This window comes from Elaeis guineensis, chromosome 7, assembly GCF_000442705.2.
Source record: "Elaeis guineensis isolate ETL-2024a chromosome 7, EG11, whole genome shotgun sequence".
In the NCBI taxonomy this organism is placed as follows: Eukaryota; Viridiplantae; Streptophyta; class Magnoliopsida; order Arecales; family Arecaceae; genus Elaeis; species Elaeis guineensis.
Window position 1 is genome coordinate 95,293,140 of NC_025999.2, and position 66,328 is coordinate 95,359,467.

General features: G+C 36.0%; 2 protein-coding genes and 1 pseudogene across 5 annotated transcripts; 1 reads left to right on the forward strand and 2 right to left on the reverse strand.

Annotated features, from left to right (window-relative positions):
- Positions 1-13,308: 13,308 nt before the first annotated feature.
- LOC105048318 (uncharacterized) lies at positions 13,309-23,101 on the reverse strand. 4 transcript variants are annotated; one of them, XM_073260291.1, is made up of 9 exons: positions 22,943-23,101; positions 22,660-22,716; positions 21,049-21,146; positions 20,737-20,806; positions 19,276-19,324; positions 17,858-17,946; positions 17,738-17,785; positions 13,963-14,022; positions 13,309-13,680 (listed from the first exon to the last, which is right to left on the reverse strand). In XM_073260291.1, the coding sequence occupies exons 1-9, from the start codon at positions 23,000-23,002 to the stop codon at positions 13,675-13,677; spliced, it is 537 nt and encodes a 178-aa protein (XP_073116392.1). In that variant the 5' UTR covers positions 23,003-23,101; the 3' UTR covers positions 13,309-13,674. The 4 variants fall into 4 exon arrangements, with proteins under 4 accessions (XP_073116392.1, XP_010925906.1, XP_010925907.1 ...); XM_010927604.4 differs by having other exon boundaries at positions 13,309-13,685; positions 22,943-23,100; XM_010927605.4 differs by lacking the exon at positions 13,963-14,022 and having other exon boundaries at positions 13,309-13,685.
- An 8,141-nt stretch (positions 23,102-31,242) lies between these two features.
- Positions 31,243-45,519, forward strand: LOC140859372 (uncharacterized; annotated as a pseudogene).
- An 8,613-nt stretch (positions 45,520-54,132) lies between these two features.
- LOC105048317 (auxin-responsive protein IAA17) lies at positions 54,133-58,544 on the reverse strand. The gene is made up of 5 exons (XM_010927603.4): positions 57,916-58,544; positions 56,709-56,938; positions 55,744-55,885; positions 55,189-55,250; positions 54,133-54,524 (listed from the first exon to the last, which is right to left on the reverse strand). The coding sequence occupies exons 1-5, from the start codon at positions 58,413-58,415 to the stop codon at positions 54,487-54,489; spliced, it is 972 nt and encodes a 323-aa protein (XP_010925905.1). The 5' UTR covers positions 58,416-58,544; the 3' UTR covers positions 54,133-54,486.
- Between the last annotated feature and the right edge of the window lie 7,784 nt (positions 58,545-66,328).

Here is a 66,328-nt window from a genome sequence, read left to right on the forward strand (position 1 = left end):
TTGTAGAGGAATGATAAACTATTGGCGCTTGGAGCGAGCTAGTCCAAACTTAAAACCAACTTAGGCTTCATGCAGCAAACATTCTTTTTTTTAGATAACAACATAAACGGGTAATGAATTATTTTGTTTTAATCTGATCCAACTTGACAACAACATGACTACTCCATTAACCCGGCCCAACTCCTTAGCCGAATACAATTTTATTTATTCAGCATTAATCTGATATATATATATATATATATAGGGAGCCGTTTTTTTGATAATATTCTGGCAGTAACTTAGTTAGTTTTCAATAGGTAGAGTTGCCCGATCTTCAATACGAAATCTACCATTGTTGATATGTTTTAGCTCCAATCAAACCCATCTTTGATGGTTTTTCCATCTTCTCCTCATTAAAAAAGATTTAAACCAATCCATTTTTAATGCAAATGGACCTGGAAAAAAAAAAAAGGGTTTAGTACCTCTTTTGTTTCTCCTCTTCCACCCAGTGAATTAGCTCAACCCTAGTTGCACCCATAAAAAAAGAGTTCCACCCAGCGAATTAGCTCAACCCTAGTTGCACCCATAAAAAAGACTTCCATATGGTGGTGTGACACACCAGCTAGCTGTGAGACAACGTCACAACCAAACTGGTTTACGAAAAGCACATCACGGTGCATCAGGGCTTATCAGTTTGCCTCGATCAAATGTCTTTTTCCAAGGGGCAAGTGTATCATACTATATACATGATGGGCAACCCACTTGACCTGCGTCGGCTGTCAATTTGTTTGTAGCGGTATAGTTGACGTGAAAAATATGCCACTTCAGAAAATAATATTTGGCCTTCAAAAGCTATCGTACTAATGGTTACTGCTTTTTATTATTTATTATATTTATGGACACATTTTTTTTCATAAAAGTAATATCTACATTTATTACAAGAAGTACTGACAGAGCCCGGCATCCTAAAATTACCAGACTCGGGATGTGGATCCCTTGGCTCATAGCTAAAAAGAAGTTTTTTTTAAAAAAAATAAGTAGATGTACCGGTTCTAGCGAGAATCATCTTCGTGATTAATCTAAAACCTCTCCAAAACATGTACTGAAAATCTTGTCAGATTATGTCCATCTGTTGGCTACATTACTGCGAGGAAAATGATCGATGAAGCAAAGGCTGTATACACATCCCTCGAACAGTCTGAAAGTTCAGTCAATGAGGATGAGTTAAACTTGCACCCAAAAAAAAAAAAAAAACCGTAAGGAAGGGTGAAAACATTAAAGCCTTCAAATATTGTCTTACCAAAAAAAATAGCCTTCAAATGTTGTTACCAGAAAAAAAAGGCCTTCAAATATTGTCAGTGCATACCATACACTGCAATCCTACCATATACGACATTGAAAATCTAAATTATATGTTATCTCTTTCTCAGAAAAAAGAAAAGAAAAGGAAGAAATATCCAAACTATGCATTCTCTCAGGGGAGATGAGGAAACCTAAATATGCTGACTTTACTTTTCTTCTTTTGGTGAAAAATATGAAGACTTTCCTTTGATAGCTCTAACTTAAGATTAATAGGTGTCATCACATTAAACTATTTCATTGTATGAGTTCCAATAAGATATATAATAGAATTCCAGGACAATATCTCACTCGTACTACTCCTGTTAGACAGCAAGTTAATGGCAAAATTTCCTTTTCAATAGATGTGAGGCAGTTTCTGTATTTTACAAGTGTTTTTCTGGATAAAAATACTTCTATTTTTGGAGGGAAGATTAGAATTTTCTGCACCAAATATTTGAGAAAACATATCTCAAAATTCAATACAAAAGAAACTTATCTAATCAGTGGTGAGGTATAATTGTTGGACTAGAGCCCAATTTGCTTGTTCTTGACACGCTGAAGGGAACGAAAGATATCTACCACAAAAATTTCAAGCCATATAAGCTACCTAAAATTTCCTTTTTAAGGAATCAAATATGATCACATTTGGCTGATAATATTGGACAATTGTGTTCTTCAACACATGTACAGCTTATAATATAGTAATATGTTTAGTTTTTGCTTTGTCATTTTATTAAAGAATTTCATAGTATATGTCAAAAGAAAATAGGAGATCAACAAGACTTGTCGGATGTATCAAGTTTGACGAAATTTAGGTTTCCTATAAATTAATTTCCATTTCATTGAAGAATGTGAACTTTCCATTGTTGTATTATATAAATCAAATGGAACAAGTGCATGGCAAAATCATTATTTGAATCTATAATGTCATTGCTAACTACCAAGATAATGAAACCATGATATGCCATGATGGTCCCACATCTACCATAATATTGTTAGCAGCTCATCATTAGCTTTCTCATCCTTCACATTCTTGATTTATTTGGAAGCTCAAGGCTCCATACTATTCTAAATGCGCATGGTTTAAAGATAACCACTTTCTTCTTTTATGCTTTCAAAGCGAAAAATTAAGAGAATTGAAGGCCTCTATGACTAACATTTTCTTCCTCTTGTAGCACCTTTTCATTTTTATGCAAGTGTCGAAAACCTACAAGTAGTGGAAGGCTATAATTTTCAATATTGGATGAAATTTTTAAACCATTCAAATGTTTTGATGACATTATGCACATTCAAGCCTATTAACTTGCAAAATGTACATGCTTTAAAAGTGTAGATGACGGCTAATGATGTTTGTTTTGATTTGCATATGTTCTTAGGGTAATTTTACTCTTTGTTTATACATATAGATGTTTATCCGAGCTATCACTAGTGTTAGGGCAAAAGAGCAAATTGATAAAATAATATTGGTACCTCGTATAGCTTTTTTGGGTTCTCATCATTTCCGAGATAAAGATGCCAAATAGTTGAGCTTGCTCTTATTTGATCATACTTGTAGAAACTGAAAAAGATTCATAGGCAATAACTTCAACCAGTAATCATCGCAAATCTCTTAAAAGATTTATGGCGATCATTTTTTCAGTATAATCAGATGAAATCGAGAGTAGTTTTTGTTGATTTGATCTGACTTGATCACTTCAAGGCACATGTTTATCGCAAATCGTAGCGGTCCCAATCATGTTCCAACCAAAACTGTCCTAACGCACCTAACGATCTATATCAACAACCAACCGATTTTTGCATGCCATAAATTATCACAACTAATGTTTTGCATGTCACAAAAATATGTTATCTCGGCATTGGAAGTATGTGCAATTTTTGTAATATTTACTGCACGCGTGCTTGGTGAGTGTTTACACCGAGAACACCTACATGGTGTTGTTCTACAATATCCATACATTGTTGATATATTATATATCCACCATGTGAAATCCCTGTGCTAGCTTGTTGGTTCACAGGCATAGGTAGAATCACATTGGACGTGGGGCGCACACGGTTTATCAGTTTGGTTGCTTAAAAAGAATATATATAATATACTTCTACATGTATTTTATTCTAAAATACTTATCACATAATTTTAAATAGCTTTTTTCACCCAAGAGGTAGGAACTCCGAGATTTGGTTGTTTCCCCACAGCTGTCCCCCTCGCATGATCCGTGCGGCGTGGGGGTGGCTTTGGGGAAAACCAGGTGACCCCACCGACAAAGCTCTCTTGGATCAGCTACAAAGGTGGCAGCAACAAAAATGGGCGAACCGCTGACCAACACATGTGTGTTGCTAATTTTAGTTACATTTGTTATACAATAATTTTTAAGAATTTTGCCGTTAGTTGAGGACAAACGTCCAAAAGTATAGAGATGTGAAGTGTGAACAGGACAAATTTGGTTAGATTATTCTCTCACAAACTATAAATTATCGATATCCGTACTCGAACCAACTCCGATCTAATTTAAACCAACTATGTATTTTAACTATTGAAAAATTGGGATTAGAGTAAATTAAGTCGAGTTGAGCGACAAGTGATGAATGTAAATTATGTAACTACGAAACAGCAAGTTGATACAAATGGCATGTATTACATAATTTGGACAACAACATGTAATTTGGCATAGCTTAGATTTTAGTTGAAACCAAACTGTGTCATACGTTGGATTAGTACTTGGAAGCCCAGGAGTAACTCGACTGAGATCAGCCGCTGTAACACATGGAGGAGGAAAAGTTACAGATATAACCTCTTAAAACGATGGCTTAGAGCCTCTTCATCTGCAGTCCTAAAAGGTGGAAGTTACTCACTATTCTTTGGATCGTGTTCTTTTTCTTTTTTTGATAACATGGATCGTGTTCTTTATTATATATGTTCTTTCTTGGTTCCGTGCATGTAACCAAGAAAACTAAAGTGATTATTATGATATTGGAAGATAAAAGAATTCCGGTAGTGCCGTTATCAACTTGGAAGATGATCTGCTAATACCAAATGGTTCGTTGTGAGCTATGCTTTGTGATTGTGCTCGCAGTGTTTTTTTTTTTTTCTTTCCTGGTACATGGCAAGTGGTGTTTAGTTGACGTCATTCCATCGACTTTTTTTTTGGGGGGGTACGAATTCCATCGACAAAATAAGACTTTTGCGTGGAACGTTGCATGGCCAGAGCTTTACGTTCATCTCAAGAAACGTGCCAAGTTGCAGCTGATGCAGACCTTTACGCTTGTGTCAATGAAACATGGCAAGTTGCCGCCGGAACCGAACAAACGCATCTTTGTGCTTTTCTTTCCTTTTTTTTTTTTTTTTTTTTCCTCTTCTTTTTCCTTCCTTTTCTTTTTTTTTCCTTTTTTTTTTAAAAAAAATTTAAGTGGCACCTTCCCCTAAAAAATTTCCAATGAATCCTTTCAATTTTCAAACAGTGCCAATGATGTTTTCATTCATGTCATCCACTACGAACTTCTCCGTTCAATATTTATACGGATCTTAAAACAATCTTAATTATATCTACAGTATAAATCTCAAAATATTTTTTATCTACTTCATTTATCCATCCATACAAATCTTAAAATAATACTAATATATATCTTATAGTTAAGAAACACCAACTACACAAATTTCAAAATATTTTGAACTTCTTCATTTATCCACTTATATAGTAAATAATCCATAATTAAGAATCATCGATTTTATAGGTCTTAAAACACACTGAACTTCATCTGTCCTCTTACATAAATCTCAAAATATTTTGATATTTGATTTATAGTTAAAGATCATCCACCGTATAGATCTTAAAGTATTCAAAACTATCTCGATCTGCATGAATTTTAAAGTACTCTGAACTTCATCATTTATCTGTACGGTCAAAAAATATTCAAAGATGTCTGAAAAAAAAATATTTTGTTTATTTGCAATAATTAATAGGCTAACAGTGTCAGCCAATTGGAAAGTCGAAAGACTTATTTGAAATGATTTGGAAATTTAAAAGATTGGTTTGAAAAATTGAGGAGGGTGTCTCTGGAACATATCCAAAGTTGAGAGGGGAGAGGGTATCATTATATATATATTTTTTTGTTATATAAGAATTTCTAAGGGCATCATCAGGACATTAGTTTCTCCAACAAGTTAACATTAGTACTTATAACCCTAATAGTACATTGTTTGAGAGGAGGAAGTATCTATTCATCTCATTTTCAAAATCTAAAATAAAGCATTCAGTTGAAGATTCATATCACCGTTATTGTGGTCATACCATTTAAATAACTAGAAATAAAAAGTCATATATTTTAATGATCTCCAATCTATGCATCATTTGGACACAAAACTAGATAGATTTTTGTTGTACTAGAAATATTTAAATTAAAAATCCATCTTAGTTATCATGATTTGAATATGTTAAAACATGTATTGGTTGAAAATCTACTGAATTTTATGCTTGGATCATTGTAGATCATAATATAATATTATTTTAATAATTCATTTTTCAGTCTCTTGATTTAAAATTTAGAAACTACGAAAACATGTTGTCGTTTATTCTAGGCATCTTAAATTTAAATGCCTCATTATTGATTCTGGAATCAAGAGACATAAATACCTCTCATGTTGATAGAAACATAGTCCATCTGGTAGTCCTTCATATGTTTTAGTAACCAAATTCTCTTTCTTTTCAACAATTTATACCAACAAACATGCTTTTACTTCTGTTCCTGTTATCACGATGAACTCAATTTCTCCTTGCCTCTGTGTGTGTGTGTGTGTTTGTTAACCTTTGTGGTATGCGCATGAAAACAATTTAGGGCGCATCAAGTGACATGTTTGGATGGGCGTGTGGATCAGACGCGTCAATCATGCTCATTCCATTTGTAGCGCAGAGAATTTTGATTCATGAGGGTTCTACTCCTCAGCTACATGCCACAAATTCAATATCATTTTGTGCTTATTATATAAACTAGTTTTATATGCGCATTCATCTCAAGATGTATGCTTGCTTGCTTGTGAGCGTCCATTCTTGCTGGCTTTGGCCTCGGTCTTTCAATCAAACAACATCAATTTGATTCACCAAAACTTATCTCCTACTAGGTTGAGCACAATGGACACGATATTTGCCATCACTCTCTGGTGCATCTTGATCGAGAGTGCAGCAATCGAATCTTTCATTGCAAGGCAAGATGTCATAGAGAGCTCGCTCGGACGATAGACTTCTTGTTGGATGATTGAGCGAAGTTTAAAAAGAAAGAAGTCATACCTAAGTTGTACTCCAACTTAGCAACCCGACTGGTATACGCTCGGAACAAAAGATGGTAGGATCTTGTAGCTTAAAAATTCTACGAGAAAGGGGTGGGAAAGTATGCTTGCAGTCACATATCTATTTATATTGTCAATTCAATATAGGGATGGTAAAAATCGATCCAATCCGATGGATATGCATCTTATCCAAATCCGATCAAATCTGAAAAATAGGGTTTGATCGGATTTGGATTTGGATTCGGATTTGAGTAAAACTCGAAAACTATAGCATGGATATGGGTAGGGTATGGATAGTGATATTTTCTATCCGAATCTGTTCCGAATCTATGGGTATGGATAATATCAGAACCCATATCCGAACCCATACTCGAATATATATGTTTATAATTTTATCTTGATAATTTTATTTTGGTTGATAATATCCATAAAATTATTTAATTGTTTATATGTTCTATGTTGAATTGTAATTTTATTTTTATGTTTGATTTTAATAAATCTGGACTTATAAATTATGTTCTATGTTGAATTGATAATTAATATGTATAAAATTATTTTGGTTGTTTATTTTTTTGGATATGGGATGGATACGGGGAGGATTTGAGTTGGATATGGAGAAATGGATTACCCGTAGATATCTGTGAATCCATTGGGTGTAGGAATAGGTATCTCTTTTCTTATCCGATCGAATATCGGATAAGATTTGAGCATAGGATATTAAGTTGGAATTTGGAGATAGATAATGTATTATCCGGCTCAAATCTTAACTGTTGCCGTCTTTAATTCAATACTCGGCTACATGGAGATATAAAAACCATAGTAATCCTCCTTTGAGATGACGTCTTACCCATTTACTTTTCATTTTGTTATCATATGAGGTACCTTTATCACTATATAATCTGTAAGATGGGGGAAAGTGTCTCTCTAAACCCACCTCATTATCAAAAAAAAAAAAAGAAAAAAAAAAAACTTATCTCCTGATAGATATTCATCAAATCTGTTCCTGTACACCCAAATCTAAATTTCCATAGCAATAATAAAATAAATACTAATTCTATTTAGTGATTACTTCTTTCATCGGGAGAAGTTTTATGGTTCTTCACATGTCTCTATTAAGTCTTTTTCTACATGTACGATCTCTCTTTCCAGTTTCTGCCTCCCTTGCATGGTTCCCTCCCACCAGTTGTTCTTGTCTCACGCGCTAGAGTTCAAACCAAACCGCAACAAGTCAAGATACTAGAAGCTCTCCCTTACGAAACTAGTTTCCTAGGTAGGCTATCTAGCTCTGTGACTTCCACCACCCAATGCATCACCAAATTCAAACCCTAATTCCCGGTCATACAAAGAAGTGTGACAAGCGACATGGTTTCAATGCAGCGTAGAATGAATATTGATAAAAAAAGGTGTTGGGTTGGTTTTCATGAGCATATAATAGTTAAAAGAGAAGGAAAAGTAGAGATATAAAGATTTGGTGCAACGGAGGAGACAGCATAAAATATGCGATAAGGTTGCGGCAAAATGCATCCCCTCGCGAACATCGCTCTCGGTCATTTGCAACCATGGGTTGGGAGATGATCTCAACTCAATAAACTATATAACCTTTCCCAAGGATGTGGAGACCTACGCGCCACAATACAAGGCTCATCTCACCTTCTCTCTCTCTCTCTCTCTCTATATATATATATATATATATATGTGGATGAATGTATGTGTGCATACAGACATAATATAAATATACACGTACAATAAATTATCCAAAAATAATAATAACAAGAAAAAACTACAGCATATTGGAGTCAAGATTTGAGTGGTGTCAACAAGTTCGCATTTTTAACATTTTATTTTGCTGGCGACAATCATACACAGAGATATTATAGGCGTCAACTGTTGATAAGTAGTCACAATTTAGACTATAATCCAACAAAATTACACAACTACACCATGTGAAAGGATGCTTGGTGTTTGAAGTTCAAAGAGTTTCTTCAAGGATGACTAAGGGTGCTTCAGACTAATTCTCATAAAAGAAATCTCTCTTTTGAAACCAAGTTGAAAATTCATTTTGTTCGCTGTCTATTCATTTAATTGATTTTTTATTTTTTATTTTTTTTGTTGGAAAAGAGAAATAGTGGAGTGCCGCGTGCCGCCCCGCCCCCCAAACCCTCCTCAATCCAAACTAAAAAGTGGGGAGCAAACTAGCGACTAAGAATCTAGTTGGCTCTTTAAGATTCCCTGTAATCTTATTGGTACATTTCTTTTTTTGAACAATATGGTGGTCGTTTGCCACAAACTAATTAAGATTGTGGAGATCTTTCAAAAATAGTTGGATGCCAACCAAATGAACTAACTATTGTTGGCAAATAAACTAAACTTCTTGCGATAAAAATTTTGAGCCATGGATTTATCATGACTTGCTGATGTTTGGATCCTTCCTATTCTATATAGAACTGAAATTAGATCGGATATAAATCGGATACTAGTATATCCATATCTATATTTATTTTATTTAATAAATATAATTGATTGGATGTAAAAATTTATATTTATGCTTATTTTAAACAGATATGGATACAAATTAAATACTAAAAATACAGATATAAATATGAATATGAATCAGATGATTAAACCGTAAAATAAAAAATATTACTAGATAGATGATAAATCAAATTAACAACATATTAGTATGGTCATTTTGTCTTAAAAATTTATAAGTGCTATGTAAAATTAAATAGGATATTACAAATGAAATCAAATATTCGAATATAGATCAGATAGTTGTTTATCCACATTTATATTTATTTTTCATTAAGAGATATAAATATAGGTATAGATATTAGTCAGATGCTCAAATTTTTATCGATATCCGGATAGGTTCGGATATGAAAATAGATTTGAATGAATATTATTCAATCCACTTTCACCCCTAATTCTACGTACTTTGAGAGGTTTGATTTATTTATTTAACACTATTCCCCTTCCACCTCATTCTCAATATCATTCTCCTTGGTATTTATCTCCTTTTGAGGCCTTGTGTACATCTGGAAAATCTTATTTCTTCTTGTACAATTTAGCATCAACTTGCAAGTTGCAAGGAATTCATTGAACAATTTAGCATATCATTCTAATTCATGCGGCAAGCTAAAGATTATCACCCTTCTAGCTTATTTGGAGGTTTACGTTTAAGGCAAAGGGTGTAGCAGAAATAACAAATATGAGAAACTAGTGGGGAAGTCTAGGATATTAATGGCAATCATTGCACAGATGGGACTTTGGACCCTGCTGTCTTGTAAGTGCTAACTAGCTTGCTAGCAATATTCTCTTGATTATTGTATTTAGGTGGTTGCACCATGCATGGACTTGTGTCAAGCCTAGAGAATTAGATGCCAAATTCCAGACAGTCAACAAAATTTATCTTATAAGTACTAGGTGGTGGCCAACAAAGAGAGATCCTTTAAAATGCTTTTTAAGAAAAATCTATTTTTTATCTCTAAAATTTTTTTATTATTTTTGTTTTCTTCAATGCATGCACTAGATAGATGTTTAAATTAAAAAAAAAAAAGGCATTCCCGACAAATTTTCAAAATATAAAACAAAATTATAACCGCAATTGCTTTCTTGTCTCCAAAGAAAATGTCTCTTCCATTAATCAAGTGGCTCCCGTAAGCAACAAATGTTGCTAATTTTTTCAGATTGTTCTATATTCCAGCATGGAGAGCTGCTTCGTTGCCATGGACTCTAACATCTACAACATTATGCTTGTCTTCACAAGGGACTCGTCTAACTAGTTAAGATTGATGAATCAAGGCTCAAGTAGTATGAAAGTTGATGCTGACGAATAAGAATAAGGATTCATACAAAATAAAATCCTTCGAGATACTAATTAGGAACAGCCCTAGACTTCAATTGGAGAAATAATCCTACGATTTTTATTGATAAGAACCGAGTAAACACAAAACAAAGGTATTTTTAGTGTCTCAACCTTAATAAGAATAATTTTATAAATAGTAAAATCATAATAACATCACAATAAAACTAATAATTTAATTAAAAATTAAATAAAAATTAAGAACATGAAATTGAGATGAAGGCAGGCTCCCAAACATAAAATGGCCCTGAAACCCACTAAAACGATGAAATTTGAATGGAAAAACTAGAGTGAATAAGTTAATTTTGTTCAAGATCGTAGGGCTTGAAACGGGCTTTTTGTTGATATATTATGGGTCCTGTAATATTTTTTAGATCAAAAATTATAGCTGTTTAAAATTTATATTCTATTTTGATACTCCAACTCATTTATTTAGATTTTTTCTGCTTCTTATGATCCATCTGGCCGAAATACTCTTGAGCCAGACATTCCGTGTTAAAAGTACAATATATGAACCTTGAGTTATGATGTTTCATGACCTCATGGATACCTAGACTTGTTGCAATTGAGCAAGAAGGCACAAGTAAACTTTAGTTTCCTATGGATGCTATCATTGGAAAAGGGCTGGTAGCAAACCCCATAGTTCGTGACCACATGTTGAGATGCAAAATAAAATAAATAAATAAAGAAATGCTTGTTTTTTGTCAAATGGACATGCGGACACCTGCTCTAAAAGGGTTGTCATACTTATAGGACCAACATCCCAAGTTCCATCAAATCACATGCGTTGATTGGTTGAGAGCTGACCCAGTCTATTTTTAAAGATCAACGAGCTTGGCGTGGTCCGATTTTTTATTCTCGATCTGGTCGACCAATTCATTTGTTTGTAGCATGAAGACAAGAGAAACCAAAACTTTAGTGATGCTTAGGGAAGGTATTTGGCCAATCAAATAGCTTCCATCTCCGAGGCATGGGGATTAGGTTATCATCGTCCTCCCAATGGGAGTTTCTTTTAATATTTATATGAGACAAAATCTCATTTAGGCACAGTAGCTCGCTGGCTTAAGATACGGGTTTTGATGAAATGTGCCCCAGCACCGAGGAAACCTACACATTGGTGATCCAAGAGATGAGATGACGCCGGAATATTTTATGGGCGTTGCTACAATCAACGAAGACTCTCTCTCTGGCTACAAAGCGTTTGGTTCCAAGAGATGCCAGCACCATATGATGCTAGCGCTTGTCTTCTTGTGCAGTGATATCACCAACCGTTGGTCTACCATTGTTCACATGGGTTCGGGGTGTAATTGTATCTGGAACGTCAACCATTAAATCATGTTTTGCACAGTTTTCAAAGTTCTCCAATTTCCTCCATCCATCTACAGATCGCGAAGTAGATGTGATGCTTTAAAAATCGTTAAAAAACATGCCTCACTGATTGATGCTCTAAAAAAGATCAATTATGTTTCACATCACCACCAACCAAATTCTACCCCCCACCAAACCCGCCGGGGTGGGAGAATAATGAAAAAGAGAGATTATTCAACCACCTATTTATGTTCTGTGCGGAAAATTATGGAGAAAATAAATGAATGGCAGGTTGCATGTTTGCTTGATAATAAAAGTAAAGGATGACAAACTACGTTGGATTAAATGAAATAAGGAGAATGTTTGGTGCATAATTGCCCAAAGCTAATATTATGTCATTGCTTTTGGATCCATACTAAATCATAAATTTAATCCTTAATATCTGATCCAAAATTTGTAATGCCAATTGACACTGATACATATCACTTATATCATGTCGATACCGAATCAACATAAGGCACAGAAGACAAATCGATATTGGATACATCGTACCAACCTCCATACACAATGGTATGGGGTCGTATACTGAGATGATAAATCTTGATTTGACCTAATAGGGATAATCTATAACCTACTCTACTTTATGTGGTCCAACCTCAATCCCGTTTGACCTCCAGCTCGGTCCTTGCAACACGCAAAGACTTGCAGTGAGGCGAACAAAACAAGTACCGTCCAATCAACAAGAAAATAAAAACAAAACAAGACCAGTACTGAAAGAGACTGGGTGCCATTAGAAGCCGCAGCGGCTCACCGCCCAATCGTAGCTTGTGAACCAAGCCAAGCAGATTCCATGTAAAATTCTTTCCTAATAGATGGAGTCAAATCGAAACTCTGATCAACGCTCACATGTCTACATTCGGAGGAAAATAAAAAATCCAAGCCAAATCCGACCAGAATAGAAGACACCTGCTACATACCCAGGCAAAATAATAATCAGGTCAGACTGGACTTTGCGGTCAGAAGGCACCTCCATGTCCGAGGAAACTGATCTATTAGTTTTTCCAACCATGTTTAAGACAAGCATTTAGTGTAGACCGTCACAATTCGCATACTTTTCTTGGTTAAGACATCCCATTGCATAACACTACATCTCAATGATCAATGCTGTTACACGATGATGAAAATGCCAACTTAATTTTGATGACTGGCGTTATAAAAAGGACCACACTGACATTTCACGAGGAGACCTGATTATAGAAAGTTAACCACTAAACCTTGGGATGGTTTGATACATGTAAAAGACACCGCAGATGGCTGTGATCTCAATATGATTAAAGATTGCTAAAAAAGACGAACTTCTCTGTAAGAGGTCAATACCATGATGGACAATAAGTAGTGCAATTACTAAAACACTTCAACACGAACAGTGATCCACTCTTGAAAGTTTTTTTTAACCTTGTTACGATCATCACATGATGTACTTAACAGTAATTTAATCAGGTTTCTTTCTTAGAGAGCTCATCTCAATCAGCCTTCATCATCATATAATCTACCATTCAAAAACCAGTCATATTCATCAGACTTGCCCAAATCCAAGGTTTAGCGTGCAGAAAGATTTGATTACAAATATCATCAGGTAACAGTTTACTTCCCCCCTCGTCACAATATGAACAAACCATGCCCCAACCGGGATGTCTCGGTAGAAGCCAGAGATCTTGCCTGATTAATGGAATTCCGATGGAACCATACCATCCACCAAAGCATTTTTGAGTCCTTGAGTTTGAGAGTAAAGATTTTCGGGATATTTCTGTCCACAAGTCCCTGACTGAATCATGGAACAAAACGCCAGAGATCCACCGCTATATCAACCTCTTTTTTCTTGTGGAACTTGTAAAGCTGCGGCACATCAAACCTAAGCTACAAAACCCAGTAGCAAAAGGACAATACGGGGCATCAACATAAACATCACTCAGAAACGATGCCACAAAATGTAGTCAGGTGAATGTACATGAAATTTAGTATGAGCCCATGCTTTACTACCGCATTAAGGTAAACATCATATCTAGAGAAACTAAATGAAATTCAAATATTGGAATTAGGATGTCGCTTCCATGATTTCAAAGCATGCAAAGATAACTGGAAACTCCTAAAAGGATGTCACATGAAAAATTCAATAGGCATTGTTTCTGTATACCTCACACAAAACCTCAGCACTTTTGGCACTGCAATCCCGCAGGGCTGTTCTCTTTATGTGCTGTGCATCAGAAAAACATGAAATAGAAAATGAAAGGTAGGATCACGGCAATCAAAAGATCCACATGAACTTCTATGACGACATCAAAGCAGTGTACAGAAAATGAGATTGTGAGATGTAAGTTCCACACATAGACAGGGAACCCTGCAGCATTGGTCACACAGCGCTTGATGCGCATATGAAAAAGAATTATAGGGCTGATAAAAACACGTCTAATCATTCACATACAGCATTCATTCTTTTTTAATTCTCTTAATAAAATAAATAATTTGCAATAGCATTAATAAGGCAGAAAAGGATCAGGTGCTGGGCCTGGATAAATCCATACAGAGAACCATGGGAGAATCTGGACTGATTAATAAGTTGTCTATTATACGAGATTTGCAGTTTCATTTCAATTTGACCTTCTGACTTATAAATTGTACCTCAAGAGCAATAATTTCCCATACAAGATCTCATTAGCCTCCATCAGATACTTTCAAAGGTAAATTTCAATGGCAACTTGTTGACAGATGACCTCAAATTCTTACAAGTGAACCTCATTCTCACTTCAGCTCCAATTCTTAGTGGATCGGTCAAATTATTAGCCAACTGAAAAATCTTCCTGATCACCCGATGCAGCCTTCTCAATCTAGAGATGTGTTCCACAATCAACTCTATTTTGATGGGAAAAGAATGAATGATTTTGATAATATATATTTGATGAGTTCATGTATATACCAAGGATGGCCGATTCAGAATCAGACCTCGTGCCAGTTGGCTGACAGTATGAGTCAGTACACTCCCGTACGGACCGTCCCAGGCCTGAACTGACACTAAAATGACACTGAAATGAATGATGAACCAGGAAGAAAAAGAGAGAGGAGGGAGAGGAAGAGAAGGAAAGAAAGGCCAGCGATGGCCATCGAAGGACAGCTGAGGCCTCTCGAGCTCCATCGTCCACAAGAGAAAACGAGAGCAAAGAGAGAAAGAGAGACGGGGGAAAGAAGAGAATGAGGGAGGGGAAGGCAGCAAGGAGGTTGTTGAAGGGCCGTCAGGCGGCCACCATGGCCATCAGATGGTCCAAAACAGCCCCACGGCCACCGCAAGTTCAAAACAAGTGCGAAACCCTTGTTTCATTGTGTTTTTTTTTTAAATACGATACACGATGAAGCCAACAATCCCATTGCCGGCTTCACCATTGCCGGATTCACTTATGTGTATCGTCTTTATAAAAAAAAATACAACAAAATAGGGGCGAAGCCCCTATTTCGAACTCATAGCAGCCACGAACTGTTTTAGACCATCCGACAGCCATCCAATGGCCCTCCGACGGCCTCCCCCTGCCTTCCCCTCCCTCCCCTTCTTTTCTTTCTCCTCTCTCTATCTCTCTCTTCTCGCATCTCGCGAAGGACCACGGAGCCCCGGAGGCCTCGGCGGCCACCGTCGGCCTTTCCCTTTCCTCATCTCCCCACTCTCTTCTGCTCTTTCCTTCTCCCTCGCTTCATTTTCGTTGGCATTCTGAATCGAACATCTGAACCGCATCGGTTAGCCACTAGTATAGTTCCGCACATCCCGAACCAGTCGGTTTGACGAACCATACAGTATATACAAAAAATGCCAAACAGTTGAAGTAACATTGGACAATATAGATTTATGGAAGAAAGCTTAGAGGATAAGGGCTTAAAAATGAACAAAACAAAGATAAAATATGGACTACAGTTTTAATAAAAACAAAAATGAAAACAAGGCCATAATGAAGATTGGTGGACAAGAGATATCACAACCCAATCATTTTTCTGTTATTTTAGATCTAGTATACAATATATGGAGGGATAGGCAAAAACATATATAATAGAATTAAGCTAGTTAATGAAGTGAAAAGCTGCTTGTAGGGTATTATATGATCGACGGAAACATTAGTCACAAACATGAATTCTATGAGATGGCAATAAAACACGCACCATGTTATATGAATCAAAATATCAAACCACAAAAAGGATAAAACTATAAAGGACACATGGAAATGAGTTGTAGGATTGGTATAAATTAACAGCAAAGTGATGGAGGGTCAATCAACATGTTATAGACATATACAACAAAGATCTGAGAGGGCTTCAGTAAACAGGAGCATTGTAATTTGCATTGAAAGATATAAATAAAGGAGAGGAGAAACCTAAGGTAGCACTGATGGTAGTTATGAGTAAAGATATGGAAAAGCTTGAAATAACATTAAAGATGGCCCTAAATAGGAAAGCTTGGTGAATGAGGATCCACAATGCTGACCACAAATAGTTGGGACAGGGCAGATCAGTCATAATTATTATGTTGCATTGAATATTATGATTATAAGCTTTTAAATCACAGAAAGTTATGGGAAAAATGATCTAATATGGAGAAAAGGCACATTAAAGAGGGCTACATATGACGAAAAATCAACAAATTCTAATAGTTGTGCATTACAGTTTCAGGTAGAGCTGGAAATACGCTACAACCATAAATTCTTATCTCATCACAGTTGCCAATAGATAAAGTTTCAACTTATACTCAGTAAGAGTCGTGCCGTATATGAATAATATCTTGTTTAGGTTGAGTGCAAAATACAACTTAAAATTAAATTGCGATACGAAGGTAGAGTAGGTGCTTAAAACTTTAGAATATTGGTGGCAGGAACATAAATGAAATGATCCATCAGAATTGGTGTCACTTTAATCCCCTTATGTCTTCTATTCAAAATAATGAAGAGAACTGGCTCAGGTAATATCTCCTAGGAATTAGCACAGACAGATGAAATACAGGTGGTTTTAGGAGACGCTAAGTGATCATATCGAACCTCTTCAACTTGGAGTATTTTATTTAACAATATTAAGGCCGTCAAGTTGCATGGATCCATTTGGGCAGGAAAGAGGTCTGCAATATCAACATGCAATAGTGGATCTGTGGTGAAACTAACAAGGTTTGGGTTAGGAATTAGTACATTGACAGGTTGAAGTGACAAAATCTAGGACCACCAAAAAATTGTATAGTCATTTGCAATTCCAATTTGATGAAGGCTATGATAAGATGATCTCTGATGGTAGTAAAGGATTTAACCCCAAAAAAGAAGGCGAAGCCTAAGAAGACATGGACAAGGAAAGTATAGAAGCTTGTATTGGTAGCGGAACATAATGCCTAATAGGACTGAGCTGCAAACAAGGGTTCCCAAGGCTGATCCACATAGTTGTGGCTTGAAACAAGGCTTCTTGATTTGGGGGCACCGGTTGTACTTCTGCATAAAGTAACCAGCATTGTTGCCAGAAAAAACAAGTACTCAAAAAGAATCAGGCAGCACAAACATCATACTGACAAAGGAGACAGACCTGTATAATATTTGTTTTTACACACCTAACATGACAAGACAATGACTTGAATACCATACAGTTTCTCCAATGTCCTTGCATCTTGCACTTCATGCTACAGGTAAAGTGAATTGTCATGGGCATCATGTTGACAATGAATAACACTTTCACAATATTTATGGGTGTGTCTGACATCTTGAAGCTTCTGTAAGCAATAATGCTTCAGTTTTAAAAGTCTTCTAACATATGATCCAGATTTCTATAGGGTACCATGGTGCGCATGTAAAAGTTTTGAGCCTCCGTTAGTGTAGTCATAGACCAAAAAATTCAACATGCATCAAGCAATGACACTCTCAACTCAACAGCCTCACTTATACATTACAAAAATAACTACTCACATCTCTTGTTGTAGTCTTATGCAGAGAATAGACTGCTCCAGATGCAACCTGATAACAATTGGTAGAGTCAGAAATATTAACACTTGATAGCATGGCTTATGAAAGCAAGTCAATTCTCACTTTCAAAGCAATGGATAGGAACTCCATGTCAGACCCTTTCTTTCGTGTCCCAAATGGAGGATTCATCACAACAGTGTTTACCGATTGATCTGCACGAGATATATCAAGCACTTCAACAAATATTATTTCCCTTGGTGAGCTGAAAAACAGTTAATGCAAGTCTTCTAATATATGCTTTCTGTTGCCTTGACCATAAGCAGCAAATTTTTCTTGCAAAACTCTAATGATTGTATTCTACATTTTATTTCAGCAATTTCTTTCTGTTTATGGCCATACCCCACCATACAAAAAATCTTCTTAAGTCATTTCTCAAAATTCACGACCTTGATCTAGGTCAATTATTCCTTTTCTTTGAATATTTTAATATTTTTTATTTAACCAAGAAAGGAGATGAACAACAAGCATATCAAATGACAAGAAGGAACGAGATAAAAAACCAGCAGAAAAGATCCCACAAGAAGCCTGCAAGGCATAGAAAAAAACAACAAAGCCCTCAACAACCTACAAGGTATAGAAACAAAAGATAAGCCCTTAATAACCAATGAAATCGTTTAAGGTCCACAAAAAACAACAGAGATTTGTGCAGACAACCCTCCAACCACCCCTACGCCTCCCCCCCTTCCCCTAGAAGGAAAAGAAAAAAGAGACCGTCCCCGGCCAGCCAGCACATAAATGTAAGAACAGGAAACTACCACCATGGGTTGTGAAGGGGGAAAAGAGGGAGGGGGAAGTGGGGGAGGAGGGAGAGCAATTTATTTTACACTCTACTTATGTGTTAATAGAAATTAGGTATACAATTCAGGCTTAAATTGTATCTCCATGATGTTCACAAAATTCTATGGCTTAACCAATATTTCCTCTCACTAGCCTACAATGAAGTGTTAACTGAAAAGTCTATAAGGCATTCTTTTTCAATCTCTTCTTACACGTCTATCTGCAAAAAACCCAAAAGGCTCCTCCACAACATATCAATCAATATCCCTAGTCAATACTCTCGCTTGACTACCTAGCCAAGTCAAAGAAATATGTTTTCATCATGCATGGAGCAGGAAGACCAGCAAAGGTAATATCAGTGTCATAGAAGACTCGACACTAACATATCAGATTTGTCCTACATATCAGGACATCTTATGCAAGTACAACCCATCTTTATTTTCTCAGCACCAGGCATGACTTGAAGCTTGTACACCATCAATAACATATCCTGAAAAGATATACTGTACAGAGTATGTATAACAAATAAAAAACTGGTTCTGCCTTTAGGGCTAATAGACAGGTTAATGGTTATGTCCAACATCATTATCCTGTGGAACTCAACTGATGCATGAAAACAGGCAGATACTTTTCATTAAGGAAATGAATCACAAAGGGTTCATCTCAGAATAAGATAGAGAGAGTGGTGTTAGAGCTGTGATTACCTCTCCATCCTAAGTTCTTAATGTCACACCAAATGAAATCTATATCCAACTGCATGAAAAGATATTTTATCCCAAAGAAAAGCAAAGTGTTAGCCTCAACTCACAAAAATGAACTACAGATAAATTCTCATACAATAATAAAACAAATGGATTCCTCGACTTAAATTTGACATTATTATCCTGGTGTTGCTGTTATCACAAAGACTGGTCACAAGCATAATAAGTATGGAATTCTTATTTAGACTCAAGCTCACTATATGCAGGAATCAGAATAAAAGTTCAGGATATTGCAGCTGACAAATCTTTAGCAAATTTTGACAAAAGTCTGAATTATGAATTCATGATACCAAGAGAAGAATGCTATAAAAGATAAGCTTGCCAAGAACATGACTTGCTAGAGAAAGAGCTCATTTTTAATGTGAATATAAAACAAAAAAATGTTTGATTGTTCATGTGGAACCTTATAAGCAACTAATCAAATTGAATTTAGATGGTCTAGACTGATTCTGAAGCATTTTGCTTAGCAAGAGGTTGGAAACCTTGAATCTTAGAGACCTAAAGCAGATTGGTCAAGTAGAGCAAATGCAAGCCATATTCTTACAGAAGCAGTCAGCCATAAATCAAGTTATCTGGAGCCAATTACCACCACTAATGTTGCATGATGCAGCCTTAATAACAAACTTTGCCCTTCAGCAGGTGTTGTATTGAGAAGAGAGGAATAACTTAGGCCAAAAAGGCATATCTATAGAAACATATTAGAATCACAAGATAGGAGTTTGATTTAGGATCAATGGATGAGATCAATTGCAGACCATATTGCCTAATACTAAGAAGTTATCTTGTGTAAATATCACTAGGGACCGTTCATCGAAGGTAAATACTGATTTGTTGTTTCACCAATAAGTTTATGGTTGCGGAATGGTCATCTTTATGCAGTCCACAAATTGTACTTATGTCCACTAATTCCAGCATACAGGGTTTTCCAATCTCACCAGTCCAGGATTTCTATATTCAGCTTTACTCCATATTTAAATGCATTTAAGTGCTTCTTAAGCATGTTTATTTTCGTTTAGGATCCAATAAGATAAAGGCATTAATAATTAAAAAATGGATCAAAATATGTTCGGCATGGTTTTTATCATTCCTACAGAATAAAGATTCTCCCTTTAGAACAATTCAGAGGTGTTCCACCGGCATCGATATATCGATTTATGCCAAATAATAGTAACTCAATAAGGTATTACTTGGTTGAAAATCTGTGTTGTGTTAAGCCACACCTATTGGGATTAAAAACTGCTTCAACGTGTCAAAATCAGCTTAAAATGTCATAGTCAAACACAAATGTTACCATCCTAAGATAACTTTTGTTGCCAACAGGACAGATATTTCTAATGAAAATATAATATTCACAAAGTTAATCAAGAATCACATGTTGCAAGCAGTAATAGATTAACATAATACCTCCAGATCTGCAGCATTTTTTGAAGCAATTTCAAGGGATTGTGAGTCAACATCAATGCCTATGACATGTCTGTTCATATTACAAGAGCAGGATATTTGAAATTTTAAACCTTCATTAATGTCGAAAGTAAAAAAGAACTGCAAGCATCATACTTTTCAGCACGTGAATATAAGTTAAGATCAGGAAAATGCATAAAAGATAAAAACATTAACAAAAGAAGGCAAAAGGTGAGGGTTTTGGCAATATCTAACAAACAACCATACCAAGGGATGCAAATGGTTTTCTTTCTAAAGGATTAAAAAATTACTCACTCTGCACCCAAAAGAGCACTTGCAATACCTAGCGTACCACAGCCACAACCAAAGTCAGCTACTACCTTGCCACTTATGCCACCAAATGTATTCTCAGCCTGACATGTTTACATAATAACAAAGTATACATATGCATTCAGAACATTTTAACATTTAATTCTCTTAATTATCATCACAAATGGACAGACAGTTATTCATGTATTTAACTAGAGGTCATAAAGTGCATGAAATACCACAAATCATACTGTCAGAGTATATGGTTTAATGTTACTGTTATAATTTTTAAGATGCCCTCTTCCATAAAACAGTCTTTCCCTCCCCTTCAAGATGCATAACTCTCTCTTCTTTTTTTTTTTTTTTTTGAATTTCAAAATAACATCCCTATGAGTCATCTTTCAAAGAATTGGTGGACAAGGCAGAGAAAATGGATGATAAGAGCAAGATATCTATAATGGAGGTCTAAGGCAAGCATGAAGACTTCTCCAAGGTGACGCAGCTAAGATAAGCCCAACTTGAACCCAAAAGGATCCAAAACGGTAGATGAAATTCTTGCTAGAATTGGAGAATCTTAAGTTTTAACATAGTCTTCTCATGCTTTCCTGCTTATTCTCATATCATCAATGAGCTTCTGAGAAGTTTATGATTATAAGTTCTAGTGGAACTTGAAGTTTTTATGTAAAACAACATTATGGAAAAGGTTGCAAAAAAAGTGATATTATAACTAAACTTCAAAGAATTTACCTCATGTAATAACCAAAATTTGAAAAAAAAATAATATTATATATATATATATATATATATATATATATATATATATATATATATATATATATATATATATATATATATAATGTATCAACAAAAGTTAAACTTGAAAGAAGAACAAGTTCTTTTCTCCAAAGAAGTGAACAAAAAAAAAGATTTTTTTTCCTTGATTTTTTCAATGCATAAAGTTAGCTTCTAGACATGCAAAAACATAAGAAATACACAAAATTTTGTTTTCTAGTAAAAATATTTACTAATAACTAAAATAGATTATTCTTTTTATCCTTCCAGAAGATGTGTTCCCGAATATTGGGCTTTTTTGAAAGGTAAGGTTGTTTAGCAGCTAATATAGTAAAATATTGGGGGAAAAAATTTGCAACTTACCTATATTTCTTGGATGCCAGGCGAAATGCTTCCCAAGGCCCAATCAATCACCACAAAAGCAATATATCCCTTTTTCCTTTTTTTTTAAAAAAAATCTCCAAATGAATCTAACCGGCCAGAGCACCGACGAAATCATCCAGATTTGGCAGGACTTTGCTGATATCAACCAAGCTCAGCCCCAGCTGATGGTTTCAACCAAGTCTTGCTGGAGCTTAGACCAATGGAATTTACTGATTCCGACTGAAACCCTAAGACATCCCAGAACTAAGGTCGATTTATCGTCCCCATTCTCGAAGTTGTTCTTTATATATTCGTCGATATTTTGAGAGAATATCAATTTTAGTAAAATAACATCAAAGCATAATACAAGTCAAATCAAAACGACCCAATCTACGAACCCAAAGCAGTATGCAGTTAAACCTGGTACCCAACAAACATCCAATCAAGATTTGACAACAATACCATATAAAGCAATCTTGATGCAATATGCGGTCCGGTGGGATACTGTTCCAGCTCCACCTGCTCAAAATTTTTCAACCAAAAAAAATATACACATATAAATTAATTTACGATCGAATCTATGAGTCTTTGCACGGGAAAAAAAAAAGATGAACAGAAAAAATCATGAGAAATTCTTCAAAAAATAAATAAACAATAAAAGGAAATCAATCAGAGATAAGCATATATTCGCTGAGAAGTAAAAGGAAGAAGAGATCCAAGAAAGAGAAAAGTAGTTATCTGACACCTTTGGGTTGGAGAACTGCTGGAGGCTTCCCAAAAGGCCTTCTAGCTGCTTCAGCTTCATGTGGTAACAGGCGGTATCGAAGAACCCTAAACTCCTTTTTTTTTTTTTTTTTTTTTTTTTTTTACAAAACTAAACTAAACCTCCCTTTCTTGGTGGAAAGGAAAATAACTGCGAGTACGCAGGAGATCCAGTCCTTAAAGCCGGCCAGAAGTCGGTTTTCTCTTATCGGGCTATCGGTTCGAAACCGGGCCACAGCTAAACCCGCCTGCATAAGGATTTAGAATTATCGGGCACGGTTTAAGGCCCTGTTAATACTGTTCCATCCAAAATAGGTCCTGTCATTTTGGTTCAATGTTGCAGCTGGCAAGTAGGATCCTCTCTCATTTTGGTTCAGGGAGGAGAATAATGTAGCTAATTGGATGGCCTTTTATATCATCGAATACACTGATATTATCGTCTAGACTTTCATGCCTGCTCCATGAATTGATGTTGTTAGATGCTTTCCACTATATTTATATCTGAGCTCCTTAAGATAGTCAATTTCAATATATATAAAAAAAATTAAGACCTCCTACGGTGGTGCAGAATAATAATGTTGTGCATTCATGGATAGCTGTCATCAAAAAATGAATAGCCATTAGACAATGTCGTGCTCATGAAATATTTTGATTGATGGTCATCTATCATCATCTATACATACACAGCACTCTACAAAACCATACAAGCACCATAAGAAATTCTTGTCTTACCCCTGATTATTATTTTCTTGACATCATGTCAAAGACAATAGTAATGATGATCACCACATTTACAAATCTCCATGAGAAAAATATTTTAGTTATTAACTAATTGATATCGGTGATGGAAGATCAGCGTTATAGATGGGGCAACTTCTCTGTGTAGATTTTTTTTTTTTTTGGTGGAGTCAAAATTACAATAGAAAAATCCAAGAAAAAACCATTCACACTCATGGAGCCACATAATTTTTGGCATATCGAGGTCACGTGGGCCCGTAATTCTTTTATGTCCAAAGTATACGAAGACAGGTATTTTTTTTGGCTTACCATCGTCTAATTAGTTGAATGCGTTCAACATCACAGACTTCTCATGTCACGCCCCCGATCCGAGATCGTGAATCGAGAGTCGCGGCAACCGCCGCATACTTATGAAGAACTCTCTCCATAAGCATGCAAGACATCTCATCACGATATCAATGCATCACAGCGGAATAAATTTAAATAATTATTATTCAACTGTAATTCAAGTAATTAAATCAAATGTCTTACATCCAATAAAATTTTTGCTAAAACAATTAAAACAATAGATCTAAGTTCAATTGAAGTTGACTATGCTAAATCTCGCCTCTAAAAGCTCTGTCCCAATATTTCTTCCCACGCTCGAAATTAATTATCTGAATCTGAAAAATAGAAAGAAAAGTAATGAGCTAGACAGCCCAGTAAGTAACAAGTATCTCTACCAGATATTCAGATATTATTAAATTTTCAAGAACAATGCTGCAAATAACATAAAAATATATTTCATGCTGATTTAATGCAAATCCAATATTTTCAAAAATTCACACATAATATAATCATAAATCCGATTCGATTCAAAACACTCGTAACTCAACAGCCTCGACTATGACCAACGTTTAACCCCCATTGGCGGAGTCCACAGAATACCAGCGCACAACCCCCACTGACAGGGTCCAGAAATACCAGCGCACAACTCCCACTGGCAGGGTCCACAAATACCAGCGCACAACCCCCACTGGCAGGGTCCACAAAGTACCAACGTATAATCCCCATTGGCGGGGCCCACTGAAACATAGTTAGGCTGAGAGCATAAATCCGATCTATATCAAAACACTTAGTACCACAACATATATCATAATCTTTCACTAAATATGTGCATAAATCGATATACCATAACATTTCAAAAGCACTTTTCTTTCAAAACATAATTCCATAAATCATGCATAATTTCAGAGGATAATTATTTATTTTCAGAATAAATATGGAATATCTCGAGAAGATGATTCATTACTTACCTTCCACGAAGCACTGAATGAACAGATCGACTAACTTCTAGGAGATTCTTCCGTGCCTATTATCCAAAATTATATTTTTACATTAATTTAATTCAAAATTAAATCTAACAAATCTCAAAATTAAAATCTCGCTTAAAATCAGACTCGTCTCTAAACTCGATCAGAATCATCAGATGAAGCCTTCCACTACGCTAATCTTAGAAGGATAACTTTAGAGAGAGAGAAATCCATCAAGAGAGAGAAACAGGCTAGAGAGAGAAAATTCTAGAGAGAGAAAGTAGAGATTTCAGAGAGAGAAAATCAGGGTTCAGTCTGAAAGAAGAGAGAGAAACTCTCTCTCTCATCATTTTTTTATTTTTTATTTTATTTATTCACTTATTTATATATATATATATAAGTATATATATATATATTTACATATATATATATATATTTTATTATTATTATTATTATTATATTTATTCTTTTCTCTTTTTTTTTTCTTTTCTTTTCTTTTCTTTGCTTTTCTTTTCTTTTTCTTTTCTTTTTTTTTCTTTTCTTTTCTCTTTTCTTTTCTTTTTCTTCTTTTCTTTTCTTTTTCTTTTCTTTTCTTTTTCTTCTTCTTCTTCTTTTTCCTTGGTTCCTTCCAGGCCGAACAGGGGACGGTGGGGGTTCTCCGGCCTTGACCGGCCGTTCGAGCCACGGCTGCTGCGGCGGAGGCCGGCGGCCGACGGGAATCACTCCTCCGGTCACGGAGGAGGGTGGCCGGTGATCAATTCCGATCGCCGGTACCGAAAACTTCAAGGAAAAGAGACCTAAAAATAGAGGTCCCTTTCCCGATCGAAAATCGGCGACTTTTGTCGCCGGCAGCCGCGCACAATTGCACGGGGAGGAAGAAGAAGAAAGAGGAGGAGAAGAGGGGAAACTTACCTTAACCTCCGGTGACCTCGCCGGCGAAAAAACACGGCGAGAACCCGAACGATATCCGCGGCTTCGATTTGAGAAAAACGGAGAGAAAGAGAGAGGGAGGAGGTCGATCTTCGGTCTCAAGGAGAAGGGGTCTTCTTATAGAGAACCCTAGGACTCCGAGGGGTCCTAGGAGTCCTAATTTGCTCGGGACTCGCCGGAGAAGAAGACTCCTACCGGGAGTCTTCTTCCCGGTTTTAGAATCCTCTGTTTTTTTTCTGTTTTTTTTTTTTTTTTCGTTTGAATGGCTTCGGTGGGCTGAGGTTTGGGGTATAACATCTCATGTATAAAAAATTAAAAAAAAAAAAAGAAATGAAAAATTCCACAACAACATGGTCAAATATGAGTTATATACTATCACTTTGTGGATTTTGTTGCTGGATACACTTGGAATTTTGTTTATCATGGTCCCACCATTCATTTGTAGAGGAATTTATTTATTCAGTCGAGGCTCACCTCCCATGGCCATTCAATTCTTGCAAGGAACCAAACACTGTTAATGAGGTTAACTAACACTGCTCGATGGGAGACAACCCATGGTATCAAATGGCATTATTCTTTTTCTATCAAAAAAAAAAAATTGATACTATTCTTTTATTACATAACAACATACTGATTTTTCAAGAAAATGGTGAGAAAAGAGGAACACGCCATCCTTAGAATCATAGAACCCAATGCATCAAGGCAATTTTTATGCTTTCCAGGAAGATTAATATGGGCATCTCAATAGAAGTTTGCTCCAATCTTTGCCTTCTTTCTGGCAATTTAGTAAACATTGTAATTGTCCTACTGTAAGTATGTTAATCTACTCTATCATATAACATCAACGCTCATGATGTATATCATTTGTATTTCCCTATCCCATTTTTGTCTCTTCCTCATTTTCCTAAGTCGTATTTCTTCTATCAGGTCAAACCTAGATAACTCCAGAGTTGTAGATTTAACCACAAGATCAAAGATTCACGACCTTTCTATTATATTTATCATCATTTTTATTTAAAAATATTTTTTTCTTCTTAATAATATAATTATATTTCATCATAGCTATAGTATTTTTATTATTTTTTTAAATAAAACCACATACATCACATGCTATTTTTTAATATCAAATAACCGAGAGAGGAAGAGGACAAGATATGCCCTTCCCATCTTTAGAATGCATCTAAGAAATCATTGCAGTTAAATCCTTTTAGACTCTATTTGTGTTGCTATAAATAGGAGATAGCCATCCCATACCTTCCTATGATGCTCAAAGCTTGGCCGCAGAAATAGACATGCTGGTTAGTGTAAGTAACACAAAATGGATGGTCCCTGGTCAATACTCACGTGGCAACCCTATATTATACTACCAAAATGCTTTATTGTTGATACTTGGTCACACTAGCTAAGATATGCAATAATTGATTCATGTCACCATATATTGCTATAACAATGTATGTTGAACAAAAGTTAGCCTAACAAACAAAAAAAAATCGATTCTTCTCAAAAAAAAAAAATGTTTAGTTTTTAATGTTTGAAGAGCTGGCAACAATTATTGCAAAAATTTTGATTTCTAGAATTAAAACTTTATTGTCTAATCTTGTCTCTAAAGAGCAAGGAGCCTTTATAGCTGATCGCAATATCGCTGAAAATCTTTTGCTTGCGCAAAAAATTATGCACTCTCTTTATAATGCTCTTTCTTCAAGGACCCTCATGTTAATGAAGTTGGATATAGAAAAAGCCTATGATAGAGTCCATTGGCCTTTCCTATTTTTTGTTCTTCGACAGATGAGTTTATCTAACCTTTTTATATCTTGGATTCAAAGCTGTATTACTCATCCTCATTTTGTTTTGTTGGTGAATGATATTTCTACCCTCTTTTTTGTTGTCTCTAGAGGTCTAAAGTAGGGATGTCCTCTTTCTTCGTATCTCTTCATTTTATATTCTGAAGCTTTTTCAAAATTTTTTTTATGTAGCTGCTCAGCCGAATCTTCTTCAAGCTTATAAAATTCGTCGGGATTCGAAAATCATATATGTTTTTTATGCTAATGATTGTTTACTTGTTGCTCGAGCTATATTGCGAAATGCTATATACCTCTTTGCTATTCTCAATGCCTATTGTATATATTCTGGGCAAGCTATTAACTATGGAAAATCTCATATTCTCTTTTCCCTAGATATTGAATGCACTATCAGGCAGAGCATTTTACAAGTGTTCCACATTTTGGAAAAACAGATAGGATGGTTTTATCTTGGAGCCCGTTTATCAGGTACACCTCTTCGACCATCAAACTTTCAATTTCCATTAAATAAGATTTCTAACAAAATTATGGCTAGAAAATGACAAAACTTATCTCTTGCCGGTCGTATGACTTTACTTCAATTGGTGCTTCATGCTGCCTCTCTTTATATTTTTTTGTCTGTGCATGTTCCTATGTCTGTTCTTAATAAAATTGATCGAAAATTTAGAGCCTTTCTTTGGGGTCATGCATCGGTATGTATTCCTAAATCATGTGAGAGTCTGGGTTTTCAATTGTCAAATCAACATCGTTTTCACTATTTGTGTCAATTAGCTGCTCAAGTTATTTTGAATCCGCATTCATTGTGAGCACAGGTAGTTAAAGTTAAATATAAATTTACGAGATATTGGTTTAATTATAAATGTCTTAAGAATGCTTCTATCATTTGGAAAAAGATTGCTTGGGCTATAACTTACTTGAAATTTTAGTTTCAATGGATGGTGGGTATGGATGCTACCATTAGAGTATACGAGGACTCTTGGATAATATCTATTCCTATTATAGCTTGGCCTACCTATATTAACATGGATTCTATGAATGTAAATATGCATGTTTCTGAATTCATTACCACTGATAAAACTTAGAATTTGCAAACTCTTGCGCAATATTTTTCTCCTGATCTGATTAAGAATATTTGCACTGTACCTTTATCTCAAGGTGTTTGGGATGATAGAGTAGTTTGGGGTTCTTCTAAATTAATACATATTTTCTTGCATGATATGACCAGGCGATCCTTTGCTAATGATGCTCCACTTTTGCAGATTGATTGTATTCGGATTTGGTCCCTCAAAGTGTCCATGCGGGTTAAAACTTTTCTCTAAAGATTGGTTTGGCATAGGCTCCCTTGCAAACAATTACTGGCCCACTGTAACATAATACCCTATGCAGATCTCACTTGTGATCTTTGCACAGGCTAAATTGAAGATTGTGCTCATCCTATTATTCATTGTTCTTATGCTCAATTATATTGGTAGCAACTTTACTACATGTAACGACTGAATTTTTATCCTATTCACTGCCTGCTCTAAGTGAATACATTTCGAATAGCTTGGTAGTGATATAACAGATATCACTCTTGGCATATGCAGCTTGTTGCTATGGTGGACTCGAAATGAACGAATGGGTTTTGCTAAAGACTATGGTTGCTTATATTCTTCATCCTTTCATGCCCCGTGTCAATACTAGAATAGCCAAATACAAAAAAAGACATCTTTTTGTCAACCTCATATAGTGTCTTAGCTACCCCCTCCTGTTGGAGTCATGAAAATTAATTTTGATACATCTATAGTGGGTGACAGGGCAGCTGCAGATTATGTGATTAGAAATCATGATGCTTTGTTACTATGTGCCGGGGATAAGGTACTTCCTCATACTCGTCTCTTTTGTTGAATTGTTAGTTGCTTGGTTTGCAATCCATGTTGCTATTTTTGACTTAAAAGCTAATCATATTTGGGTGGAAGGAGATTCTGCCACTGCTATCTCTTAGCTAAAGAACCCTTTTTTGCATTTAATGAATTATATTCCTTATATTAATGATCTTTTATGGTGGAAATCAATGGCGACAATCTATAGGATATCTCACACTTGTAGAGAGGCAAATCAAGTTGCATATTTTATAGCTAATCATGCATTGCATGAGAATTTTTCTTGAAATTAAGAGGATGTTCATAACCATCATTGCAAAATTCTTCTTGTAGCTCATGCTTATGGGGTCGGATATCTTCAATAAACTATTGCAGTGGGAGGGACGCATTGTTCTCTTTCTCCTACTTCATCAGAGCCACGTTAATCAGAGCCACGTTTATCATTGGGTATGGATTCTACTGATTATGCGTCATGCTTTTCTATGGGATTAATGGTTTTTTCAATGTGCCATCCTCCATTGTATACGACTGTAATCGAGATAGGGGAGAAAAATAGGAAAAATGAAAAAAAAAAAGAGAAAAAAGAAAAAAAATATATGAAAGAAAAATGAAGAGAGAAAAATACAAAAAGAAAGAACGAAAAAAGAAAAAAAAGAATTATCTTGCTAACTTTTGCTGTCCTTCTTTGCAGGTTTCATTGTTAGCTGCTCTTTTCTTTAAAATTGCCAATGAACTTATTATTTCCTCTAACTGCATACTTTAAATTGGTTCTTTACTTCATTATATATATTATGCAGAAAATAATGGTGGTATCCAATGTCCAGCTAACACTCTTCAAATTCAATGCTGCTGTATCAACTCTTAATTTTGTTTTCAGATACATGGAAAAATTGGTTATATGTTTTTCTGCTGCATATTATATCAGTGGAGTTTTCTGCGGGGAATCTGTTGCAATTATCAGCTCATGAAGGATAATCTGTTATCATCATTGTTTGCTATATCCTTAACACACCGACTGGTAGGGATTAAAATCTGCCAAATTCACTTCATATCCCTCTCTGCTTCAGGTGCCTTGTCAGGCCATGGACTATAGCCACTCATCAACATGCTTGTATTGCCTCTTTCCTTTCAATTTCACACTTCGAAGAACATCAAGTTATGTTGGGTTTGTCTTTATCTTCCTTGTTTCTTCTTTGTTTAGGGGTCCTGAATGCAAGTTTTGGGCTGTCTGCTCTTTGTGTACAATTTGCAACATTTACAGTATACATCACTGAAAGTTTTCAGTTCTACCAAAAAAAAAAAGAAGAGCTGGCAACAAATTACAATCTGGAAATTGGAACTACTTTAAAAGCAGCAACTACTCATTGGTAGACCTACTCATAAACCAAGCGGCTTGCCTGAGCAAGGTGCGTTTTGGACAAGCCTGAGTTTAAATTTTTAGCCTAATAGACCAGATGGAACCAGAAATTTGAGCCCTTCCTTTAAACGGACCGGATTTGAATTTGCGTCCACTCAAGATCTGGTCTGTCCGAAGCTATCGGATAAGAATCTGGTTAATTTTGGTTATGGGGCTAAACCCCGTCGAACCGTTGCGGCCCATCCAAAAAGCTGGTCTACTCATTGTTAGCGCATAGCACCTCCCTCGTTGGAGCGGTGAACTAACCAACACCGCGGGCGGTTTCCCCCGATCACCGACCTACTGCCCCTTTTGGTTCGGGTTGTATCTTTCGCGCGAAAGAAGCACGCCTCCACCTGGCTCCCCGAGAACGAGACACGAAGCCTCGTCTTCGCCTCCCTCCTCCAACTCGTCTTCCTCGCCGCCGTCTTCTTCTACCCCTCTCAGACCCTCGTCTGCGCCTCTTCCTCATTCGAGTCCGTCTCCTGCGTGACTCCTTCGGTCGACAGCCTCGCCTCCGAATTCGCCCTCGGCGTGCCCTGGTGTAAGCCTCTTTCTTTCCGCCCTACCTTATCTGGGTTTCCGAAAGCATGGATTCTTGATTGATATGGCGTTTCCATTTGCCTCTTTCGTGGATTATCCGATGAGTTCTTGATTTCTTTCTTGTGTTTCATGCCCCGATTGTTGATTTGGATTTTCGCCTCGCCAACTCGTTAGGATCTTGGACTGATTCGCGTTTAAGATCCCCCCCCCTCTCGATGCATTTGATGACATTACAATTGAATCATAGAGTTTTCTTGTAGTTTTTATATTTACTTCTCCTACGTACTGTATTTCTTTTGATTGTCCTCCTTACATGCAAGAAAACTTCAACATTACTTGTTATTATAATGATCACTTGGTGAGCATTCTGTCGGATGCTCCTTATCGAGGTTTGAATATAATGCGCTCATATAGTGTTTACAGTCATACAAACAAATGGCACTGATTTGATCATCAATCATGCAGCTTGCTGTGGGTTCTTGTTACATTGTTTTTACTTTTGCGGTACGTCCTTAATTCTTGTTCCTAGCAAAAGGCAGATGAAAATATGGAAAAACAGTGGAATGGACTACCAAGGATCTGCTCAAAGTCTTGGAAGAATTTGTTCCAATATATGAAACCCATCCAATCAAGGACAACAAGTATGTGATGAGCTTCAAACCAGATCTGATGATAGAAAGTGGCGTTTTCAAGGGGCACTCCACATGGGTCCTGTTGCGGCCATGGGTCAAAGTGTCGATGGCTCAGATAGAGGGGTTGACTCCACGCCTACATATATGGGGTATTGTCCGCTTTGGTCTCTGGTGCTGTCATACGAAGCCGCATAATTTTGTCTCTTAAAAGACGTCTCATATGGGAGAGAAAGTTTCAATTCATATAAGTGATAAGTCATCCTCCCTCTTGACTCATAACCGATATGGAACTAAATATGCTTTTCCCACCTATACCACAATATAGCGCCCCGATTAAGAGATAGTATGTGCATGTGGGCATGAGGCTTATCCCATGGACAGCATCAATGTTGCGGTTCTGGATCAAGGGATCGGATGGCTCAGACGGTTGGCTTATGCCTCCGCACTCGCATATGTGAGGTATTGTCTGTTTGGGTCTCTGACCAAAGACGGATCCAAAAAATTTTCAAAAGGGTGTCCCTTTGATAAATATTTATTTCATAAAATACTAAAAATAATGAAGTATACAAGATAATAGTACATTTTTATAATTAAATAAAAATTATTAATAAAATAAAATTCATTCAAAGCAGTCGTCTTACAATTACATCAAAACAAGTATTAAAATAATATGCATTCAATACAATTCTCCTTTACGAGTTCTCATGTTTTGAAAACGGAATATAATAGTTTCATCCATAACATTTTCAAATACATTTTTTTCTATGTATGTCACTAAACAATCATTTAGAAATTGATCACACATTCGATTTTATAATCTGCTTTTGACATAATTCATTGCAGAAAAAGCTCTTTCCACACTAGCAGTTGCAATTGGCAAAATCAATGCAAGCTTCAAAAGCATATATACCAAAGGATTAAAAAAATGTTTCTTTGTCTCCACTAACTTTCTTAAAAGATCACCAAGCCCCTAAAGATCAACAAATATTTCATGTGATTATACATCAAAAATATAGTTTTTAAGTTGATGCTCAAAGGCTCTAATATCAATACGAGAAAATTCATTGGAATAAAATTCTGCCATCTTCATCAACTTTCTGGAATCAAAAGCTCTGAATAAATTTTTGAAACTTAGGCATGCCACACAATGAAGTAACTCGGTGTTTATCTCATTGAAATGATTATTTAGCTCACAAAGTTGTATATCTATCACCGTATAAAACACATCTACATGGTGGTGATGCATGTTAGTAACATGTGGAGCTTTACGCTTTGATGTTTCTTCTTGTACATAAACATCATCCATATCAAGGATGTCAAGATCATGATGATAACAAAACTGATAGACTTCTCTAAAAGAATATCCCATTCATCATCTCTCATCTTCTGCAATCTTTGCTTAGACACATTCACAAGTTTCATTGCATTGATAATATCTAGATCTTCTCTTAGCAAACTCTTTGATAACTCATCTGTTATCGCCAAAATATCAAACATTAAATGTAAAATAAAAGCAAAATCAAATGAGCGTAATGATCTCACAAGAGAACGTGCTTCTTTTTGATGCATTGAATTATGAGAATAAAGAAAGATAAACTCGAAAACATCAATCACATCTAGAAACAACTCAATCAAGGTCAAAAGTGATTTATAATGGGATCTCCATCGTATATCACCTGCTCTTCTAAGAGAAAGTTCTTGATTCAATCCTGTCTCAGTTTCAATTTCACGATTGCTTATCGCCTCTACAATTCTCATGGCATGCCTCTCGCGAAGTACATCTTTCTTCTTACAAAAAGCTCCAATTACATTAGTTACATGAGAGATCGAGTCAAAAAATCAAATAACATCAATATGCTTCTTTGCAGTAGCCACAGTTGTCAGTTGAAGCTGATGAGTAAAACAATGCACATAATATGCTGATTCATTGTCTCTCAATATTAGAGATTTAAGACCATTGAATTCACCTTGCATATTACGGACTCCATCATAATCTTGTCCCCGTATTCTAGATACACTCAATCTATGCTCCAAGAGTATAGAATCAATTACTGCTTTTAAGGATGTAACACAAGTATTAGCAACATGTACAATGCCAATAAAATATTTCTTGACAATTCTCATTTTATCAGCATAACGTATCACAACTGTCATTTATTCTTTTTCAGATATATCACTAGATTCATCAACCAATATCCCAAATAAATTATCTCTAAGATCCTCAATGATCAAATTAATTGTCTCTTTTGCAGCTGCATTTGCAAGGTCTTTTTGGATACTAGGGGCTACCATTTGTTGATTACCCGGGGCATTTTTCAATACAACAGCATCTATATCCATATTCAATTTGGCAACAAGTTTCACAAGTTCAAAAAAATTTTCTCTATTATTTGAATCTTCTGATTCATCATCACCATGAAAAGGTATTCCTTGATGTAATAAAAATCTTGCACACGTAGTTAAAATATACAATTTAAGCCGATATTCATTCTTGCTCTGATTGTTTATAGATAGCCACTTGGATGGATTGCTACTCTTTCATTAAATCTTCATATTTTTTAACGGCTTGATTATGAGAACTGTTACATGAACCAATATGAAGATCCTATGTATCTTTTTTATTCCAATATGAAAATCCATCCAAAACAAAAGCATCTGCCCCACCTTTTTTTCTTTCAGGTTTAAATAAGTAGCAACAAAATAAAAAGCTGCATTTTTTTTAATACTATATTCTAACCAATTTGAATATTGATCAAACCAATCTGGATTAAATGTACGCAATTTTCCTCCAATTGATTTTTGTGAAAAAGCATGATTTCGAGATTGAGAAGGATCTTTTTGTAGGTATCTCCTTCTAACTTCATCTCGCTTATTAAGATGATAATCAGAAATTTTTTTCTCTTCGCTGGATCAGCAGAAAAATTTTCAAAATCAATTTCAATTTCACTAGAATTTGTTTGAGGACTAGGATTAGAACCACTTCCACTTGCTCCATCTTAACATTGAGATGAGCTTTATGATAATGAAATTTTTTTTTGAAGTATCTCACCATAATTTAACTGTTCAAATAAACACCAATTAACTATTCAATTAAACACCAATTAACTATTCAACCAAACCACAAAATCAGACTTTTAATAGACAATTTCATATAATCATATTAAAATTCTAGCAAACAAATAAATAAATATTAGATAACATTAACATGATCGAGAGAGTACCTGATTGATATAAAATAGTAGAATAATCAAATTATAGGGCTGCAACGAGCACACAAGAGAGCGAGAGAGGCTGGAGGATGGAGGCGGCAGCTGTCGAGCTGCGTCTGTTCTATTCGTCATTCTTTAGAGAGACGTTCTTGAGAGAAAGGGAGCAGGAGGGTTGAGACTTGATTCATTAATTAGGCGCATAGGGTTTTTTTAAAAAAAAGTCATTGGCTACGTTCATCTGTTTGTCATTCGTGAGAGAGAGGGAGAGGGAGGGTTCATTCATTAATTAGGCGCTTGGGTAATTGGGTTTTTAAACAAAAAAAAAAGTAGGCTTTGGTTGGTGGAAAAAAGAAAAAAGTTGAAGAGGCCGGCCGCTGGTGGCCTGGTGAGTTTCAATTTTCAAACCTGGGAACTAGGGGTATCCTTTACATTAAAAAAGGAGTGTCCCATATATAAAAATATATGCATATATAGTATCATATATATATTTTCTTAAGCCAAGGGGTGTCTCTGGACGCCCCTTGGATATACATAAATCCGTTCCTGTCTCTGGCGCTATCGCATGGGGCTGCACGGTTTTGCCCTTTAAATGGCCATCTCACGTGAGAGAGGAGGTTCCAATCTATATAAGACATACTCCTTCTTGACTTATAATCGATGTGAGACTAAAAATGCTCTTCCCACCTATACCACAACAAGTCTTATGGTAGGCAATGCCAGAGAAGCCAATCATAACACTTTTGCCTCGCCCCCGGAAATTTTTGAGGAAGGGGCCTGCTTATGTGGATAAGAACTGCACATATATTTCCAGGGAGGATTTTCTGGACTTTGGGAGTGTTGATTAGGGAAGCATCATGGAAAACATGGGATTTCAGATCTCAGTTGGGTTCTTGTCTTCTTTGAATAACTATCAAAGTGAGTTGAAAAAGTATCTATTCTCCTTGCTAGGATCTGACTTCTTATTTGAGGGATGCAATTGATCCTTACTATGTTTGCACAAGTTTTAGATTTTATGTGACATTGGCCTAAATATTTATCAAATCATGATTTCTCCATGGTTTCTGTGCTCGATTCTTTTGTTATTGTAATCTTGAGGGGCTATGCATGCATTATTTTGTGCTACCTTCCTTCTAGTAGATCTTTTAGTAGTTTCTTCCCCATGGTAATTTATCATTGTGCTTTCAAACACATCCTGATTGTCAACTTTGTAAATATGTCATGTCAAGCATGCGAGTTCGAGACATGCAGTTTAAAAGCCCTATTATTCATTTCTATCTGATTCTTTTATACTTCAGCAATAGTTCTGGTTTTCATTCTCACTCTGTTGGACAGATTTAAGCAGGCACTAAAAGCTGGCTTTCAGCATCTCATATTTGAGGACAATTATGACACTGGCACTGGTGACCATTATTGCTTGAGGTGGACCTGTGATCGGTTTTATATCAGAGGTACCTGGCTTTGGCATTTCCTTTTTTTCCTATGAACACGTCATGCATATTTTTGTTCATCTGATCTTTTCCATGCCTGCCTGCAGCAGGTGCACTTGGCTTTTTCATTTGTTATGTCATTCACTCTGCATTGCTTGTACCATTGTTTGCCCACTGACTTAGCGCATAATGTACCATCTTGGATGACTGTAACTTAAAGAAAGTAACTAAAGAATTTAGTTACATTGAAATCTAGGAATCAGGAAAGGCCACATATTCTGATAGAACAAGCTTGCCTGTGGTTACTTCCCTACCATGTATAAGAAGTGTGGTGGAATGTTGCGAGTATTTTTGATGTTCCTGATGTGCTATATCAGGATTGCCTGCTTTATTATTTCTTTTCTTTTCTTTGTTTTTTCCTAACATGAGTTCTACTGATGCTACCAAAAATTATGATGAAACCATCTCTGATCTTGTATTGACTGTTAAAAGGTTATTATATATCAGAAGTGAGGAAGATATATAGCTTCCCTAAAAATTCACGGAAGGTCCAACAAAATCCAAGGATGTTTTTAATGCTTATATTCAGAAAATTGAAGCATTAAGCATACCAAAAAAAAGTACATTCCAGGTACAAAGAACCTGAAATCGGGGTTACTGCTATATGACAAATTTCTATGACCTCCTTAAGGGTCCACATCAATTAATTCTTCCAAAGGACTTAAATTCTACTAATGGATATGCAGACTCTTTGCTTATTAAAAGATTGAACTAGAAATGAGTTGTTGATTCATGGAAAAAGGTTCCTTTTTCTCTTCAATATTTACAATTTCCTTTAAGACACATGATTGATATATATGTAGGGACTCAGATATTTAAACTTTTCAGTGATACCTCTATATTCCAATTCTCAACGACATGTGAAATAGTCCTTGACCTGAGTTGTTTATTTCTAATTTATAGGAGTTGGTATTTGATAAGGGTGGCAATTTATCAACCCAACCAGTGAATGACCTGCTTTAACAAGGTTTGGGCTTGACATAAACAGGTTTGAGATATAAATGGGACAACCCGTATGGACGTGTTTATTAAATGGGTTGGATTCATGTTTAGACTTTTGACCCATTAAATCCATTTAATAATTGGGTGGAATCATAACCTAACTCATTTAACCTATTTAAAATATGTTTAACTCGTATCTACCCGTTTAACCCGATCAGGTTTAACCTATTTAATCTGACTTAACCTATTTAATAAATAGGTTATGTGGATTAGATCGGATTATTTGTTTGATAAATAGGTCGGATCCAAATACGAATTTTTGATCTATTTAATAAACAAGTCAGGTTTGGGTTGACGAATTTTTGATCCGAACCACATCCAACCTGACCCATATTTGACCTACACAACCCGATTGCCACCTCTGTAGCTGAGCGTTGGCATCCTTTCTCCCAATTCTATACATTTTTCTCTTGAACCTCATTAAGTTTGTTGCTTTCATATGACAATGCCGACATTGGAAATCAGGTTTTGATTTTACTACCTATGCGATTCTTGTGGATTTTCGGTAATTCTTGCTCTCTCTATTTTTGGTGTTCCAGAACCATAGAATTGTTATTGACCATGATGAAGAACATAGCATGCTGCATGTTTTAAGGCCTGAATTTGCCCTGAAAATTTGGCCACTTAGATTCACACTAGTAGCCGCCTTGTATTTACCCAACCCATAGCTATATGACCTCTGGCCTCTCTGTTGAGCCACAACAACCTGCGAGCACATCAAATGTGTCTATACCTAGCACAACATCTTTCTCAGTTTAGTATTTTTTTTTAAAAAAAAAAATAAAAGTGACCTGTTTATGTGATGGACTGATCTATCAACCTTCAACTTTATTTATATTTCTCTTCTGAAAACATTACTAGTGGATACAGACCCTGAAAGAAGGATGTTGATGGAGATGCTAGAATTCTATGTGAGAACAGACTCAGTTTTCTTCCCCCTTTGCTTTCGTTCCCTTAAGGAGATAGGGTATTGATTTGGTTGTTGGTTAGGTCATAGCTTTTAGGGATGAGCTACAGAAATGAGAATTCTGGGGGCGGGATAGTGCTAAGGCCTTTAGATTGTCTTCCTATGTATGGATTTAGATAGTGGAATGTGGATCTGGAGGAGGTGGACTAAAACTTGTTATTGGGAGACATAAAGGAGACTGAGGCTTGTTATTTGGAGATACATGGATAGGGTATACAGAGGTGCAGACTGCGGGGGAAGAGTAGAGATAGAGCTTATTGTATGAGTGTTAAAGAGTTCAGCATGGGAGCATGGGGTAGAGTTTGTTGATTGAAGTATTATTGGATTGTAACTTGATGTTACGATAATTGATATATAAAAGATTTCCCAGAATCCAATTGTTTATGCCAGGTGTTGAATATATGTCATGAGTTCCCCTTGAAAAGTACATCAAGGAAATTAAGAAAACTTTTAAGAGGACAAAGTCATAGATTTTGGGAACATCCTAGAGTAGAATTTCAGGTCTCTTAGTTTTGGGTTTGATTGCATCAGTTTTCTCAAAGAACTAGTTTGCATCAACTTTATCAAACCTTCCAGAACTAAGATTGATGGCTTCATGTTATTGGATATTGGAAATTTGGGATTGTGATTTTCTGAGCATTAAATGATCTTTACGTAGACTGTTGTTCGAATTATTTGATGGATGCACTGTTGAAATGACTGAGTCATGAGCCTTCCAAATCAATTTATTTGGAGAATTTGAGATTACAGGGTTGTTGTAAATAGGATTTGTCTCTTTTTTCTTTGGTTTTTCCCCCCAAGGAGGGTTGATTTACTAAAATGGAAGTTTTACCGCTCATGCTGTCAAAGTTGAAGCTTGTTAAATGAAGTTGAAGAAAATGATGAGATCTTTCAGAAAGCAACAAAAATGCTGTATGAATATTGGAAATGAAAATGACTTAACAGGAAGAGAGTGGATCAATTAATTTAGGGCACATGATGAAAGCAAATGACATGATTAGGACTTAATGAGAGTTTTTGGCATGGAATCAAATCGAGAGTGATGCACATAAAAGTAGGGAATAGAATTTGCAATTATTTTCATAAATGGGGAATAGAATTTGTGTTGAAGAGATCAAGGTCTGCAGTCTCGGTGCTGGACCACATATGGGTACCATCTTGGTAAAGTGTCAGTATGCCTAGTATGAATGTTGGTTCAACATACCAATAATCAGTACACTCCTTGTATTGCATATTAGTTTAGTACCAGTAAGGTAAAGTGTAGCCCCTATGCACCAGTATTTATTGGTATGGCATATCATGGAAGAGATAAGGTGGATGGGTGAAACTTTGGTGAGGAAAATATCAGTATGAAGATTTGAGAATTCAGATCTTTTTTCTAAAAAGAGTGACTGTATTGTTGCTTGGGAATTTTGATTTTATGGAGCCATATTTGGGATGTGGATAACATGAAGTGGACTCAGACAGTGTTTAGGCTTGCAGCTGGTTGTGTTACACTATGGTTCTTGAAATGTTCCACACTTAACCTTCAGAAATCTCAAGGAAATACTTAAATATAAAGCAAAAACAGAAAGTAGCTTAAATGTGTGGGAATATGTTGATTACTACCTAAATTGACTAGTCGGTGGTGCTTGTAAAAGAAATTCCAGTTGACACTTGAAATAGTGAAGAATCAGAATGACTTATGTTGCAAGATTTTTGAACTTCTTGTGGTGCCAATGCACTAGATTTCTGGTATTGTGTGCACTATGCAGTCTTGACTTACCTGTTGATGTTCACTTCTTGCTGGTTGCGAATGGTTCTTGTCAATCTAGTCTGGTTATAAAAGCAGCAAGGCTTTGAGGCAAAAGGATCTGATATCACCGGCCACGTGGTCCTCATGGATGTTTCTATCAAATTTGTGTTCAGATAGGAACCAATGTCTATTATGAGATTTAAGGGTGGAAATAGGATGCATAACTTGATTATAATCATTGTGCACGTCTGAGACCTTTTTCGAAAATGATTTTGTGCAAATTTGTTTTTATCTCTTAATTTTCATGTTGAGTGCTTCTAGTTTATCCAGGGCTTGCATGTGCGATAGCTGCTTATTTGTTGGTATATAATTGTAAGGTTGTAATTCAGAGGGGCTTCTTGCTTAATATTTTGGTCTACGTTTGAATTGTGAGATATTAAGTGTGCATGATTGGGACCAAGTCATAGACCTACTTGTGTAAGGAGAGCAAATTATTTGGCTGAAAAGAATGTCAGTGCCTTTTTGTGAAGTTACTCAGTCAAAGTTGTGATAGCCAATCTATTAATTTGATATATTTTTACCCTTGTGGCAACTGTAGTAATAAATTTAAAGCTATACAAATTTTTGTGGCGATTTCTCATGGAGAGGCAAATGAATATAAAGTGATTCATCTTGTGAAATGGGTGTTTTGCCTTGGTTTTGGAATATTGGAGGCTAATGATTGGAGATTTGAGGGATACTCAGCATTCAGAAAGGGCAGAGCTCCAATTGACTTGCTTTCAGCTGAACCGGGTCATGTGAATTCGAAATAGTGCTCAATAAATCTTGACTTAGGGATCCATTAAGATTTATTAAACATTAAAATATACAAAACTACTGAAAAATGCCATATCTTTCATACTTACACATAAATTGACGTGCCTCCAAACAAAAGAAAATGAAGATGTGAGACAAGTCCATTTGCTGCATTTATTCATTGAGTTCTTAGGTAGTTGCTTCATTGGGAGTTACAATGATCAAAACCATAGATTATTACCATAAAAAACAGTGCATTAATGAGATTTTGTGCTGTTCAAGATAAATCTTAGGAGACATAGGAAATCAAGAACAAGCATCCAAAGTAGCTTTATGTGAGGAACAAAGGAAAAAAAAATAGAAAAGATTGGTGACTTTAGAGTATCTAGACACTAACATTGTTATAACGAAGTCTCGATCAATCAACATGCAAAAAAGGAAATTATGATAAACCCATAATGATGGCACCATTGATAATATGCTCTTCTTGATGAGAAGCCTGACTCTTAGAAAGAATGTTGAACTTACAGGCCTCACTCTATTGCCAATAAAGCTAGACAAGTCTGGTGAGTAGTTGCAAAGTGAGCAATGTGAGGATGAAAGACAATTGCCACTGATTCCATTGGATGGGTGCAAATATATTCATCAATAATGTCCTGCTTAACACCAGGACTGGATAGATGCAATTGGTATTGGTAGATCCAATGGTTGAGCTAGTGGTCACAGTGGCTTTTGCAGAGATGTGTGCAATGGCAGCTTGCACCATGGGCTTCAGATCCGTGCCTTAAATGTGATTCCAAAATTCACTAATGGTAAGAGGACAAATGATCATGGACCTCCCTGACCGATCGACCACGCCTGCAAGCTGCACATTGATGGTAGATAGCCATGTTAAACATTGTAATGCAATGAGGAAATAATGCATGAGATGCTCTGGAAGCATACACGGTCATGTGCAGCATTTTAAACTAATGAGTAGTGAACACATCCAGCATTAAAAATATTGCACGTGGTGTTCAAGCTAGTTTGGTCAAAGATGTATTGGTTCCTTGCCGGAGGAGGAAATAAGTACAAGCAGCAGGAGGAGGCATACAAAAGTCATGCAAGCTAAAACTCCCAAGCTAGAATTATTTTCTTCTCTCCCCTCCTTTTTCTTCTAAAGCCTTCCAAATCATACTGGTCTAGAGAGGAGTGGTGTAGAAGATAAATTATAAGAGCAATTGTTAGATTAACCTCCATGCTGGTGACTTTTTGTGTGCAAATGTTGACGTGCTAATTTACAGCGTTGCCTCTTCTATTAAAAGTGATTGGAACGAAGGAAAGATATTTTTGCAAATTGTTTATTGTGTCTAAACCATGTTCTACCACCTTGTATACTGTATATATTTGTGCAATGAAATTCTCTCCTTATCAAAATAAGAAACGTTGCAGCATTTATTCCCTGAAACATTACCAAAGCCACTGCCACCTATACAAAAACCACTCAGCAAATGGTCTTATCAAGAAGCAAAATATCTTAAACCTTGTACAAATCCGATCTACAGCCACTCAAAAGAAATACATCAAGGAATCTCAAGGATCCTGATAAGTTTCATCATTGTCAACCAATAAACAGATAGCAAATGTCATCTACGATCTCATATGGAAACAATCTTCATCTAAAGAGGTTCTCATGACAGTGAGAAAGCCCAAAATCACCTTGTCTTTTGGGTTTGTGTCTTCCATTTAGTGTAATATAAATTATCCACTAGCATGGCTGCCAGCAAAACTGTAATTTTATAATGGGAGGTTACTTTTTATTCTGTTGAGCAAATTTATAATTTGAGGACTTTAATCTCCCGAGGATCATTTACTATATGATCATCAACTATACTGATGGGAATATTATTTGTTCCTTTCCTCTTCCTCCCACCATTTTAGCATTTTAGTATACTAGTATCATGTTGCGACCATTAAGATTCTCTTCCAAATCACTCCCTTGACTATCTTCAGTCAGGAAAGATTCCTCCTTATTGAGCGTACAAATAAGATTCGTGTCTCGTCTCTCCTCTTATTCCATTATTTCAACCATCATTGCATGGTAAGAGCTTCTGTTTGCTTACTGACCTGAGTATGTGATCTAGTCACATTGCAGATCAGACATCTATCACAATGTCGCTAAAGCCTTGCTGCTTAGATCATGCTTTCTTGTACCTAGATTGGCTCCTTGCATGAAAACTTCGGAAAATATTGGGAACATCGTGCAAAGTCCGTCTCCAATACTCCGTTTATAGTCAGTGATCTTCCCTATCTGTGAAGATGAGAGATCTGTTAAATTAGGGCACGTTCATGTTCAGTTATCTGATTTTTCATTAACTTCCATAACTATAGGTTATCAAAACTTGGACATTCAGCCAGTTGTGCTGATGGGCTCCAAAGAAATGTGACACCAGGTCCTGAGTAAATCATAATATGCAGTATATGTTGTAGGAGTGCAGTCCGCTTTTGTAAATTATAGTGCTATAGGCTCTTGTAATGGTATGCAAATACTCTAGCATACCATGTTATGTGCAGTAAGGAATATGTCTAATATTCATATACCATAAATATTATCACCACTTTACCATAGCTTCTTTTCTTTGTATAAACTATTTTCCCCTCTTGTCCAGGTGGTGGGCACAGCTGCTTGAGGTATGGTGTGATGAAGCTTGGATAAGAGTGCAAAGGGAAAGGTTCTGGGAAAAGGCTGTAGACGTAGATGGTTTATGTGGGATGGATGAAGCATGGTGGGGTATCAAAGGGCTCATGTTTGATCATTCTAAGGCCACATCATATGCAGAACATTTTCAGAACAGCAGGTTGGTGGAGTTGGTGTTAGAAGTCTATTGGGAGTTCCCACCGGTGGCCGGTCCCTCCCTCACTCATCACACAAGATATGCCCTGCCTGTGCTCCCGATACAATCATTGAAGAAGGCAGGTTTGGTGTGTTCCAAAGGCTTGGTATAACAAGGTTTGAAGCTTCTGTATTCAATGGATACACTCAAATGCTCTATCTTCAGATGTCTTCCCCTACCTTTTGACTCTTGAGTAACTGCAGAAAAACTTTAATATCTTCTCTGCTGCTGGATATTCAGGTATAAGTGGAATCAGAGATTTGTTCAATCTACTAAAGAGTTTACTCTTAGTTCATGCATTTTCTACTTTGAATTTTGTATATGTTTTAAGACGTTTGAGTGAATATATGCTTCCACAATCATTTCTGGATTACTTAAAAGGTTCGCAAGTGAGCAGTTTTTTTTATTGGTAATTTGATTTCTGTCAGATGCATGGATTTTTGTATCTGTAACATTGTGGAAGTATTTATTTTTAGTTGGACATTAATCGTTATTTGATGGTTAAGATGAAAACGGTGATATATAAGGTCAGCTTTTAAATTTGATTAATCTGTTACCGGTCCTCTACTATATACTGCAGTGGTGTTTCAAGTTACGAGGTGGTGTGCAACAGTATATGTTTGGATGTTGACATAGCAAGGAAATGAAATTGAGGAGGGTGTCTATGTCAGCTAAACTTACGGCCACGGTAATTTCTGTCTCCTGACCTTAGCTAAGGAACAGTCTTGATGGAAGCAATGAAGTCTCCTTTTTTTCTTTGACAGATATCCTTGTTTTTTCTGCTTGTTATGATGTATACCCCGTCGATGATAAGTCTGTTTATTTGGACACTTCGTGGTCCAAAATGCTGACAGTGTCCTGGTACCTAATTGTCAAAATGAGATAAAAAGGGTAGGTTAAGTGGTAACCATGAGTAGTAGGTAGGCTGAGTGAGAAAACGATGGATAATATACAGAGGGCATGGAGAAGGACTGTAGCGCTATCAGAGAAGAGAAGAAGAACAAAAATATTCAAGGAAACATTCTTGACGCGAATGAAATTGCTGGAAACCAATTATGGGGCTCGGAGCATGAAGGTCAATTTTATCGGCGCATGGATATTCCATTGTGACAGCACAAATCTATGCTTTGAAATATTGGGGAAGAAATTTATGTGAGTTATCTGGTCTGTTTTTTTCCCCCCATTGTTGATGGTTAAAATTGTAAAGGGCACTGTTAAGCTTGGTTGATGTGCTGCTGATGATTTTTTTTTTATTTACTATAACGAGCTTATTAATAGTAAGTGGAGCAGAAGGTCCGGATGCTTAGACATCAAAATCAGTCCTAATGTCCAGCCTTATCCATTTCGTCCCCTATGCAAGGAAGTGATGAATCCTCTTTATTTGACAGGGAGCCTTGTCTTTTGCGTTTGTTTTGACTTGTTCCATTCAATGTACTTGGTTTATTGGGTCAGTTGATGGTCTAAAGTGGTGTCATGTTGATGGAGCGTAGCTGTTGAAACAAGACGCCAACCAGCATTGTCTCAGCGAATTTGCACGTATCCCTCTCCCTAATGGATGGGTGGTTGTTTTCTTAAGCTTCTCAAATTTCTCAAGAAGAAACTATCTGCATTTTCTTCCTTGAGCTTCTAAATCTACGGGAGCGGAGATAGTAATATTTGAAGAAACACTGTTACTCGAATCAAAACTGCTGACACCCATAATGGCTTTCACTTTCACTGGAAGTTGCATTATTAGAGATAGGCAGGTTCGAGAGTATGGCAAGCAATTATTAGCTTTGTTTGGGTTTGGTTCGGTGTGGAAGGCAGCTGAACTCACACCAACTTTGTCAAAAACGAGAATTAGACTCTGTTTTTCTACTACATTTAGAGGAGAAGGTCCATTCTACCGAGAGAGAGAGAGAAGGCCCACATAATTAGACTACTCTCCCTCCATTGAGGTGTAGAAACTTTGGAGCGCGAACCCCTGGTTCTCTAAGTTGCTTGTGATCATTGATGTTGGCTTTGGCAGTGCTTGCACATCAACAAATTCTACAGTCTAAGTGTTGAAATTTATTTAATTAATCGTATTTAGATGTAGCCCACATTAACATTCGTCAGAATTTGTTTAACATATTTTACATCAATTTGAATTCTAAGTGAACATAAATCTCTAATAAAGTGATAGAGATATATTTGATGATTTGATAAAGTTGAATTCTCCACAACCATCATGGATAATATTTATTTTTTAATTTTTGCAACTATTCAACTATTATCTCTGATAGTGAGATACATTATAAAAAAATATCTTCTACAAATTGATTCCGAACTCATCGACAACTTATAAAATTTTTTCTGTTAAAAATAATAAAAATTAAGATTAAAAAATTAAAATACTGTTTGATGACGGTGAAGAACATTCCCAAAATGCTGCTTAACACCGGTGAATAGCATCGATTTCTTTTTGGTCATAGACAAGCTGACTTGAGAGATCCTAAATGGCATTGATAATTTTTTCTTCTTGCAAGTCTAATTACTTCATAAAGTTCTAACACTAAGCCCAAACATATGACCAGATATACCATAAAATACTAATAAAATATCTTTCGCTGTAAAATAAAATTGATTTACAGTTCTCATAATTTCACCATTAATTTTATTCTTTTCCTACGATGAAAAGCAAAAGCATTTATTGATCTTCTGAAAACCTTGCCACTGTTCTCTATTGCATGTCAGGGTTGTACATAAGTGATATCTCTCTGCATCTATTTCTATCTAACATATTTCCCTTGTTCCTTCCTTCAAGTAACCCATATTACATTAGTTGAAAATTGTGGAAGAAATATTTAATTTAAAAAAGATAAAGTGACCTGAGGTTTTCAGTCCGTGCTCCCCCGGGCTGACGGGAGGGACGCCGTGCACGCCCACATGACAAGGGAGGGAGCGTCCGAACTGCTGCAAGTACACTGATGATGGTGTCCGTCGAATCTATCTGGTCTACCATCTACCGGCGTTCCTTTGGGCGGAGCAGCCTCGGGAGCTGCGGCGTTTGCAGCCACTGCCCATGGCCTCCCAGATTGGCATCCGACAGCCATAAGTAGATGGGCTCCACCGAACCCAATGTCGGGATGTGATCTTTTAGGTGGGAATGGGCCCCACCTTTGTTTTTTTTTGAAAAATAGCCAAAAACAGAAAAAAAAAAATTTTTTTTTTTTTTTTGAGGAAGGCAAGGCCGGCATTAGCAGCGGATCCGACCAGATGGCCGCAGTGACGCCTCAAAGGAAACGCAAGCCTCGCTCTCCCTTTGTTTTGTAGCCATTTGTCTTCTTCATTTGAGAATCCATGATGGGTCATTGGGTCGGTATCGGGCTTCAAGGGGAGTCCTCTCGTCATCTATTTGATGTACTTGAAGATGTTTGGTTCCTGTCGTGTTCCAATTTTATTGCTGGAGGGAGAACTCACGAGTGAAGCTGCCTGCTGGGCTTTGGATATTTTTGTTAGCTGATTGATGAGTTGGTTTGCTTGATTTGGATTCGGATTTTTGGATTTATGGTTGGCAAATTTTTTGTTCGATGATGAATTGGATTGGCCCATAATAGAATCAGAGGATCTCATTTCATAAGTTAATATGAGTTTTGTAATACAACCTATCTTTATGTACATTGGTTGGTCCACAGTATTGGTTTTGATCCACCAAAACGATACAGAAATATTTATGAAGAGATTCGGAGAATGAAGGAGTAAGGAGATCTTGAATCCCTATGAGATTTGAATAATTTTTCATGTTGGTTCTTGTTTGAGACCGAACCCTCTTATGAACTGATCTATGCCGAACTGAACCGCAACATGCTTGGATTTGAGCAAATCAGAACACTTGATCCAAAGCAATTACCCAGCTGCACAGCCAGGGCGAAGCTCTTTCTCATCTTCTTCTTTTCCTTTGGAAAAATTATCTTCCAATCTCTCCCTTGTATATCCTCCAAAATGGGTACATGAAGAATCTTTTTCGCTTACGTAGAAAAATTTTGGATCGATGGGTTTGAGGAGCATATAAGTGACCTAACAGCGACGTCACAGCTCGAATAAGTCGGCGCATTTGATCTGCCATCGATATGCGAAGGCACCCAAGCAGTGTAGTACCATAATAAGATACCAATTAAAACGGAAGTTGAGAATGGGAAGCCAAGTTGCATGTGCACGATGCATCACTTGTGCCTAATAGCAAGCTGGTGAATTAAAAAAATAGTGAAACTATCGAATCGTCTCACATACGATAAGAGATAGCAATCAACCAGATTTGGATCGAATGGATCAATATTTGTATAACAATCTAAAATTTTATTCAAAAAATCTAACTGAAAGGTATAATTTAAATTTTTTGATTCTATATAAATACTCAAAATTTTTTCAGCGAATTTAGGTTCATACGTACTCTCCCGTTTAAATCATAGCATCCTTACTGAACTAAAGATCCAAATTCATACATCTATTCAAAAACACTATGATCGATCGAAACCAATCTCAATGAATCCGTATTATAGTATATCCTAGTTCACATAAGTTACGAACTGAATCAATTTTGATATCATTTGTAATAGTCTGAACCTCATTCAAAAAATTAACTGAAAGATATTATTTGTATTCTTTGATCCTATACGAACATTCATGATCTTCCTAACGAATAACTAATGTAGGAGTAAAAACACATATGCACGAATCCTCATCATCCGTATCCATTCCATCTTTAAAAATTTCATATCCATAGCTATTCCATATCCATCTCCAATTGGATCGTGTTAGGTTTGATCAAATAAAATAAGAAATTTATCACGTGAACATGATAAAATAATTATAATTTTAAAAAAAATTAGATTAAAACTATAAAGGTTCGGATTTGGAATGAAACAAACCATTATCTATATTCAATTTAGACTCATATTTAATATTTTTTTAGAACTCATATTTTTTTTTAAATTTAAACGAGATCAAATCATATTAGATATTCAATGGATCAACTAAAATTGGTATTCTTATTGAAATCGTAGCATGATCTTAAATAAAATATATATATTTATTTTGTCACGTGACTATGATAAAATAATTATATTTTTTAAAAATAAATTTAAATTATAAAATTTAAATTTAAAATAAAATATATCAGTATTATATCCAATCTGTACTTATTTTGATTTTTTTTTTTTTTCCAGAGTCAATCAAGATCAGACCCTATTAGATATTCATGGATCAACTAAAATTGATGTTCCCGTAAAAAATCGTATCACAATCTTGCAATAAAGTATGTGCACTTACTTTATCAAAAAAAATTAAAAAAATAAATTCACTTACCAAAAAAAAAAAAAAAAAAGAGTATGTGCACTTATAAATGGGGGACCTACTAGGTCATGCCTGGCATAAATTCGTGCCACAACACTCCAAAAGCGTGGTACGATGACAAAAGACCGGCTAATAGCCGTTGGAGTCAACATTCCGAACCTCGACATGCACGTAATCCTGGCAGATCTTTTACATCCTTTTCCTTGATGCATTTATTGAGGAGAGATTCTGTTTTCCAGAAAAAAGATGGAATTTCTATCATAATTTTCAAAAGAATCATTTTTCTATTAAAAAAACAATCTAGCCTCCTTTTTTTTTCTTATTCCCTATTTTTCTTTCATCACGTATTTTTCCTTTGTTTTCTCTCATCTCAGTACTTTTCTTTTGCGGGGAACATACTCCCAATATGATGGTGCCATTTGTTTTTGATAAAAAGTGAAGACAGGTACGATAAGCAGCTCGGTTGGCAAGACCAGGACCTAATCCTGATCCTACAACAAGCTTGGTTGGCAAGACGGGGACGTAATCCTGATCCCACCACAAGAAGACAGAGTAGGAGAAAGCTCACCACAGATGATAGATGTGACGCTTTCCAGAGCTAAGACTCCTACATGTATAGCCACACACTCTCATTGCACCCAAGTAACCTAGTAAAGGGATGAAGGATCGCATTGCCTGCCTATTGGTCCATGCTATGAGAAAAGTGATAGGAAATCTTGCAAGAATTCCTTTTCTTTTCTTTACTTTTATAAAACTTGGTTATTTATTTTTAAATAAAAAAATATTTTAGATATTAGTAGATATGTAAAATAATTTGTGCACAGATATCACCATGTATTATGTATGCATCAGATAAATATGCATGCGTTCATTATAAGAAAGGGGACATATTGATTCAATAAAGTCCAAAATGGACCACCTTAGCATGAAACAAATAAGTGGATATTTTGATAAATTTAAAAATAAAATAAATAATTACAGTAAAGAACATCTCTCTCTGTATGGACGCTCTTAAGTTTTATCTATTCTCTCCCTCTCTTAAGGATGAAGATGGGATGAACCATATAATTATTTTATATGAAAGCACCGAAAAAAAAAGTGCCCTGCAGGAGACTAAATTGGCTGAAAACAAATCGAATATGGATTGATTATCATTATATCCATATCATGTCCATTTTTATCGGATGAATGTTAATATAGATGTAAAAATATAAATATAGATATAAATCAAATTATCGAACTTCAGATGCTCTTAAATCAAAAAAAAATACTGTATTGAAAGTAAATTAAATTAAAAATATTATGTTTTTATAAAATTTATGAGGGCTATATGAAACTAAATAGAATAGGCCAGCAAATAGAAGTGGATATTTAGATATAAATCGAATAGTCGTGTATTTAAATTCATATTTATTTTCCTCATATACTAAAATTTGTACTCATAATCGGATAGATTTGCATACACAGACAAACATGAATTAGTATTTTCCAATCCATTTTCAGACTGGAGTCCTATTGGTGCATAAAGAAAAGATCATAGTAGAGGAAGTTCTGGCTTTAGTTCGGGAGTTCTCCTGAAAGGAGAGAAAGAAAGGAAAGAGAGCAACTACCCTTAAAGTATCCAAGTGTAGACCTTCAAGCACTTGAATTACAGTGTCTATAAGCCAATCATCTCAATCAAAGTCATCAAAGTGTCTGGTTGTGATTGATGTGGGCAAAAGAAATGGTATGAGAATTATTGGACTTTTCAAATAAACAAAGATTCCTCCTCAGGAGATGCATGATGTTGGTAGTTTCCTTTTTTTTTTTTTAAGCTTGCTCAAAGTATTCTAGTCAAATCTGAAATCATTTCTTATATCTTTCAACAAATGAGATAAAAATGGCACCACAATAAAACCACCTACGAGGCCATGTTGCAAGCAGGATGGAACCAAATGGGGTGGTTGCGTCAAGAGTGGATTACCTGAGGAAATCCACAAGAAAAAGCTGGGGCACGAGGCATTTGGCTCAGTAGGAGGACAGGTCCCAGGGATCCCGGGTTCCCATCGTTACGCCCAGTTACAGGACCAGCAACCAGTCAAAAAACTTATCAATTTGGCCTTCCACATGGCCGCAAAGGGGGATGTATTTGTTCGCCCAGGGGTCCATCAAAATTAAAACGGAGGGTGTCTCCTCAACCACCGCCAATCTCCACGGCAAGTAGACCTCCTCACCTGCTTCTCATTGACCGCACCTCTCATTCCTTGGTTTTGTATGCTCACTTGGATTGATCCCTTTTCATCCTCATCATTCATATATAAATATGGATATAACCTCATGGAAATTAAATTAGTATAGTAAGGTACAATCCGTATTTTTAATTAGAAGGAAATGATAAGCATTTATTTCTTCACTCTAATTTATTGAATTAAACCTTGGGCTTTAAACCAATAAATAAATAAATAAATAAATAACTAGTATAATGAAGTTCTTGCTCTAAAGATCTTATTTCAGGTTGCATTGTTTTAAGCATCTACAACACATGAAGGTTTTATGATTAATAACCTAAAATGGTTTATGTTATTGGAGATTTCATATTATTCATCAGCTGTTGTAGGTAATGAAGCAAGCATAAGGGCAAAAATCTATGACTTATGACTCATTACGAATACAATTAGATCGAAGTATTTATGTTATTCTTAGTAGATATTTTTCATCTTATAAACCTTTTTCAAGTTATGTTAATATCTTATTACATAATAAAATTCCTTAACGACTAAACAGCTTTTAAGCAGCTTTTAAGCATCACGCAACATCAACAGACGAACATACTTGCATTATGTGGGGCTAAAAAGATTCAATAATTACAAGCAACGAGGTTGTTTAATAATGAACTTGCAAACATGCCTTCAACCCAAAAACGTGAGCATCATTACTGCCTTGGTGGTTTAACAGTGTACTAAAAGAGAAATATGCAGCTTAGCGCAAAGAGGCTTTTGGCACTGTGAGATCCGAGAAAGGTAAGATGTAAGCATCTTACTCTCTGTGCTGCAAACATACAATCCCCATGTACCATTGCATCAAGGCTCACCATCTAAAAACTAATATGCAGCCAATCAATTCAAAAGTGGAAGAGAATGTGTCATGTTCAAAACTAATCTTCCATTCAGACCATCACATCCTCTTCTCAAACAGTCATTCCCCCCAAATTTTCATCAATATAATATGATATCTTTGCATCACCATCTCCCATATTTCCAAACATGGGCCATATCCCACAACATGAACTGTTGAGAGACTGTGAGAAGTCTTCATGACATTCCAAAAGTAAATCAACATCTTCTAGACTAAAGCTTTAAGGTAATAACATTAACCGGCACAACAAAAATACTAAATTAATGGTTTAAGTACAGGCAACAAGATTGTTATGGACAACGTACTTGAACCAATAATACAGTTGCTCTGTTTATATTGGTTGGAAGGAGGATGAAAACAGACCAACATGGAGCATATAACATCACAGCCGGGGACCACTGGACCCCTGCCATCCATTAAAAAACAAAGCCAGTCTAACGTGCACCAGCATGCAAACCAAGCCAGATAGGAGGAAAAATAAAGATCAAATGAACAAGAAAGTTCCCGGTACGTCAAGCAGGCCAGAACAGGTTGTATCGAATTCGATACCAACAGACATCCATGCAAGAAGCATGAATAAGATTGGAAGGCATAACAAGCGCAGGTGGAGGTTGATTGGGTTGGATACTGATGCTTAGGTTTTGTTAAAACACATCAATATAATATACACCTCATGGAATATAAAGCCAGCTTCACATGCACACCAAGAAACAGGCATCATTAAAATAGAACGGAAGGGAAGAAGTGGAGCATCATTTCTAAGGAGAAAGCCTGATTCCAAGGAAGAGAAAGCCTGATTCTAAGGAAATAGAATCCCACCTCCATTTCCATTGCTCGTATTTTTTTATTCTACGTGAATGATGATAGGAAAGCCTTTGAACTCTTCTACAACAATATCATAGCCCCTAAAAGTAATGTTAGGCAGTGACGGTCCCCACTCTACTACCAAGCTTCACGGAAAAGGTGGCTGTGGAGCAGGTTTTACCATGCATGTCCGGTACTGAAACAAAAAAGCCTGCATGGAAGCATCCCTACAATATAAGAACTGCAACAGAGAATTTCTTCATGAGGCTTTTCAGATGAACAGTACATGGATCCACCTGCCAGAACCACGCCTGTTGGAAGAAGAGAACACCAGCAATCAAACAGAGAAACAATGCATTTTGGCGAGAAACCATGCGGTTACCTGGTTGATTGAGAGTGGGGCAAGTTCTGGACCACAAATTATTCTTATGAATGGCAATGATCTCAACCTGAGCACAGGATGAAAACACCAGCAAAAAGCAACAGTAGGAATGACCATTTCATCATGTGAACCCCCACCAGGTGTCAAAAAACACCAAGAAAAAGACAGCCCAAGACATGCATGACCTACAAACCATTCAGAAGCTTTGACCTTTAGGCTACCATTATACTGACGGACAGCTTGTGGATCGTTTTGGTCCTGATCACAGGAGGCTTTGGACTGGCTGGAATAACATTGAAATTGAGAGAGCAGAGTTCACACTTTCTTTGCCTTTTAAAAAAAAGAGGGAGTTTGTAACTAACATTTGCACACAGGAAACGGTGACCAAACCATAGCAGTTACAAACAGCAAACCAACCATTTACACAGATATAACATGGCAAACACACAGACTGAAGGCACAATCTAATAAAGCTTATGTCCCTAGGAAATCTTAGGAAGCTAGTAGAAAGTCTTAGTCCATTTGAAACCGCAAACAACAGGATATGATAGATATATGACAGTTTCCAACTACGACCCTTATAATCTGTTGGTTTTCGGGGGCCCTTACAGCCATCAAATTCGCTTGCACTTTCATTGAGGGTTGGCAATGGTGCTAATCACGGTTCTTGCACTTCTCCATGGCCCTTGGAGCTGCAAGGAAACAGATTGGCTTATTTCTGTATCTAAGATACGAATAAAATGAGCAGCAGTGGAAAAGATGGTATATGAAAAATTGAAGTCATTTAGAAAATCAGGTGTATGATGTTTTCATAAATCTGCAACTTATTCTTCAGAATCTTGTGGAAGTATAGGTACTTATCTAGCAAGCACATGTCTGCCAAAGTAAACGCTAAGTTTAGATGCTAGGTATGAAATCTATTAGAGGCAATTTACAGAGGTGAAATAAACACTTGACGGCGCTGATCTTTTACCATCTAGCATATTCTCACAAAAATGGTAGTATTTATAGGCTAAATAGCTATTAAAATAAGAAACATAATATAGTAAATATACCACATGGACTCCAGAGGTGGAAGAGATGCTCAGCCACAAAACAGATGTTTTCACTTCAAAGAGTGATCTATTATCACTCCTCACTCCATGAGAAGCAACCTCCAACAAGATCCATCAAAGTGTCAAACAGAACTATCAACCTGTGCTTATAATTGTGTGTTGGTGAGGTAGCTAAATAAACAGATTCACTAGTTTACTAGTCAAGTTGGATGACATAGGATGGCGAGAGACACAAGCCATGTATGTATGTATGTATGTAAAACAAGTCAGGCCACAGATTCTTTTGTTGAGTTGCACTTACCAAGTCCAATTGCATCTGAACCTTTCATGATCCTAAGCCTCCTACAAGAGTCGGTGAACATCCTGCAAGTACAAAAGAATCAATCGGTTGTCCAGTGGAACTCCAATTATAAAGTAGCAGTATGCCAAAAGAAGAAGGAGAACAAGATTTACCATCCATGTTACAAAATATGATGCCAAAACAAAATGAAGGGAAAAAAAAAGAATATCTTGAGTTAGGCAGAAGTAGCTGTCTTTAAAAATATATAATGCTTTGCAACAGCCTAAACATACAATTTGTCTGCAATTATCTTGCAGATAAAAAGGTGTAGTCAAGCTGCAGTGAACCATGAGGAGACTGGCAAGTAGGGACTAGAGTACCAATATAAATTTGCTAAATTATCTTGCATTAAAATATTTACTTTTAATATATTGATTGCTATCTGCAGTGCAATCACATATACGTTCTATTACATCAAGGGTTTCTAAAAGCCTATCATACATCTTTTTGTCTTTCTTCCTTGACTATACCTATATGTACAACATTCACATTAGAATTAGTGGATATTGAACTTACTCCCATGGAACGTCGCCGACCAGCATCCAGTCTCCATCCTTGTCTTCATATGTGAGCACATATTCAGATCCATTTAGAAGATCCATCAACCGGCTCTCAGATAATCCATCTCTGCATGGTATTCCATGAGAACCACATTGGCCTGAAATGCCACAGATCACAAAGACAAGTAACTCCTCCTCATGCCAGCACCAAATTAGAAGCTAGAAACATCCCCTAAAAGGGGACTGCGAACAAAAATAAGAATTATGTCTACTTTTGGTTCACATCATACTTCTGCAATATTAATCTCGAACAGACAAATCATGCCCGTGTAATTTCCTTGGGAAAATATTTCCAGATATTTCTAATAATACGAGAACATGAAAATTTCAGATTTTGCCAGACTTGAAGAATAAATTTGCTCTTTGTTTCTGAAAAAAGAGAATAGGTGCACTCTAGCTAAGTATTGCCTTTGCGCCATATAAAAATTATGGAAAAAAGCATATGTGTTTCAAAACTCCTGTAGATATTTTCTGGGAAAAAGGTAATACCATAAGTTAGACCATCCTAATAAGATAAGACTACAAAAAGCAGTTGAATGCCACTACTTCAGATAAAACCAACAAAGTTTCAAAGAAAGGAGGAAAATAATATTGAAGCTACAGCATTGTCAAAAGTTCTTTATAAGTTTCTTCGAGGCATATCAAAGTAATAAAGAATGTATCCAGTGCAATAAATCTGTTTGCAACATTTTTTCTATCCACCACGCATCATAATCTATCATTCAGCCCGATATAGCTGAGAGAGAAGATAACAGATTGCATTTCTGAAGAACTTTGTCAACCATGGAGCATACATCAAAATCAAAGATATAATTCAATGAAGAAAAATGAAAGCATAGCATTCAAGTCAAATTCATCCAGGTCTCAAGGAGGAAAAAGGAAAGAATATCCAAATGAAATTAGGAAAAAGCCAGAGGTTACCAATTGTAAAGCAGCTGAACATTTTTCCAAGTGCTGATGACAGCTCCTTATAGTTGTTGTAGGTTTTCAGGTCAACTTTCCTGAGGTACGGGGCTCCATCCATGCTAACCTTCACATACAAACACCCGAATCCTTGTTTCCCTTCAGCATCTTCTTTGTTCTTCAATGGGTTAGTAGCCATGGTGTTCTTCCGATAACTCCGAATTGGTGGCCAACCTACCACCTGTGCCCTGTTATATATTACGTATATGATCATGCTTAGAATTCCTTCTAAATTTACTAGAAGCTAATCTGTTTATGATTGTATCATCATGTGAAAATTCTGCCATAGATGCATGAACTCCAAGCTAAGAGAAGGAAACTAATTGCGCAGAGAAGGCATGACCAAACCATGAAACTCTCGCCAAAAATTACAAGGAAACATTCCATAGCTTGCATAACACCGAAATATCACTGAGAACAGAGCAGACAATAAGATGATTAATCCGTGGATTTCGTAAACAAAATAAAAGGAAAATCACAAAATCCATAAATTATAAAAAAGCACAAATCAATTGAACAGGGAAATCATATTTCATGATCTGGGATATAAAAAAAATGGATAAGCCGTAAATTAGTTCAAAGCGTCGGGGATTTTTAAAAAAATGTGTATTTTTCCTTTTCCCCTCCTTGCAAAGGAGCATTATGGAAACAGGACCATGAGAAAAAAAGATAAAGAGTTCAAACCACACTCAGAACAACAAAAAAACAAAAAAGAACAACATCAAAGCATTGAAGAAATGACCAACTATTTCAGCACCAAGAAAAGAAAAAAGATAACAAAGAGAACCATGATCAGTGAAGACACGACGAAGAGAAGTTGTAACACCAAATAAAAAACTCAAAACCATCCAAAGCTTCAGCAGAAATACAAGATTGCACCAATACCCATGTTACTACGGAAAAACGCTTATAAGTATCATTCCTTCAGCAATGCAGAAAACTAATCAAAAAGAAAAATAAAATTCCATTTTTTTTTAAAAAAAATGGTTCAAAGGAACAGCACTGAAGAACGAATCAAACATATTTTCGGTTTTTTTTTAAAAAAAATAGGAAACTGTAAGCATAAACAAAGATAGAGAGCTGCCAAAAATGTGGGAAAAGATAAAAATAAAAATCTCAAGTTTCACTTCGCAAATTTACAAAAAAGATACTTTGACGCACTTACTTTGCAGCAGGCGCAATCCCGCGGTCATTCCCATGCGAAGCCGGGGCCGGGGCCGGGGCCTTCTTCTCCTGGCCGGTAACCTTCGCCACAGCATCCTTCCCGGCGCTTCCCTGGGCCGAATGCTGCCCTCCGACGCCACCGTCCCCTCTGGGCGAGAACAAGACGCCACCTTTCCCCAATTCCCCGTCCGATCCAGCTCCTCCGGCGAATCCCCACTTGCCGGCAGACTCATCGATCGCGTCCGAAAAACCCCTCTTGGCGCCCGACACGAAGTTCTTGGGGAGCAGCCCGAGGGTGAGACCCACCTTCTCCTTCCGGTCGGGGGACTCCGAGCCGGGGAGGCCGAGCCTGAGCTCGGTCTCCTTCAGGTTCAGCGCCGGCAGGTGATGGTCATCGGCGTCCTCGGCGGCGGCGGAAGCGGACGAGGAGAGCTTGTCGGAGCTCTCCATGGAGGAGACCTCCGAGAGACCTATGTAATCATGCTCCAGAGGCGGTGACATTAACAACTCTCTCTCTAAGAGATCCCAGCTAACATTAAGAACAGACTCACTGAGAGAAGAAGAAGTGAGAAAAAATCCAAGGGATAAAAAGAGAGGCCTTTGGGTTGGGTTTTGACGAAGAGAAGCTTCCGGCGATAGCCTCTCTCTTCCTCCTTTATATTGAGTAGTAAATACATCGCGTAAAATATATTGGTAGTAATTAGTAAATAGTAACAACTAGGACTCCAATTTTTTTTAAAAAAATAAAATTGACAGATATATATACATATATTTAATAAAATTAAGAAAATAAAATACCACATGAAGTAGACGATAAATCAATCTATAATAATTCTTCTAAATATTCTATTACATAAAAAGCAATCCTGTACATAATTATATTCATCATTTGATAAATACACGTCTCGCATCCAAAAATATATATTTACTTAAAATTCTTTGAATATTATATAAAATGGAGAAGTATAAAACGTCTTATTCTAAATCTATCAGTAAGAGATGGATACTTAACACCTCTGAGTCACATAGATAATATCTATTCAAATCATCTTCAAAATCTGCTTCAAAAATTGAAAAAAAAAATACACATTTATCCTACTTCTTCTAATTTTTTTTGGATAAATTTTATTTTGGGAGGGAGAGGAGGTGGGGAAATCGATGGACCAGTGGATTGAAAAAAGAGGATAAAAAGAAAAATAAAAAAAAAAAGAAATTATTTTTATATGTGATAAAATAATATTTCTATATTTGGAGCAATCCGAGATCGACAAGTGACTGAAAGAGTCCCGGCAGTGCCTCAGACAACGTTATCTCATTATTTTATAATATTTCCCTTTTTTGCTTAATTTAGTATTTGTTTTTATTTTTTATTAAAAAAAATGTCGATGCGCCGCTGGCGTGAACGGCTTAGCGGATGGAGGGAGAGGGCGGAAATGCAGGGGAAGAGGATATTGATACGGATCTCGGGTAGTGGTATCGGAGAGAGAGCGAAGAAAAAATATATATATAAATATGTAGATATAGTTGATGAAAAGATTTGGAAGGATGGAATATTAATGGAAAGAAAGTAACGGGAGGAGGAGATCTGAGAACTGGCCTAATATTCCATTGGGATTTGTCTAACTGAGTTATTCGAGCTGGGATACGGGAATGGATCAGGTATCATGAGATTTTGGCTTCTCTTTTACAAGATTTAAAGATGGGAGAGGAGATTGGTTATTATTTTTTAGCAAAAACATATGAAAAATAGAAAGAGCTCTTCAGTCTAAGATATGAAGGAAGAATCATAGTTAAAAAGTTTGAGGCTTATGATTTTCACTTCAAAAATATTTTTTCTACCTTCTATCAAAAAAAAAAAAAGATATTTTTTCTATTTTATCAAAAAAATATTTTTTTTTTTTTCTCAATGACCAAAAATATATTATTCAGAATATAATTTTGAATAGAGAAAGTGCATATACGCTATTATGGTTAAAATAATTAATTTTTTCTTAACCAAAACAGTTGCATAAAAACCTATTATGTTTCTTTTTTTTTCTATACTTTTAAGATAAAATTTCAATAATACTATACTATTTTAGTGGCGTTGCTCTGGTAGGCTAATTAAGTTGAAGGCCAATACAAAAATAACGGAGATATTATTAATATAATTTTTATCTTAAATCATCTCTGACTCATATTTTAGAATAAGTGCCTCATTTCTATCCTTAATCTTTTAAAAAATTGCAAAAAAATACTTGGATACAGTGGCCATGATAGAAATTTAATTTCAAATTATGCATAAAAATTTTGACAAAAAAATATTATATAAAATTTAATTAATTATAAAAAAATTATGTAATTATTTTTAAATTATAATAATTGATAAAAAAAATCTAGCTGACTTAAGGAGCTAAAATTTATTGTTCTAATTTAGGGTTAGAAAAAAACTCACCTGAACTTAGATGCTGAGTAAACCTAAAATAAAATAACATCTTTTTACATCTAAAAGCTTGCCGATAATAAAAATAGATTGAAATGAAATTAAATATGCATACTTGTTCTGAGAAAATAATAGATTGTCTTAAATAATTTATATTGCATTAGGATGCACATGATTAAGAATTCTATAAAGCATAAATCTTTAATTTTTTTTTATTTATTTTTTTGATATCAAAAAATATTTTTATCATTTTTATATTAAAAAATATCAATTGCTTCCATATATAATAAATATTATAACATAATAATGTAAAAATTCAATAAACAATCGAATAATGTTCATATAAAGTTCGAGAGCAGAAAAAAAAAATACCAACAAATTAAACACCATACGTGATGCATGATGCCAATACTATATAAATATTTATTAATATAAAAATTAAATAATTTTAGATTAAAAACAAGCATTGACACTTAAATTTATTTCATATTAACGATACATATTTTTAATTATAGAATGAGAGAAAATTCTTGTTATTATCATTATTATGTTTTTATTCTTCCGCGTTTTTTTTCCCCCGCACCATTGCACCCTCTCCACCACGACTTGTCATTTAAAACACTCCCAAAGAACGGCAGACCCGAATCAAACGGCTCGCAAACCAACACCCCTCCCCCGTAGTCCATCCAGATATTGCCACGTCACCATTTCTCTATAAAATGCCAACTCCTCCAGCCCCGAGGGTCACATGGGAACGAACGGCCCTGATTCCGCGTCACACATCCGGAAGAACAATTAATCGCCCCGTGCACGGCCGAGCCACCTGGTGATATGACCGCCGGTCGCCTCCGGCACAAGGAACGCGTTGCGGGAGCCGGCAACCAGCACCTGCCGCCTGCCGACACGCACCACCGAGGCGACATGGACTGCGACCACTCCCTTTTCTTTATCTTGAAAAATAAAAGACCTATTTATCCTACAATCTAAAAATTATATAAATGTGATCTGATTCCGAAATTTTCCAATCTTCGCAGTATCTCTCTCCTAGATTACTCCTGAAATATTTTAAATAGTTTAAATTTTTATATGTTTTCTACTGTCACAGTACTTCTCTCTTAGAATAGCTTTATAATATTTTATTTTAAATTAATATGTTTTATTAAAAAATAAATATCCCTCTAATGACCCAGCACTCTCAGCTGCAGAATATATAGATTGATTTCTCATTGTGGACTTGAAATATAGATAGCAAGACAAAGGTTAAGTTAAACCTCAAGATTCTATAAAGGTGCATTACCTCAGCATATGGTTAAATAAATGATGGTCTCACTATTTCATAACTCTAAATTTCAGTAGTTGACTCAAGAGTTCAGAGTTTAAGGGGATGCTTCTTTTTGAAACAGATAATTTTAATTAAGATCAAAAGAAACTCTAAAATAAGAAAACAAACCATGTCAAACAACATGCAGCCATCTCATTTTTGACCTCATTTTGATTATGCCTGGTCCAATCATTCTCTTAAAAAATAAAAGATAATTTTAATTGAGGTCAACTAAAATGATACATGAAGAGATGGAACAAAACCACTATGGTTAAGTCAAGCAATATATTGCTACTTATCTTTTCTTTTTCTATTTTGATTAGATTTTGCCTAATTGATTCCTTAAGAGATGGAGAGAATGGAAGAATATCCTATACGTCATACAAGATATTAAAAAAAAAAAAAGAGAAAGCATGTATATATCTTTTTATATTTTTTTTTTCATCATCATCTTTAAATTAAACCGAGATATGGCAGCAGCCACATCAAATATGTAGATAATATTCTATATATTTAACTCTTTCTTAGGTGAAGCATCATGCTTGGATTGTCAACTTTTTAATTTTTTTCTAAATTAAATCATGATGTATGATCAAAGCCTTCACTTAAAAAAAAAAAAAAAAGCTGCTGCAACTCCCTAAAGAAATCCATTGTCTATAGATCTCGAGAAATGGCACCAAATTAAAGGAGAACAGTTTAATTCTTTTAAACCAGGAAATTGTTCCTTTTTCATATTCTTGTTCTCATCCTAACATGGCTTTTTAAAAATATATAATCAACTGCATATATGTGGAGGTATCAGTATAAAAATATTATTATGTGTTCTAGATTGTCGAAAGTCAGATGATGATAGTTAATACTGTATATTATCGTAATGATCAAAATATGTACAATGGATTAATAGGGAATATTTATTGATGTATTTTTTATAATTAGAAGATACATGTTATTATGTTGATACTATAAATTCACATATAATTATCATAGCTAGTTTGTTAATAAATGTTGTCTTTATTGGAGGAGAACTAGGGTGGGGGCGCTGTCCACGTGCGGCCCATGTCCGGGGGACAGGACGCGGGGTACAAACCTCGTTTTCAAAATGACTCCGGGCGAGTCGCCCACAGCCACGGCTCTTGCGCGGCCGAGGCGGTGGGGCCCGAGGCCTAGAGTTCGACGCCGGAACCCCGATTCGTGGCGGACGGCGCGTGGGTCCTCCGATGGGTTGAAATCCCGGTGCGCCAGTTCTCATAAATCTGTGGGCCCCGCTGCGGCCGGCTGCAAGCTGGCGGCACTACCGCGGCAAAGCCCCCTCGCTTTTTTTTTTTGGTGGGGTAATATTAAAAAAAAAAAAAAAACTCTTATCTGGGGAGAAGAGAAGGGCTCATAATACGAGCACCTAAAAGGAGACCCATAGGAAACCCTGTCCTCTCATTGGTCAAAGGATCCACAAATGCGGGCCCAATGTCCGAGCTTGTGGCGACTTGAGGGGAAAATAATGGGGCTGGTGAGCCTGTGGCAATCTCGTAAAATTAAGGGTTAAACGGTCAATTGTTGCTCAGATTCGCAGGCTTCGTGAGTGACCGATTAAGATCGTCGGATCACATTTGAAGGGTATGGATGTACATAGGGAAACGCTGCGGCGTTAAAACTTAAGAGAAGCCTAATCGGGCTCGTAGGATATTGATTAACTTAAGTATGCCAGCCAGCTGCATATTATTATCTTAATTAATGTGGTTTTGTTTATAGAAAGCACACGCAGCACCACGCCGAGAAATAATAGATCCGAGTCTTTTTAATTAGAGTGGAATGTATATTTTATATATGTTTAGATCTAACTTTTTTTATTAAGGGCATATAATATGGCACGTTGCGGAAAAAAAAAAAAAAAAAGCTCCGCTTTACACCCAACATAACCTCGATTAAAGCTCATGAATGTCGCTTACCTTCGGTACACGTATCCAGTGAAGCGGCTGAGCTGTACGGCAGGCACCGATCAGTGTGGTGCACCATCAAAATGGGCCCTTGGGATGTACTTTATGATCGATCTTTGCCAGTGACATTCGAAGTAGAGTTGGTTGGGATTTTTTTTTTTTTAAAGGCCGACCGGCCTGATTTTGGATCAAAATTTTTAAAAAAAATCAAAATTTTTGATCTAATAATTAAATGGATCGAAATTAAGTCATGACTAAGAATAGGATACTATTTGGATCAAATTGGATAGATCCATGGTCCTGGACGATAATATTTTGAATGGCTGATTTCTTTAAGTAGAAGCCGTTTAACCGTCTTTAGAAATTGGTAGGAATTATAAGAACAGTCTTTAATGAGTTAGGTTAGGTCCATTAGAATTTGAGTCTTGCCAAATTGATTAGATTGGAATTAAATATGAAATGATCCGTAAATATGGTTGGGAGATCTCAATCCAATCTTAGGCGGATTGGGTATCAATCAAAATTTTGTGTCATTATTTGGTTAAACTTGATTTGATTCTACTCATCGCCATTTCTACTTTGAAGTTGCTAACTTATCCTTCTTAAGAGGAGAGAATGCCTTGATCTAGATTATTGTTAAATCACTAAGTTGCTCTTTAACGATTTGTCAATCCATTTGTACACAGTATCAATCTATCTTAAAAATAAAAATAATAAAAAAATATGATGCGACATAAATAAATGAAATAAGTTCAAAATTGGTAGAAAAAAACTGCACGAGATGGATGAAAGTGTTACAACATCTCTCCTTAAAAAATATGATGAAATGATTACAGGTCTTGCAAATGATGTTGATAGTTGGTAAAATATAAAAAAGTATAATTAGAATCTAGATATTTGAGAATGATGAAACAAGTGTTGTATATTTGTAATCCAAGCATCTAATTGTATTGGAACCCATGGTAGGTGCTCGGTCTAATCTTTGAGACAATAACAAAGATGAGATAACAAATTTTCCTGCCTAATAGCCGACACATAAAATCACACTTCAATCTTGATAAGGAGCTATCGGAGTAAGATTGATGCCAGACCTCGCACACGAAGATTAGATTATGAGCAAATTATGAGATTAGACTCTTAGTATCATAATAAGGACTGGACATGAGTTAAGACAAGCATCGTAGCTAGTTCTAAATCTTATAAAAATAAAATTAAATTCAAATTTATGGAGGATATTAAAACTCATGACTTCCAATAGGTCTGAAGTTTAATATGTCTAATAATCAATTAATCCTAAAAGCTCAATGTTATGGGAAAATGATGAACGATATATTTCAGGCTTAACAATCGACGCAACAAACGTACACATTCAAGCAAATTCAAGTTAATAGATCAATAATAACTAAGTTATTATTGATGGTAAGCGTTATGATGCTACTATGATTTGTGATGCTGACAAATGTTGACAAGGTGCTTTGAAAAATGTCAATCCATTTGTATTCGGTATCTATCTTATAAATAAAAACAGTAAAAAGTATGATCCAATATACATAAATAAAATGAGTTTCAAAATTGATAGAAAAAACATTGCATCAGAGAGATAAGAGAGTTACAACATCTCTCTTTAAAAAGTAGAGTGGAAATGTTTAGAGGTATTATAAATGATGTTGATAGTTGGTAAAACATAAATAACTTGCATAATTAGAACCCAAATACTTGAGAATGATGAAAGAAGTGTTGTATATTTATAATCCAAGCATCAAATTCTATTGGAACTCAATGATAGGTGCCCAATCCAATCATGATCTAAAGCAAGAAATAAAGATGAGATAATAAGCCTTTGGGTTCAATATCGAGCTACATGAGGAGCCCGACATATACAATCACCGCTCAATCTTGATAATGAACTATCAAAGTAGGATCAACTCTACACTTTCGATTAGTCTAAATTATGAGCAAATCCTGAGGTTAGATTCTTAGTATCGTAATAAAGACTTGGCTAGCTACAAAAAGATCATATCATCGCTAAATTCTTCATTGGATACAAGTCAAACATTTCAGTCCAATAAAAATAAATTTTAAATTCAAATACATGGAGGAGATTAAAACTCACGACTTCCGAAGAATTTTTAGTTTAATATATCTAATAATCAATTAATCTCAAAAGCTTTACTTTATAATGATCGATAACGTATTTCAGGCTTAACAATCAACTCGACAAACTTACACCTTCAAGCAGGTTCAAGTTAATACATCTTAATAATAAAATCACAGTAAGTATGTGAATAAATAGCTCACTTTCATGTGAAGATACAGTGGATATAATAAGGTTCTATAAATCCCGCTTTGGCGGCTTTTTACGCATCACGTAACTTGAACACGTGACAAGCGTTATGATGCTAATTTCCTGGTACTTCAACATCTCCACTTCGCCTCGAGACAAAGGGAGACAAGGTACAAATGGGAACTATCACAGCTACCAAGCTGCCCCTCTTGTGGGCCCCCACTATGATACCCTCCTAAACCACAAGCTCGTGGTGGATTCACACGCGCCGGAACGAACTCCACCTACGTGGCCCCCAAAAAGACTTGACAGCTCCATCGAAAGGGCGGAGGCTTAGGGTGGGGGGTGCCCGCGGGGCCCACACCGGTTAAATGGTGGGTCCCGCGTGGCGTTATGGTGGGTGGGCCCGACGGCACTCGCCCGTGCTCGCCTCCCCTCCTTTGTTCCCAACTGATG

What these genes read in the sequence shown, in the direction of transcription:
- LOC105048318 (XM_010927604.4), bottom strand. Translation starts at nt 23,002, where the DNA reads ATGAAGCTGAAGCAGCTAGAAGGCCTTTTGGGAAGCCTCCAGCAGTTC. An exon ending in AAAATGCTGCAGATCTGGAG is followed by an intron (nt 19,325 to 20,736) that starts GTATTATGTTAA and finishes CTTTTCATGCAG; the next exon opens with TTGGATATAGATTTCATTTG. An exon ending in TCCTATCCATTGCTTTGAAA is followed by an intron (nt 17,786 to 17,857) that starts GTGAGAATTGAC and finishes AATTGTTATCAG; the next exon opens with GTTGCATCTGGAGCAGTCTA.
- LOC105048317 (XM_010927603.4), bottom strand. Translation starts at nt 58,415, where the DNA reads ATGTCACCGCCTCTGGAGCATGATTACATAGGTCTCTCGGAGGTCTCC. An exon ending in GGGATTGCGCCTGCTGCAAA is followed by an intron (nt 56,939 to 57,915) that starts GTAAGTGCGTCA and finishes AATATATAACAG; the next exon opens with GGCACAGGTGGTAGGTTGGC. An exon ending in TTCAGATGCAATTGGACTTG is followed by an intron (nt 54,525 to 55,188) that starts GTAAGTGCAACT and finishes GTTTCCTTGCAG; the next exon opens with CTCCAAGGGCCATGGAGAAG.